Genomic DNA, 72,089 nt, shown 5'->3' on the forward strand with positions numbered 1-72,089 from the left:
AACTATGTAATTAAAGATTAAGTTAAAGATTAAAATCCTACAGAAATTGCAAAAAAAACCCCAAACAAACACCTTTTAAACAGCTATATCCACCGAGCAAACATCAAGGCTTAGAGCAGCCATCAAGAAGTGGTTCAAGGAGGGCTGGACCCACCTAACCTCAAGAGGTGATGCTCTCTGCTTGAAAAGCACATTGTTATTGATGCAGAATTCATCTCAAGGCCCCTGAGTATGGAATGTGATCCTTTTGAGAGAAACAAGACGCAAATCCTCTTTGACCCATCAAACCAACCCATGTGCTCAAGCAAACCTGAGGGTAGGGGAATGGCTCCCTGCTCCTGCTCCCTGCTGTTCGTGTTTCTGCACCACTCTTTTATTTTTATTTTTTTAAAGGACACATTGGATTTTGTAGTCTGGGAGCAGAAAGGCTTTTTTGTTTGTTTGTTTGTTTGTTTAGAGACTTGCATATAGGGATTAAACCTATGATGGGGGTTCAGATAAACTGGGGGCTGTTCTTCTTAATTAGCTACAACTTCATCAAGTAATAAACTTCACTTCAAATATGACAGGGAAGGGCCAGGCTGTCAGACCTCCCTGGTCCTAAGCATCACATATGCCTAAACAAACCAAAAACACAATCCTCTCAACGGTTTATAATCCTTTATACAAAGAAATGGTGGGTAATTTGGAAGCACTGGGAAACTAATATTGGTTGTAAAATTAACCAGGAAGCATGGAAAGAGGTATGGATCAATTTGGGCTAAGATAAGGGAAAATAAAGATGCTTCATAGATGGTCTCTCGCACCCCACATATGCCATAAAATTAATCTGCAAATAAGGTCCTAATGCTGGAGTAGGTTTGACCCAGGTGGTGCATTTCATCATATGTGGTGCGGTTCAGTGGTGTCCAAACTTTTTTCAAAGAGGTCCAGATTTGATGAAGTGAAGGGCCGTGAGGGCCGACCAAAGTTGACCTTTTTTTAGGATTTTACCCCAAAGTTGTTGAGCTTTCTTTAAAATTGAGGTTGTGGTTGTTGAACTTTGTTTAGGATTAAACTTCCACAGGGGGGCTGGATTAAACCAACCAGAGGACCCCAAAAGAGACTTGTGACATGCCTGGGTTAGAAGGTTTTGCATTTTTAGCATTCAATTGGGGGGGGGGATGGGATAATCACAGAACAAACTGTTCCGTATAACCCTCAGCTGGCATTACAATATTTTCTAATTACTGAGTCCTTCCCCTTCAGTTAATGTTTTATTCAATAAATAAGGAACATAAATGGAATCCTCCAAAAACTCATAAAAATCTGGGGGGGCGGGGAGATCCCTTGGGATAAGACGAGGACAGGGCAATCACTTTGAGTAGTGGGGATTTTATTCCTCTTTCTGTTTTGCTGGTACATTGAAGTTTACTTTGTACCCTCTGTTCCTTGTTTTCAAAGCTTAAATAAAACTGTTGTTGTTGTTGTTGTTGTTGTTGTTGTTGTTGTTGTTGTTGTTGTTGTTGTTGTTGTTGTTGTCAGCCTTTCCAGAAGTAAATCAATGGCAAATTGTTTACATTAATGCAATTTGGGTAGATTTACATTTCAGTAACCTGCAAACCAATTCAGAATTGCTTAAGCAAACAGCACTCTGCTGTTTCACTGTGTTTGAGCTTTTTCCATTTAATAAATATCACTTAGGAGAAAAATGCCATTCATGGATTATCATGTGAGTGACAAAGACATTAAACTGACAAGATCTGCTTGGGAGGCCCACAGTGAAATTGCATAACTCTTTTTCTTGTTGTTAGCTTTCTCACTCATAATTTTATGAAGCTTAGAGTAATTAACACAGTTCATGGGGTTTAGTTTGTTGTTTCTCTGTACGAATGCAAATCTGAGACTGATATGTATCTCTACAGAAGACAGCACCAACTGTTCACTGAGTCTTAACTTGCACATTGCCTCCCTATTCTACAAAGAGGTGACAGACAAAGGGAATCTCTGATTTTATTAGGAGCTAAGCATATGCTTTGTAGCCATTTCATACAGTAAAACCTGATTTATAATTAAATTAACAAAAAGTAAAAAATAAATTATAGAGCATACCAAACCCTAATCTGTACTGCTAAGAGTGTGTGTGTGTGTGTGTGTGTGTGTGTGTGTGCATTTGGATGTGGTGGAGAACATATTGATGGTAGAAAAAAGTAAGTTGGTGAAGCCCCACTTCTCTCATTGAAGCTTTGGATATGAACAGTTCACAGAATCATAGAATTGTAGAGTTGAAAGGGTCTCAGAGGGTCATCTAGTCCAACCCCCTGCAATGCAGGAATCTCAACCAGATCTTCCATGACAGGCGGCCATCCAAGCTCTGCTTAAAAACCTCCAAGGAAGGAGAGTCCACCACCTTCCAAGGAAGTCTGTTCCACTGTTGAACAGCTCTTCCTGACAAAAAGTTCTTCCTGATGTTTAGTTAGAATCTCATCTCTTGTAACTTGAAGCCATTGGTTCAGGCCCTACCCTCCAGAGCAGGAGAAAACAAGTTTGCTCCAACTTCCATGTGACAGTCCTTTAGATATTTGAAACTGGCTATCATAACTCCTCTAAGTCTCCCATTATCCAGGCTAAACATGCCCAACTCCCTCAACTGTTCCTCATAAGGCTTGTTTCCCAGACCCTTGACATCTTGGTCACCCTCATCTGCACACTTTCCAGCTTGTCAAAATCCTTCATAACTTGTGCATACAGTGATACACTGAATATAAACTGATTTTCAGGGAGTGAACCTGAACCTGCTGTCGATTGACTAACCTGTTGTGATGTCACTGAAACTCAGAGGAGATGTGCAGGACTGGAACAAAGCTGTTGGGCAGATGACCTTTGTGATGCCTTCCAACTCTACAATTCTATTATTCTGTGATTCTGTGAAAGGAAACTGTGGGGCTGAATGTCATTTTATGCTAGGGACCTGAGGGAAAATGGATAGAGAAGTTAGGGTTCAAAGATGGTTGGAGCATTCAGGGTCTTTAGCGTAAAGGGGCCTGGGGGCTAACAGGGTAAAAATCGTCATCGTCCCCCCTCAACACTGGGGCCCTGTTTCATACTATAGTTGTGTATAAAATTAATGTGGAGGAAAGGAATAGGATTGTGTCAGCAAATGTCTCCTTTAAACTCCATATGTTCATTTGAAGGTATGCAAGGATTGAGCCTATGGTTGTGCATGCGAAGGAGAATCTCTGTGCCACAGTCCATGGGAGTTCGAGCTCTGCTTTTTTAACCCAGTGTTATCTGAACAACCATTATGGTGTCATACAACGTGTCTGTGGGAAATTAAGAGCAGGGCCCGGACCCAGGAGAAGATGTGAGCTCTTGGGGAGTCAGTTGTGAAATACTAAGGAGGGCTGGATTTTATATGAATATTCTACATTCATTCATTCATTGGGCAGGCGAATGAAGCAGAATTAATTTGGGAAAGGTTGACATGAAGATTCCCAGAAGGAACATCTGTCTTCCTCCCTTTTCCCACTTTCCCACAAATTTTAAGAAAATTCTCTCCCATCACACTTTATATAACAATTGATTTTTCCTCTTTCCCTGACCTTTGTTTGCTGTTTACTTTTGCTAAACTCTTAATCATTAATATTTAACTTTCAACTTTGATGGTAGATATTACTTCTGTCTTTTGTTTTATTTTGTTTTAGTTTTATTTTACTGTTTTTCTTATGTATTTTCATTCTCTTGTAAAACACTCTGAGGGTCTTGGGCTGGAGAGCAGCATAAACAGCAACAGTAACATAAGAGGAAGAACGTAACAGCCCAATGCTAGGGGTGATTAACTTATAAAGTGCCTGCAGGTTTTCTTTTTTTACAGATGTGCAGATGTGAAATTATAATTTGCATCCTAGTCGAAAACACACCACAAAGCAGCATACAGATTACAAAATGAAATAACCACCAAAAGAAATTCAAAACACAATAAAAATCTTTTAAAATACCCAAACCTAAAAAAGAAAAACAAAAGGCCAGCATAAGGACATCTTGCAGTTTACATTCTAGATGAGCTTCTATTGTTGTGGTTTTGAATAATTCCCAAGCATTCTGGAGAGATCTGACCCTCTTGACTTTGCCTTTCAACCTCCTTTTTACCAGTCCCCTCATTATTGTGAAGCTGCCTCTTTCGAAGTCAAATGTGACTATGTTGGCAATTCTTGGCAATTGCCCACTTACATATTTATGTTGAATTTGATACCACTATAATCAATGTAAGTGTTGTTCAACTGTTTGGGAACATCTCACAGCAGGCCCAGATGGCATCCATAGGAGAACTCAAATGGGAAATTGCTGATCTGCTCAGATTTCACACCTGAGAACTGGAAAGTGGCAACTGTAACACTAATAATATAATATAATATAATATAATATAATATAATATAATATAATATAATATAATATAATATAATATAATATAATATAATATAATATAATATAATATAATATAATATAATATAATTTAATTTAATTTCCATGGAACATCCAGGAAATTACACAGCAGTTACCTTAATGTCTGTTCCTGGGAAACTGGTGGAAACCAAAGATGGGATTATCAAACATATGGAAGAACAAGACCTGCTGAAATAGAGCCAGCATGGCTTTGGCTCATTATCCTTTTACAGTTTCAACAAGCTTATAGGTGATCTAGTTAAAGCTATGTACTTGGATTTTCAAAAAGCATTTGGTAAAGTCCCATACCAAAGATTCCTGAATCAGTGTAATCATGGATAAGAGTGGGTAAGTGTAGATCCATAACTGTTTGGGTTAGAGGATCTGCTTTGTTTATCTTTCTGCTGGCAGGCTAAGACTTTCCTACTGAGGCAGGATTTGAAACCAGGTACAGTTTATGTTGGCAACGGGGCTGCCCTCAGGGTATTTGGTATTTTAATGCTGACTCTACATTTATTGTATTTAAACTATTGTATTTAATTGGTTTTGTCAGGGAACTGCCATCAGCTCAGAAGTGTTATAGGGAACCTCCGGAAATCTTGCGAAGCAGTTCCTCCTCCGGTGAGGAGGAAAGCCACACCTCCAGTGGAGAGGAGGTGCAGGGACCAGGGGATGCTAGGGAGAGCCTTAACACTGCTCCTGAGCAAGCCGGAGAGGAGGGAACCAGTGCCCATTCTGCGCAGTAGGTTTCGGCGCAGGGAGGGGAGGAGAAGGTTGGGGGTCACACAACTGTTATGCTGGCGGAGGTACAAAGACCGACCACTCCCAGATTCTGCTAGCGATTGAACCAGACATGAACTTACGACGCTCTTCACTGTAAATAGTTTGCACTAAGAAGAAAGCCTGGAAAAGACATGTCGGAGTCTTGCCTGTTTGCTCTCAAGCAACCACACCAGCACCTGACAGGTTTGGTTTTATTACTTTGTGTTTTATAATGATGTTCTCAAGATGCTGCAAGCTGCCTAGAATCCAAACTTGGGAGAAAGACGGGGTATTTATGCATTTAATAATAATAATAATAATAATAATAATAATAATAATAATAATAATATTGGTGGTAGTAGCAGTGGTTGTACTATATCTCAGGTTTTGCACATTTGCTGAGTCACTGCTGAAGGTGTAAGCTTCTCCTGTCGAAGTTGCATTTAAGGGGATTCTTCCATGATGTTCCATTCACACATGCAAGCACTAGTTAACAGGTGATTGACATGCATCTTTGAAGGAAGCTCTAATTCTTAATGTGCAATGCAAACATTGTGTTGCTTCTTGTGTATTGACCCCATGTATACCAAACTGGATAAAGCCATCCACTGAACTATGAGGATGATAATTCCTTGGAACTGCACTTTCATTTAGAATTATTTGTTCTGTCAATATCTGCAATTAAAAGATATCTCAGGTCTTCCTGGCCTTCCAAAATCTGCTCCTGAAGTGGCAGGCTGATAAATTTTCGTTTGCTCCATGCTTTCTGCTGCCTGTTGCCCCACCGAAAGGATGCTGCAAGTAAGCAGCATCTTAGATTTCTGAACCCTTTTAACTTGATGTCCTACTTCATCAGAACAAAAGTGTGTCTTCCTTTCTGGTTATATAAAGGAAGAATGCCAAAGCAGGTGCCTGGGTGGCTTGGGGGGGGGGGCTGCACAAAAAAATATTTGAGTGGTAGCCTTTTCCCACCAGATCTTTCCCACACAGTCTGCATTTCCTTTGTTTCAAAGGTTGTTTGTTGAAATGTATTGCATTTGTTTTATTAAAGTGATGTTTGCACTGAGCAAATAATCTTTCTGATAAACATAGCTGTGGCTCAGTTATACTTATGGGTAGCAATAGCATATCTCCTAATAAGAGTTGAGAGATTACATTGTCTCAGAAAATGCTGCCATTGATTATGGTTATCATTTATTACTACAATTGTGACTACTATTGTCCACAACACACTTTATTATGGTTGTAGACCAGCATAAGGAGGGAGGGGTACAATCTTTTAAAATCATTTAAAATCTAAAAACAACAACACTAAAAGGAGTTAAAACAGAATATATATATATATATATATATGCTTTCGTAGATTTTCACGGGTACAGGAATGTAGGTTTTGGTGTCTTCGGGTGTCTTCCCGTGTAAGAGTTGTACGTCGCCTAGACACCCCAACTCTTACACGGGAAGACACCCGAAGACACCAAAACCTACATATATATATATATATATATATGCAGGTTTTGGTGTCTTCGGGTGTCTTCCCGTGTAAGAGTTGGGGTGTCTAGGCGACGTTTCGACGAGGTCTCACTCGTCATCTTCAGGCTGGTGCTTTCGGCTTCTTGTTACTGGAACAGAGCAGGATCTCAGTGTTTGAGTTCCTATAAATACTGTTGAGGGGGTGTGGTGTATAGCCTCCAACGTTCTGGGCAGAGGGGAAGTTCCCAGGTTAGTGTGTCTTTTCTTCTTTTGTTCATTAATTACTTGAGGGATATCTTGAGTGATTTCTTGAGTGATATTCTGAGTACCACTTAGGAGGGTCATTAGGTGTGGATTAGTTGCTAAAGCTTTCGTGTCTTGACCTCTTGACCTTGTGAAGAGTTTTTTCTGAGAAGATGGCTGTACTGCACTTAGTTGTGCTCTGGCTTGGCTTCGTGTATAGGGGCGAGCTGTGGTTTTGTGCCCTGTGCCAGCCAGATCTGTGTAGGGATTGCAGGGGGGTGCAGCATCCGGAGGTGCCACTATGGTTTGGCTACTGGATGGTGTCTGTAATTTATCTGTGGAGAGGGTCTGGGTTTGGGTCTGGTGTGGTTGATTGGAGATGGCGTTCTGTGTGCCTCTGGTTCTGGTGTCGGTTTTTGTGGGGAGGGCTATTTTCCAGATGTCTGGCAGGCGGGACGTATCGTCACGCTTGTTCATGTTGTGAGGGTGTTTCTCTATCTCGATGGCTTCCATGATTATTCTCTTGTGGTGGTGTTCCATGTTAAAGAGCAATTTGGAATCTGAAAAATTAATTTCGTGTCCTGTTTCTTTCATGTGTTGGTAAAGAGAGGAAGTTTTTTCTTCTTTTTTGACGGCATTCTTGTGTTCTGCGATACGTGCATTTATTCGTCTGTTTGTTTGTCCAATGTACGTGGCTGGGCAGACTTTGCAGGGTATTTCATAGACCCCTTGGTTTTCTAACTGGATTTTATCTTTGGGGTTTCTGAGGATATTGGCTATTTTTTGGTTGGTGCAAAAGGCTGTTTTGATATTGTGTTTATGGAGGATTTTGCTAATTTTATCTGTAGTGCCCTTGATATAAGGAAGGAGGGCCATGCCATTGTTTTCTTCTGTGTCTTGCTTTTTGGGGGGTGTTTCTTTTTGGATTAGCTTCGTAACCCTGTTTTGCTGGTATCCGTTGGCGATTAACACATTTGAAAGATTCTGTAACTCAGTTGTCAAGTGGTCTTTGTCAGCCAGGCGTTTGGTTCTGGAGATGAGAGTCTTGGCTACGGAGTTTATTTGTGCAGGGTGGTGGTGTGATTGTGCATGTAAGTAGCGGTTGGTGTGTGTTTTTTTCCGGTAGATAGTGTGTCCTAGGGAGCCATCAGGTTTTTTGTAGATTAGGACGTCAAGGAAGGGAAGTTGGTTGTTGGCTTCTATTTCCATAGTGAATTGTATTTTGGGGTGTAGGCTGTTGAGATGTGTGAGGAAGCTATCTAGTTTTTTCTTCCCGTGTGGCCAAATTACAAAGGTGTCGTCAACATACCTGAGCCAAAGTTTGGGTTTGTGTTCTGACTTGTCTAAAGCATTGGTTTCAAAGTGTTCCATGTACAGATTTGCGATGACCGGTGAGAGGGGTGATCCCATAGGTGCTCCTTCTATCTGTTTGTATCTTTGTCCATTGTGGATGAAGTACGTGTTGGTTAGGCAGTGGTTGGTCAGGTCCAGGATGTATTCGGGGGGATTGTATTTGTTTTGAATGGCTGTCAAGGCTTCATTAATGGGCACTTGTGTGAAGAGAGATACAACATCGAAGCTCACAAGTAGGTCGTCGGGATGTAGGTTTTGCTTCTTTATTGTTTCTATGAACTGGAAGGAGTTTGTAACGTGTGAAGCGATAGATTCTGCATAGGGCTGAAGTTGCTTAGCGAGAAATTTAGCGAGATTTTGTAGAGGTGAGCCTATGGAGCTGACTATTGGTCTGAGTGGTGTTCCTTCTTTGTGTATCTTGGGGAGACCGTAGAGTTTGGGGCATCTGGATGATTTTTCTCTGGGGATGATTCTTAGCTGGATTTCTTCACTGATAGGAGAGGCTTTTATTTTGGATTTGGTGGTTTTTTCCAGATAGGTGGTGGGATCTGTTTTTATAGGTTGGTAGGTAGGGTCTTGGAGTAGATTTGATAGTTTTGCTTGGTAGTCCGATGTGTTCATCACCACTTGACAACTGAGTTACAGAATCTTTCAAATGTGTTAATCGCCAACGGATACCAGCAAAACAGGGTTACGAAGCTAATCCAAAAAGAAACACCCCCCAAAAAGCAAGACACAGAAGAAAACAATGGCATGGCCCTCCTTCCTTATATCAAGGGCACTACAGATAAAATTAGCAAAATCCTCCATAAACACAATATCAAAACAGCCTTTTGCACCAACCAAAAAATAGCCAATATCCTCAGAAACCCCAAAGATAAAATCCAGTTAGAAAACCAAGGGGTCTATGAAATACCCTGCAAAGTCTGCCCAGCCACGTACATTGGACAAACAAACAGACGAATAAATGCACGTATCGCAGAACACAAGAATGCCGTCAAAAAAGAAGAAAAAACTTCCTCTCTTTACCAACACATGAAAGAAACAGGACACGAAATTAATTTTTCAGATTCCAAATTGCTCTTTAACATGGAACACCACCACAAGAGAATAATCATGGAAGCCATCGAGATAGAGAAACACCCTCACAACATGAACAAGCGTGACGATACGTCCCGCCTGCCAGACATCTGGAAAATAGCCCTCCCCACAAAAACCGACACCAGAACCAGAGGCACACAGAACGCCATCTCCAATCAACCACACCAGACCCAAACCCAGACCCTCTCCACAGATAAATTACAGACACCATCCAGTAGCCAAACCATAGTGGCACCTCCGGATGCTGCACCCCCCTGCAATCCCTACACAGATCTGGCTGGCACAGGGCACAAAACCACAGCTCGCCCCTATACACGAAGCCAAGCCAGAGCACAACTAAGTGCAGTACAGCCATCTTCTCAGAAAAAACTCTTCACAAGGTCAAGAGGTCAAGACACGAAAGCTTTAGCAACTAATCCACACCTAATGACCCTCCTAAGTGGTACTCAGAATATCACTCAAGAAATCACTCAAGATATCCCTCAAGTAATTAATGAACAAAAGAAGAAAAGACACACTAACCTGGGAACTTCCCCTCTGCCCAGAACGTTGGAGGCTATACACCACACCCCCTCAACAGTATTTATAGGAACTCAAACACTGAGATCCTGCTCTGTTCCAGTAACAAGAAGCCGAAAGCACCAGCCTGAAGATGACGAGTGAGACCTCGTCGAAACGTCGCCTAGACACCCCAACTCTTACACGGGAAGACACCCGAAGACACCAAAACCTGCATTCCTGTACCCGTGAAAATCTACGAAAGCATATATATATATATATATATATATATATATATATATATATATATATATATATATATATATTTGAGCCAACAGTGTGATGCGGCAGCTAAAAAAGCCAATGCAATTCTAGGCTGCATCAATAGGAGTATAGCATCTAGATCAAGGGAAGTAATAGTGCCGCTGTATTCTGCTCTGGTCAGACCACACCTGGAGTACTGTGTCCAGTTCTGGGCACCACAATTCAAGAAGGACACTGACCAACTGGAACGTGTCCAGAGGAGGGCAACCAAAATGGTCAAAGGCCTGGAAATGATGCCTTATGAGGAACAGCTAAGGGAGCTGGGCATGTTTAGCCTGGAGAAGAGGAGGTTAAGGGGTGATATGATAGCCATGTTCAAATATATAAAAGGATGTCACATAGAGGAGGGAGAAAGGTTGTTTTCTGCTGCTCCAGAGAAGCGGACACGGAGCAATGGATCCAAACTACAAGAAAGAAGATTCCACCTAAACATTAGGAAGAACTTGCTGACAGTAAGAGCTGTTTGACAGTGGAATTTGCTGCCAAGGAGTGTGGTGGAGTCTCCTTCTTTGGAGGTCTTTAAGCAGAGGCTTGACAACCATATGTCAGGAGTGCTCTGATGGTGTTTCCTGCTTGGCAGGGGGTTGGACTCGATGGCCCTTGTGGTCTCTTCCAACTCTATGATTCTATGATTCTATATATATATATATATAATCTCCATAAGAATCCAAAAGAAGCTAATAAAGCCTAAAAGAAGGGTTAGGAACATCAGACAAGAGTGAAAGCCTACTGTTATCCATTAACCTAAATAATTCTGGTTAGGTGAAATATAATATAGAGCTGTGTGTTAAAGACGGCTGATCCACTTTTGATAGTGGGGCAAAAACTGAGAAGTTCAGTGGATAGAAATTGTTCCCAAATAAAGGCTTAGACTGTGCGAAGCTGCTATTTCTGTCCCCGCTCCCTCCTAGCCCCTGCTCTTGCTTTTTCCTGGGTTAGTTAGTGGATGGGATGTTGCTGCAACACTTCCTAGCCAAATGAGGCTCTGTGGTCTTATTGCTGAAAGTAATTAGGGCAATGCAAATGAATGTGAACATTTCCATAAGGAATGCTAAGTCTGTCTGAAAATGGGAAGCATTTTTCTGCCTATTGAAAATATCCTGAAACAATCTAAATAGCTTCAGCTTAGCTATTCTCTAGGTTAATATGTAAAAATGACAGCATCACAAAAAAGTATATTGTGTACATGTAACTTTACTGATGTTTACTATGTGGGGAGGGCTAAGATACACTGTGCGCGCATCGTATTCTTGTAAGCAGCATGCGCCCTTAATAAAGTATATTATGGTCTGTTGCCCGTGAATGTAGCAGGAGGATTTCAAAGCGGGCTCTTGGGCTGGGAAGCAATGCAGCCTTGTCTTTTTGTATGATCTGGAGTATGATGCCAGCATGAGATGTCCACACACAAATAAGATTCTTATTCTTCTTTGACAGTCTTTGGTTATCGTGTGCCAAAACTGAGACAATCCTGCTCAAAATGCTTGCCAATCTGTCGGATAACAGGAGCAGGGGAGTCTTTCCTCTGATGGCTAATTAAAAATGGAAGTCAGGGAAGAGCCAGCTGGGCCAGGAGTTGATCAATGTCTCTTTACCAGACACAGCAGCCTTGGGGCGCCCAGAAGAGGATGTGGTGAGATCACTTCTGAAGAAATCCTCTTTGGACCCAAAACAACATTCATTCAGTCATTCATTTATCTTGCCATGAGGTATCCCAATGCAATCTGCAAAGTGAAATAAAGAAACACATAAAAAACAATTGCTTATATAAAAACAAAGTTAAAAAAAGTCAAAACAGTCTAAAACAAGAACATCCAAGTGCAGTGGTACCTCGGGTTAAGTACTTAATTCCTTCCAGAGGTCCGTACTTAACCTGAAACTGTTCTTAATCTGAAGCACCACTTTAGCTAATGGGGCCTCCTGCTGCTGCCGCGCCGCCGGAGCACGATTTCTGTTCTCATCCTGAAGCAAAGTTCTTAACCTGAAGCACTATTTCTGGGTTAGCGGAGTCTGTAACCTGAAGCGTCTGTAACCTGAGGTACCACTGTACATAAAATCAATTCAAATCCATGGCAGATACCAACTGGGATATTTTTTTAAGAAGGCTTTTAGAAAGAGAAACATTTTTCACCTACACCAGAAAGACAGTCAAGAAGGTGCCTGTCTGGTATGCAATGGCAGCCAGTGCCAAAAGGTGAGGTGCCACCACGCTAAAGGCCCAATTCTGACATTGTGTGCGACAGAGCTCCTGATAACACAGTATCTGCAGGGTGCCCTCTCCTACAGAGCACAGTGATCAGCTGGGGATGTAGAGGATGAGACAGCCTGTGAAATTCTTTCAGCAGCAGCTTAATATTATGGCAACATTGCACCCCAGTGAGCAGTTGAGCTGCCACATTTTGCACGAGTTGCAGCTTCTGACTCGGCTCAGAGGTGGTTCTATGGTAGTACGACTGGTGGGGTTGCACTAGATGCCGCCCTGCAGGGAACACGAAAGCAATGTTGTAGAATGGAGCACAGGAGGTGGGGGCGAGGGAACCAAACGTTAGTGTTGCACAGGGTGCTGCTGAAATTTGAGAGCCCAAAGTCAGTCTCAAGGGCAGCTCCATGTAGACCACATTGCATTAATCCAATCTGGAGCTTACAAGTAGGTGAATGACAGTGGTCAACCTTTTCTACTCTAGAAATAGCTGTAGCTATTTTACCATCCAATGCACGTAAAAGGCACTCCTAGCCACTGAGATCACCTAGACCTCCAGCAACAGAGTTTCTTTGTTTCTTTGTTTGTTTTCTACACTGCCATTCACAGGGATCACAGGGCAGTTTACAAGATAAAAGCACATATACAATATAACATAGTAACAAACGAAAACAATACCTCCAGTTAAAAATGTGATAGAGTGTTTAAGGCCAGAAGTCTTCAAACTATTGCTGTAAGTTCACAGCACAGCTCTTCAGCAATAATATCTTTGTTTCCGTTGCACATCAGTGGTTTCTCCAAATTCTTTCAGGCCTTAAGTACATTTTCAACAGATTTTATGTTAATATTGTATATATCACACAGGAAGCCAAATAGGAAATTATATTGTAGCTGCTGGAATGTCTCTCTTCAGCAGATTGTATGGTCCTGTCTAAGACAGTATAGTTTGAATACTTTAATTTCTGCTTTGGATCTTGTGGTGTTTTTTCTTGGGCCTCATACTCAAACTGCCATTTCTTTCTCCCTTTTCTAACTTGTTATGTCTCAAAGTTTGGTAGTATTTCTAGCTCCTTTACAACCCCAGTAGCATCTATCAAAACTTGTTGAAAACACTCATCACACCTTCAACCCACAAAGTAATTCTTGGCCACTTGCAATTGACTTGTAGCTAAATTTAAATCAGCTTCCTTGTTTTGTAATAGCTTGCTTGTAAGCTTGACTTCCAAAAGGATGTTGTGCCATGTAACAAAAGATACCACAAACTAACATCAGCAATTCGGGAAGTATTTCCATATAAACCTTTTAGACTTGTGTCATTAAAGAACTCTGTTAAAGCATCATATCTGCTACCAAGATGATATCTCAGTGGTTTCAAAAGTGCTCCTCTCTGAAGTCAGTATTGCACCTCTTTGAAGACTGCACCCTAAGTAGCTGCCTCGTTGGCCTAATGATAGCCCCAGCACTGCTGACAAGCCAAATAAATGTCTCCGCCATACCTTATCCTTTATTTCTCCTAAAGAGGCAATGGTATATGGCTTAGAATATTTGTAGCAAGAGCTATTGATCAGGGAGCTATTACACAGGATTTCATATGTGTGCTGTCAATATGGCACATGCCACCTCTACGTTATGTGCTTAACATAGTTGTTAATGCAGGGATGTTTTATTTTGAGTATTATGTGCTTTTCAAAGCATGGCTTTTATTATATCAAGAAAAGTCCTGGTTTAACTACAGTGGTGGTGACATCACGCTTACACAGTTTCCCAGATGTTTTAATTGCTGAAAGCATAAAGGCTCATTCAGTCATGCATGTTAATTGCTCATTATCTGTGACAACTTGCACATGTGTGAATCAGCCATCCAAGATTAATTATCATGCATAGAACATTTATGCCATCAAAACTCACTCTAACATGCTGTTTTTCAATTCTGATAGTTCACAATTTTGTCTGAAAGTTACCAAATACTGAGTAACCAAGTGATGAAAGATTAGTGAGTGATGAATGATGGGAAATTGGCATGTGTGGATCAGTCCTAAATTAGGTGTGCATCAAGGTTGTGCTGCTGCTGCTGCTGCTGAAAAGGGCAAAATAATATATTTGTATATTCTCATTTACTATATAATTGCATTTTGAATAATATTCTCTTTGTACCGTCAGGATTGAGTTCATTTGTTCTTCTCAATAACATAATTGTGGTCCTGTTTACTACATATTTTAATCTAGTGCAGAATATACCCCATTAACATGCCTTGCCACAGCACAGAGTTTTAATCTAATGTGAATGCATGATGAATTGTGTCAAATTGGCTATAGGTATTTCAGTCTTGCTGACAATTTTCTTTGTATTAAACTTACATTTACTTTCTAATTAAAACTGCACTTGCAACGCCTGCAGCGACGGCAGCTTTAACGTAGGTTTCATCAGGCAGGCAAACTAAGGTAAGTAATCGTTTCTCCAAGCATTTCTGTTTAACTCTAGTTGAAACTTGGCTAGCCTAGCTCATCATCCTGAAAAGGAGTGGTAATTGCCTGATTACCAATGCCAGGTTTGTCATCACTGACTCTCGGTCCGCTTCTGCAAGGATGTTTCACACAAACAGAGCAAGGTTGTTTCACACGTGGCTTCACATTGATTGCTGTGTCATCTGGTCACTGTTTCCCAGAAGAGCTCATCTCATGCTGTGATACAGGCAAGGACAGATGATTTAACAATTATTATTTGTGTAGCACACACATATCTATACACACATCCCTACAGGAATGTGGATGCTAGGATTGGAATCCATATACCAAGAGAATTTAAAACCTTAAAGGAGGTGAGATCTAGTATGGCCTATCTAGCCTGAGCCAGGCAATTGTTCCAGCGTGAACTTTCCACATGAAGCCAAACATGCATTATTATTGCAGGCTGTGCAGCTAAAGGGGCAGTGGAGGTACAGTTTTCTCACTGCCCCCAATATCATGCAGGCCCTTTGGCTCTGCCCATGGAATTTGTTGCCAAGGAGTGTGGTGGAGTCTCCTTCTTTGGAGGTCTTTAAGCAGAGGCTTGACAGCCATATGTCAGGAGTGCTCTGATGGTGTTTCCTGCTTGGCAGGGGGTTGGACTCGATGGCCCTTGTGGTCTCTTCCAACTCTAGGATTCTATGATTCTATGATTCTATGTCCTCATGTTAGATAGCGGAGCCAAGGAAGTTTACTTGCATGAAATGCTATATGCCTTGGCTTCTACAGATTGGAGCAGATTGGGGAGCGGGGAATAAATATCAATCCAGATTTATTTCATTGTTCATCACTTGCTTTTTTTGCAGTGGAGATCCTTGGATTGCAATCATACAACAGTACTTCAGGAAGTATCCTATCACTAGAAGCAAAGACCTTGAGGTCTATATACACATTGTATATAAACATTGGCAAAACACAAAGTATGTGGGGATGGCTGTTACAATGCAGGGAAGAAGATCATCCAGAGAAGATGGCTAACTGACCCCTTATCTCTACCCCGAATCCCCCATGACTCATAGCTAGTATACAGTATGTAGGCTAGCCTTAAACTGCTTGGCATGTCTGCTTGCTAGTGGCAAGAGGGGAGAGAATTTACATTTGGTTTGTTATTTTTAGCCAAGTCTTCTGTCTGGATGAGGGCAGGAGGAGCAGATGACCTGCAGTTCATTTGTTCTCAAATGATTCCACCTTGGGGGCAGAGGCAGGTGGTTGAGAATCCCCCCCCCCCCAAAAAAAAAGCAACTGTGTTCAGCAAATGCAACCTCCCAGGAGTGCTGATGAAAATTTATGGCTTATGGCTGGGTTAGGCTATCTCTGGTTCTGCCTTATTTCTAGCAAGGGAATAAAAATAACTGAAGCCTTGCCACAGGGTTCAATTCTTTTCTGATCTATCCAGAACTCCTTCCCTTCTTGCACCCATGAATAAAGCATGTTGGTTCCTACCATCATGAAACCACTTTGCTACTGCTGAAAGACCACCAAACTCCAAGAACAACCAATGTTGAGTTGAGTGTGCTCATGAGAAAGCTGGCCAGCCTACAATGTAGTCTGGCAGCAGTGAGAGAAAACAAGCATCAATTTTTGCAAGTTTCTACTCTATAGAAAAATGGGGGGGGGGTTAGCAGATTCTAACAAAACTATTGAGGATGTTTCATAACCCTGCACTTTCTTTGATCCATGTGGATATGTATGGTTTGAGATTTTTTGTTTTTTTTTTAAATAAATGTTTTATTACATGGCATCGGTCCCGTCCCCCCCTCATCTAAGGCTACAGCAGGCGAGCAGGAGTCAGGAGATTGCAAAAGGATGCACAGGCTACACATATATAATGAAAAATTCCTGCTTTGAGAATATGGGCATTGTGATGCAGTGCACTACAATCAAATATAGTTAGGAAAACCCACTGCTACTTCACCACAGCACACCTGATGCACACTGGCATGTCTCCTAATTAGCTCAAAATGTGTCTAAGAAGGACATCTTGCAAAAAGAAGAAGAACTATTTTCTAAGGTAGTTATAGCCACAAAAAGATGACAGTGCCACCTTTCTCTTGCTGAGTAAAATATCCATCATTTAAGTCACCTAAGATATTGAAATGTTTCTTTTGTGTGTGGTTGATTGGGGGGTATTTTAAAGTGAAGGGTCTCTTTCTATTAGTCTCTCTTTGTTTCATTTAGTTTTCCCCAAAAGATCAAGTGAAACACATATGGAACACAAATAAAAACAGAGGAATGTGCATACTCTAGCCATTTTTTTCTTCCATTGATTTCCGTAAAGGAAGACTTGTCCATATGGAAGTATGTGTACAACATATAGCTGCCAGGCGCTGTACAGGAAGAACAGCCCTAGTTCAGTGGCAGAATATAGGACTTGCACATGAGATTCTAGTCAGGTTTCTTCCATCCCTAGCTTCTTTCCAGCCAAAGACTTCCAAGCAGCAGATCAGAGAAGATTAAGTGATCTGATCCCACATAAAACAAGTTTCATATCTTTAGGAAAGATCCATCTGCCATTTAACTCTGCGTCATTATGCTTTCATTGGGAACTCATTGAATTTCTCCATTGATGCACATCCCATCTCATTCACTGCTCATAACTAGAACCATCAAATATTCCTCTTCCTCATAAATAGACAGTCTTGAAGGGAAGTAGAAGTTGAGTTAGGAATGATCAATGAATTCCCTCTCACCAATTATTTTTCAACTTGTGTGATGCAAAGTGTTTTGATTGTTTCCAGTAATGGGTAAAGTGGGTAATGCCAGCCTCTTTCAAGTGTTCTAATGAAAGTTCCTGGAAGGGAAGTGAGCGCACAATCGTGGTGGAAGATTTTGCCCCAGCCTCTATGCAGTCATGGGAACAGCCTTCACGAATCAGGTCCCCGGGTGGCCAGATCTAGCCAGGATGGCCAATGGTCAAGGATGATGGAAGCTGTGCAGTTCAAAACATCTGGAGGTCACTAGGGTGGGAAAGCCTGTAGAGAGGCAGCATGGATACTGTTGCTTCCACTGTTGCTTTGGAACTCCAGAACGATAGGGATTCCGATGAGAGGGAGCGAGAAAGCCTTTCCTACACGCAGGGGGATCTAGTGAAGCCCTTCTGTTAGCACAAGCATTTTCACCTGAACAATGGGGCTTCCTCTCCCTCTCCTCATGTGCCCCCAGTCTGTTTTGGGGTCTCCCTCAACCCCCTAGAGCAGATTTGTGGGTGCATTGGAGACATGTAGGAGAGTGAAAGGAGTACCATTGCCCAAGAAGATGTCCTTGAGCAAACAGGACAGCTCTGTTGGGTATAACCCAAAGAATGGGAAGAATTTTTGTATTATTGAAATTGTTCTCTCCCCACACCACAAGATACCTTGGTGAAAGTGTACGGATGGGATGGTCAGTAATAGAGACAAAACCACCATTCCCTAATATTTATATATCTGCCAGCATTCCACTTTTGCCATTGAAATTATGAATGCAAAATTCTGATTTTCTTAAGTGTCACTGCATATGAACAATCAGAAACTGTCAAAATACTGAATACCATTGTACCGTTATGTCCTCTATTATACACTTTCATTTGCTAAATACAATTGCATTTCAATTTTTGATTACTTTCAGATATCATGCCAGGTACCAATAGCAAATAGTCAAAAATCAAAATTCACAGAAGAGGATTGAGAAGAGCGAAGTCCGTATTTCACTCTGATTAGCTTATAAAAAAATGCAGAGTGTCTTTGCTGAATTTTGTTAGATGAATCTATTGCACACAGTGAGTGGTATTCAACTAATTTTTACTCAGAATGGACTCATTGAAATGAATGAGCGCTCCATTAATGAATAAGAATGTATGAGCCTGACTAAGAAAGGTCCATTAATTTCAGCAGACATGTTCAGAGCAAAACTTTGTTGACTACCACCCAATAGTCATAACAGTTTATTCTGTTCCAAAAGAAAGAAAGTGATAATTCTGGATGCAGTCACCTGGAAAACAAACATTGGGAGTGTGTACCTTGCTGCCCACCAAGCTGGAGGCAATCAATCCGCAATGTGGGCAAGGAAGTACACCAAAGGTTCAGTAAACTTCATGGTTTTGCTGTCGGCCTAACACTATAAAACAACTGTGTGGTTGTGCATGCGGGGTGGAGCTGCAAACACTTCCATGAGCTGCATTTGGTTTAGTGGTGCACAGACTATGGAGGCTTGCCTATTCCACTGCAACAACCAACGTCTTAATCAGAGGGGTGGGGATGAAATTCCACACTAGGGGGGAAATCATGTTCCCTTCCTTCTTCCAACTGAATGCTGAACCATTAAGAATTGATATTTTGTCCTTTTTGAGTTCAAATTTATTTCGCCTGCTGGGTATGCATCTTAGAGCTGTTGCGGCTAATCATCACTTCTTCGTTTTCCTCTGAGAATGTCATGCTGAACTGCATCAAATACTTTATTAAAATCAAGACATTGTATGTCCACTGCATATCCTTTATACGCTAAGCTTGTTATCTGATCAGAACAAGAAATTAAGTTCGTTCAGCTTGATTTGTTTTTGATGAACTCATGTCGCTTACTTATTTACTGCTAGGCACTAGCCAATGTCTGCTTTATTAATTACTGTAGCCATATATCAAGTACTGAAGTGAAACATAGTCTTTGTCAAACAATGGAAAGGCAAATATGATTATTATTTTAATGCTAACTAAAAAAAATTACAACCAGAACCAAATGAATTATCTTTTTATCTAAACTGCAGCTGCTGATAATGTTAAACTTCTGTAATAATAAATTCATTAAGAAAACACACAGAGAGAAACAGCAAAACAGCCTGTTTCCTGCAATACTACTATAAATTATTATGTGTAATTATGTCCTAGTGAAATTGATTTACAACATATAGTAGTGGATCATCCAAATATTGTGCCTACATATAAAATGTTGAGGTACTAAAAAGCCCTGCTGGAAACAATAGCCAATCTATGGGTTGTATCTTCTCTGGGGGGTCCTCCAATCCCCCAGAACTGATTTTGAGGACATGTGGGGGGCTGGAGAGAAGAGGGAGCTCCATGGCTCACACAGAAGTTTGTTGTGCCATCAAAGCTGCAACACTGGATAAGGCCCCATATCTTCAAGAGAGAGAGGAGGCATAGATGTTCTGCTACACTGAAACTCCAAAGGGTTGCTCTTTCTAAGCACTACAGCCTTAGTGGGTGGGGGGTCACACCTCCCTGCTAGAGCTCATGCTTGGCATGTAGAAATTCCTAGGTTCTAGTCATATGATCTCTGGGAAGAGGGCTGGGAAGATCCTCTGCTGCTTGAGATTCAGGAGAGCTGCTACCACCAAAGAACATGTGTACCTATCTATCTGTCAGAAGAGCATGCCAACTTTCTACAAATATGAAAAAAGGTCTGGAAACCAAGCTTTATGAGGTTGAGGGAGTTAGAATCATAGAACTGTAGAGTTGGAAGGGCCCTGAGGGTCATTTAGACCAACCCCCTGCAATGCAGGAATATCAGCTAAAGCAACCATGACAGGTAGCCACACAATTCCTGCTTAAAAACCTCTAAGGAAGAAAAGTCCACAACCTCTCATGGGAGTCTGTTTCACTGTTGAACAGAAAATTCTTGCTGATGTTTAGCCGGACGCCCCTTTTCTATAACTTGACTCCATTGGCTCACGTCATACCCTTTAGAGTAGGAGAAAATTTGGAGTAGGAGAAAACAAGCTTGCTCCATCTTCCAGGTGACAGCCCTTGAGATATTTGAAGATAGCTATCATTACTCCTCTCAGTCTCCTCTTATCCAGGCTAAACGTATCTAACTCCCTCAACCATTCAGCATAAGGCTTGGTTTCCAGACCCTTGATCATCTTGGTTTCCTCCTCTGCACACTTTCCAGCTTGTTAATCTCCTTCTTAAATTGTGGTGCCCAGAACTGGAGACAGGACTCCAGGTGTGGTCTGATCAAGGCAGAAGAGAGCAGGGCTAGCACTTCACTTGACTGGGACACGAGTGTTGCTGCGGCCTAGAGCAGCATTGCCATTAAAATATGCTAATATACTAGGAACTTTTAGAATTATTTCACAACTAGATGGGCTGGAGGGAGATGGGAATTACGTTATTCACTTTGATTGATTGCTTTGTCAATGCCTGATGCTTGTTAATCCATATGCAAATCATATTCAATTGCTAATCATTTAATCATTTTTTACCTATTTTGTATCAATTCCCATATATTCAATTTTCTGTTTTCCCTTTTTCTACATGCATTCTCATTTTATTTCATATCATCAACATTTTTCATTCCTATTAAGCTTTGTATATCAATGAACTGAGTAATTCATTTCAGTTACGTTCAGCAGTCTTTGGGGTTTTTTCTCGATGTGTGTGAGATTCACTCCCTGTTCCACTAGGTTGCTACTGGGCAAAACAGAACCTCAGCTGGGATCCGGTGAGTGTTATTGCATGCACCAGGATTTGGCATGGTATATGCTGATGTTGTCTAGATCACCAGATTAACAAGCATGACATGTTGCTGCAGACACCCACAACTTCTGAGTTCTTTCTAGCTCTGCTCGTCTTTTGATACAAGAAGAAGTGCATAGTGGAAGGTACTCAGATGGCTGCGGGGACAGAAAGTCCCACTTGTGCATTTTTTGTGGCTTGCCTAACAGCTGTCACAGATAGATCCATTGAGAAGAGGACCTGAACTCTGGCTAAAAGAGGGAGTGACCCCACATGCTCCTCTGAAGCAAGGAGTGAGCTACTAAGGGTTCCTCAGAGAAATGGAAGTGGAAGAGAAATAGAAGTGATTTCCACTAGCTGCGATACCCTCTTTTAAAAAATTAAAATTAGAGGCAGTCTTATATCCAGAGCAGTTTATTTTTAGTTTTCTTCCCAGGAAGGAGCCCTGTGTCACATTCTGGGCATGCCTCCTAATCAAAACAAGGCAGAGCAGTGACTCATTTAGAAACAACAAATGTCTCATCCCAGGGCAGGCCATTTAGCTGCATCTCTGCATGGGAGTGCTTAATTTGCCCCCAGTTGAGGCTGATTGGCAGGAGACAGAGCCAGAGCAGCAAATCATGCAGAGATGCATAGAGCAGTCTCGGTTGGATGTGTACTTTTGGCTCATGGGAGCCCTTACATTATTTAATTAATGTATTTCTTGTGGCACACTGGCCATTCTCTCATGTTAAACTGACATGCTCTGGCAGCGAATATGCTCTAGTTCGTCAAGGTATTTTGTGGTTCCCTATGACGTTTGGCAATGTTAATCTGGTATCTGTTCTTTCATCCTCATGTGATTCCAAGACATTATGGCTCCAGATGTGCAGTTACAAAGTATAATAATTGGTGTCTACTGAACTATTGTTGCTGCAAAGCCACAATTATTCGAGAACACTGAAAGCTCCCACCTACTACCAGAGCTGGCAGATGTTACATGGACCCCTGAGGGGGTCTTTCACGTGTTATGCTGTGGAGTTCAAAGTAGGGTTGGGGGGGGGGGTTGTACACCGGTAAACTTGGGAATTTGTTGTTGTTGTTCATCAAAAGGGCTGAACTGTGTCCCCACAGCTCAGATGATTCTGTTTTTCAGCCAAATTTCAGCACAGTGAAACTTGCACATTGTGAATGTAATTCAAAATCAGCATTCTCCAAAGGTTCTCTGAATGGATAAAAATCTATGAAAATTAATCGTAAACATGTCTGACTTGCATATTGTGGAGAAACAGAGGTGCATCTCAGCATACTGGTGTCACTTTGTCTTAAAATTCCTTTGATCCCAATGTTAGGATCCTAAGTTACTTAGAGTTTCTACATGTTGGGGATCTTAGAAATTCTGCTTCACAACTAGGTGGACTGGAGGAAGTTAGAAGGCTATATTGATTGCTTCAGTTATTATGACAATTTCAAGCTATGTTATGCTATATATTTTTTATATTTTTTTCTATATTTTCCTTATATTTTGGTTTGATTTCTTCAAAATTCATGTCCTCATTTTCTCCTGTATTATAATACATGTCTTAAATGAAACATTGCTCACCAACTGATTTGTTTCAGTCATAATCTTGAGTTTGTGGTCTTCTATCACTGGTCATACTTTATTCCCTGTCCCACTGGCTTGCTAATGAGCAAATCTGAATCCTGATTACAAGACCCAAATGATTCTTAATCACGGGGACCATATCTTAAGGCATCAACCTTAGTTTTCAATTTCCTGATTTTATAGTTCTTGAACCAACACAAGCCTTTACTCTGATCAGGCAGGGTTTTTTTTATCATTGAATTCCCCTGATTTTTTTAAAGGGGGGAATATCAGGTTCAATTAAACCTGAAGGTAGCTGTTTTGTGACTATTAATTTTTGAATATAATTGGTATTCTCAATTATATGTGCACTTCTGCTCACACTTCAAAATCTACACTGCATGCAATCTGTTGCAAAGGTTGTATGCCACAGACTGAAATGCCGTTAAACTAGTAACTTATGGGCATCTCCTTTTTGATAGATAGAAAGAAAGAAGACTTTAAATTCCATTACTTTCACTTGGCAAGCACAGATAAATCTGGTTGAGCTCTTGGAGCCACCTCAGAAAGCTAGGAACCCAGGTCAGTCAAAGTAGGGCTTACTTCTGAGTAACTTGAATATGATTATAGTTTAAAGCAGCTGCAGTTCCACATCATGTCTTCTTACAGTGACACTTTCACTGCTACCTCTACTCACATAGTAAAACCTCCCTGGCTAACTTTAGGTTGGGCAAGGATGGAGAGTGTGTGTGGATGGGTGCCTATCACAAAAAACACTGTCCATGTCCTTGAGCTGCATCAGCTGAAACTGATTCCATAAAACTTGCCTCGATGGGGTTTTGGATACCACATCAGGATTCTCTGTAATAGTATCAAGATAATAGAGCAGCTAAGTTGTTTTACCCTCAAAGCTCCTTGCAAACAAATCACGACTGGCAACTGATGGATCTAGTTGCTCCATTAACTGAGGCTCATAGACCTCACTGAGTGGAACTTTGTAAAGGTTGTCCAGTGTGTTTTGACATCTGCCTCAGTTGAGGATGGCAGTGAAAATATACATTCTTAGCTATCCATGCAGACATGCAGTAGGCACAAGTAGAGCATCAACAGGATCACCAGCTCTGTCTGGTAGAAAATGCCCCACAGCATTTAGAATTCCATTGGATTCCATTTATTTTCCTAGACAGACCATTTAGATTGGTCTCCCAGTTCTGCAGGGAGGTCTAGGAGCTGTAATTCTAAACTCAGATGGAAGTGGTTGGACCATGAAAACAGGCAAATATTTCCCCTGCCCCAATATCCAGACCTTCCTCCTCTGTACATGGGACAATGCCCTGCTTTAAACTGCCCCATGAAGACCATGAGGTCCTAAGCTGACCTATCACAGTAGACTCAGCATGAATGTTGAAAACACCCAGGACTACAGTCTTCTGCTCTTCTAACACTGCAGCTGAGAACACCTTAGTTGGGTGGTTAGTGGGCAGGACACCAAAGGCAACCTCAGTCTCTCTCTGTCCCAGCACCAGAAGCAGCCTCTGAGGAGTCATCCCAAATCAAGAGGCTTCCTCGTGAGACAGGTGCTCTGCCTCAGTTAATCCAGCACAAGACCTGTTTTTTTAAATTCCAAATCGGACATGGGGGATGGTCCAGCAATCACTAGTAATTAGCAACAGAAAGATTTGCCTGCGAATATGACCTTGTCATAGTACGCATTTATAGTAACAAAATAATAAAAATGTAGAACTTAACAATGCAGAAAAGCATGTTCGCCCCCAAAGAATGCATCATAAACACTTTTAATGAACACATGTCACGCTTACCATATTGATGCTGCATATGTTTCCTAAGCCTCCCTTGTCACCTTGAATAGGGAAAAATCGCTTGGGGTGGAGATTTCTTTTCTGCTTAATGCAGCCAGAGAAAAAAGATGCTGCTTTTGCTCTAAGATGTTGTGGCAGAGACAGATGCTATTTCAGAGAGAAAATAACTCCATGAGTCGTTATTCAAAATAAATCCCCGTTGGCTTCCGTGGAACCTTGTACAAATGATAGACTGTGGGTCTTGATCCACAGAGAGGGGAAGGCATCCATCGGTATGTAATCGGAAGCTATAAAGGTACCAAGAACAGCAAAGTGAATATGAGAGTGAAAACCTTAAGTGGCCTTTGAAGTTACTCCCAAGACATTTCTTTGTGTGATTACTTTATCAATAAAGAATAAAACTTGTATCTATGAGTGTTTATATTACATGATTACCTCTCTGGCTTCCATTGGACAGTTGCTTCTTTTTTTTTCCACCAAAGGGAAATGCTTTATTACAATTTGATGAAAATTCTGCTGCCAAAAATAGTCATTTCAAAAACTGCAACCCACAAGTAGGCATGTTGGATGCCCTGCTCAGAAAGAGGGAAGTCCCTGTAGTCATTTTGCAACATTATGGCAGTATTTTTCACTGCAAAATGCCCATTTGAGTATTTGTTAATGCTCTAATAAGCATTCCCCACTGGAAGTGGAGCTCTTAAAGCTTACTAAAACATTAATGGAAGGTTCTTATACAGAGGCCCAGAGTTCTGACTTCAGCTCAAGGGACTGTATGACTTATTTTTGATTTACACTAAATTCAATAAACAGGGAGCCTAAAATGAAATGTTTTTGCTCACATGGGGTTGCTACCAAAACAGCAGCCCAAGTATGTTTTACTCAAAAGTAAGTCCTATTAAGTTCAATGAGGCTCACTGCTCTGGCCTTCTGCATGAGCAAGGAAGTAAAAAGAATGCCTCTAACACATTCTCTAATATTTACAACAGTGCAGACCCTTTTCTGCCCCCCTCCCATTACCAGCTCAGCGATTTTATCTTTGCTGAATTAGAAATATTTTATATTAGTTTGAATGTTGAAAATCTTCTTCACTTACTAATTCAATATGCTTCACTTTTAGGAAGCAGTTTTTTAAAAAGGAGAAGTCAATGACAATTAAATGCTTATTTCCGTTTAGCATTTTTACAGATATTATGTGTTTTGTATTTCTAAATAATATGCAAAAGTAGGCAGATTATTCTGATTCTGCCATTATTTTCTTTTCCAATACAGCATGGTAAACTAAGAATTTTGTTAGGTCAAAATTAAATCTGGTTGAAAAGTCTGATATGCCATTTGCCTCTGTTTAGACTCCTGCTTGTCCTCCAAATATCGTATTTGCTTAGAATACCAACTTTACTTTATAAATGCTAATTTTATTTTATTGTTAAATGAAATACCTGAAGAACTCAGGGAAATACAGCTTTTAACAGATTAAGTTCCAGGGGAGGTGGGGGTAGGCTTTTTAGGTAATCCTATCAAAGAAGAAAAGGCTAAATTGAAGAAGAATGAATGTTCTTTGTTTAGATATCTATGCCCTGAAGGCAAAGGAAGGATCTTGTGGGGAGGTTCTTGGTTTGAGGTGAAACAGACTGTTGGGTGAGGGATGTAAATGATACTGTAGAATATCAAATTGTGGGGAGGGGGAATGGCAAAGCAATACTACTTATTTTGTGGAGGGGGCATCAACAGACATAAAGGGGCTACACAGATTCAGTCTACAATATAGAAAGAAGTTTTTTTTTTAAACCAATCATTGTTTCATTCTTTGTCTCTTAGAGGCAGATGATTTGCATCTGAGTTGACATCAGTCATGGCATTTGTGAGCCATCTGTGATAGCAGAGGCAAGTTCACTCTTGATTCATCCACAAGTCTGTACTGCTAAAGTGGACTAAGTATTGGTGTAAACCAAGCCAGTATGATTGGAACCACAAGCACAGGCAAGCAGTGAGTTCCTTCCCTCATGTTTACTCACAAGTAAGTCCCACTTGTTGTGTTTAGTGGAGCTCCCAGGTAGGTCTATATAGGGCTGCAGCACGAAAGAATTCCTCCTAATTCATGCAGATGGAAGGGTGAATCTGTCTGCCATTGTATATGCCTGAATCATATTGTTTCACTATGTAAGTCACATTGCTTTCTCCTGCTCTGGAGGGTAGGACTCGAACCTATGGCTTCAAGTTACAAGAAAGGAGATTCCAATGAAACACCAGGAAAAGCTTTCCAACAGTAAGAGCTGTTCAACAGTGGGACTCCCTCAGGAGGTGGTGAACTCTCCTTCCTTGGAGATCTTTAAGACAAAGATTGGATGGCCATCTGTCATGGATGCTTTGGTGATATTCCTGCATTGCAGGGGGTTGGACTAGATGACCCTTGGAGTCCCTTCCAAAAACATAGAGAAAGTCTATCTATGTTTAATTTTTTTGCCAGAATCAGAGACAAATTGTAGGCATGGTCTGCCTTTCTGAGGGGATGATGCCTGCTGAATTTCAGAATGATAGCTGAGATGGTTCTGCCAAGAAGGAAGACTTTACCATTTTGGGTGGGTGCAATAGGAACCAGAGGGCGTATGAGGGAGAGACAGTGCATTCCCAATGAAGACTGGAATGGGTAGCAAGAGCTACCGTACACACTCCAAGATAGGGGGCCAACAGCTAGTGAACCACCCTTATGAATTCAAATAACTCATTATATTAAGAAGTACTTTGGATTCATTCCTTGTCCTCTGAAATTCACTATTTTTGCATTTTTACTAAAAAGATAGCCTGGATAGAAGCCAGGGGGGTTGAGTTAACTGCCTTTCTTCTCTCTGGTAGTGCACATAACTTCATACCACTGGATACCAGAAAAGCATTTCTGGCAAGAGCAGATTTAGCACCCAACTTGCCCAGCTTGGTTTCATTACACGGGAGGTGAGGTTCAGCTACACCAATCCTCTCATTAGGTGAAGTGGCTCTTTTTTAACTCTTCCCATTATGTATGTAGTACTTGCAAATATATGAAATTCATTATGAAGAGTGTGCCAAGCCCTTAGAGACAAAGCGATAGGTTCCTGACCCCCACCATTTATCCCAAAGGAGTCCGAGGTGGCCACACAACATCTGAATTTAAAACAATATAAAACAAATTTCACAACAGTCCCCAAAAGAACATTTTCAAAGCTGATAAAAACCATTATATTTCGGTCACCAAATGCCTGGGTGAACAGAAACTTTTTTCTGATTTTTTCTGAATGATAGAAATGAGAGAGACGAATGTACAGCACTAGGAAGGAAGTCCTATAATCAGGAGACCACCACTGATAAAGCCTTGCCTTGGGTCACTGCCCCTTACAGAGTAGCACCAGTGGCAGCAGGACTTCATCCAGACTTCATGATTAATACCAACTTCCTAAATTGGGCCCATTAGCTCACTGGTAGCAGGTGCAGTGCATCTAGGACCAGCGATACATAGTCCCATTGCCATGCTCTGTGCATGAGGCAGCTCCTGAACCATCTTCAAGAGCATTGCAATAGTTCAGACAGCAGGCCACTAGAGCACGGACTACAGATGCCAGGCTATCTCAATCCAGGAACAGCTGCAGCTGGTGAGCTAGCTGGAGTTGAGCATAAGCACTGCTTGCTACAGAGGTTTGGCCTGCAGTAATAGTTGGAATCAAGGTGCACTCCCAGAAAGTGCAGCTGCTCCATCAGGGAAAGTGCAACATCTGCACTGAATTCCAGACCACCCATCCAAAGCTCCTCCATCTTATTAGCCTCAGTTTCTTGGGTCTCATAGTGAAATTATCCCCTGCAGCGATGGCAACCAGTTACAGTCACCCATCCTTGGAGACTGATAGAATCTGAGGGATTTTCTAGCGGATAGAGCAGGTGATCCTGTCAAAGTTCTAGTCTTGGTATGGAATGTGCTATTGACACAGTTGCTGCTGAGGGCCCCCTCCAGAGCTGTGGAGCCCATTTTGCTCCTTGGTACACCAAGGTTGATGACATGGGTTGAGCAAGGAGCATAAGCCACATAAGTGGCATAATTCTTTTGGAGACAACACAAAAACCTACTTTGCTGCCTCCATCAGTTAGTGGTAGCATGTTCAGGTATGTGTTGGCAGGAAGTTGGGCAAAGGTTTCCTGCATTGCAGAGGGTTGGAGTAGATGACCCTAGGGGTCCCTTCCAACTCTACAATTCTATTATATGATCACATCCTCAAACAGTCTCCCATTGCTTCTTCAAAGAGTAATTCTGTGTGGTCCAGGGGTTGGTCAATGACTATGTGGTAGACCTCTGGAGCACACACTGTCTAGCTGCAATCAGTTTGCAAGACACATTGAAGATACAGTTGTTCATTTTTGCAGTGTATTTTAGCAGTGCCAGCTGATCAGACCCAGTGTTATGGGATCCATTTTAGTTAATGTAGCATGATGATGTGGACAGGAAACTTGCAGTGATGTGTCCAGACAAGCGTTTGTTATATCATTGTCCATCCTGGCTTACTAATACTAGCCAGAGTGGGTAACTGGATGGGTCTACTAAATAAAATATCATGCAATGAAGTGTTACCAGCTGTCCTTAGTGTGGTACATCCACCTTGATCAGAGGCAGTTGAAGGGTGGCCCAACCGGGGCACCATACTGCAGGAGGCACTCCAACAATGCTGTAGTGCAAGAGGTAAGGGGGGCCAAATTTTAGGGGTGCTGCTGAAATTTGATATCCCAAATTTATTTTATAAATAAATCCCATCTTTATTGAGAGAGAGATGGGAGAAGCACAATCTCAGCCATGTTTGATACCCCACACCTGCCTGCCCCCTGTCCCCCAGAAACAGCACTTCTGTCTTGTCAGGACTCAACCTCAAGCTGTTGACCTCAACCCAGGATGTTTACTGTGGGGAATATATAGGATAGAATTGCTAGCCTCTTCCAGTAGTTGCATCTGCCCAAGCTTTTCAGCTTGCCAGACAGAGAGAACCCTGCTCCTCCTCCCCTGGGTGCTCTTCTGAGGGTTCTTCTGACCTCCTCAAGCCCATTTTGGGATGTGCACATGCGGAGGGAGAGGAAAGGGAGGAAGCCCTCTTATGAAAGTGGAAATCCTTACACGGGGCTGCCATGGACAGGGCTCCTTCAGTGAATTCTGCCCATAAGGTTTAATTCTGATTCACTTGCCACCTAGATCATTGTTTTGCAGATGGGACTTTTCTTTCAATGGTTTCTGAAGCCGTATTTATGGATCCCCCCCCCCCATATGTGCAGGAAAGAGCTGACAGCACCACACGTTTTTTACAGCATAAGACTACAGAAATGCATTTCCCTGAAGAGAAACACCTCTCTAAACATAATTAAGATCACAGTCATAAATAGAGCAGATTTATTAAGAAACAAAAAACAAACAATTTCTTCCCATCCGAGTATGACAGGAACTGGAACAGACGGAGTTGTGATGATGCAGGGGTTTTTGTCCAATCTCAAAGATATGTTACAGAAGAAAGCAAAGATATAAAATGTCTTAAGAGAGCCAGCTAAAGATTGTATTTCAGACCTCATTCAAAGCAAAATAGCTGCCAGACAAGCCCAGATAAACCTAGGAATTTGGGTTTAAACTGATGTAGACTTCTTGACTTCAGGCAGCAAAATGTCTTGGGCTAGCACTGGGAGAGAGAAAGTCCAATAACCTGGTCTTCACATGCAGCAGAATAAGATGGTTGGGTTTAAGTGGGTTGCATCGTTCTAGACGTCAGGTGATGGTGTCTTTCAAACGTTTTCCCATATTAAGACAACTGAAAGAAAATATATACACAAGTGATTCAGGCCCAGCAACTCCTCCACACCAGCAGTCTGAAATGATATCTACTCTACCAACTCAGGACCATTCTCCATAATTTCCTACTTCAGTTTGTTTTTAGATCCAGCCTGAGCTGACATTATTTGGTTGGAATGGAATGTCTCTTGCCCTGGCTCAGTATGTAGTCACATCGCATAGCTAAGCATCTAGCCATTAAAAAGAACAGCATTGCATAACGATGGATCAAAGAACTCACTCTTTAGTGGTATTAACTAAAGAGTCTAAGATTATGGAAGAAATAAAAATAGTTAAAAGGAAGAAGAAGAAGAAATAAAATACGTTTCATCAATAGCCTTTTCATTAGAAAAAAATCACGCAAGCTCTGGGATTTAAAGAGCATAGCTACAAACAGAAATTGCTTAGCACATTAAAGATAATTTGAAAAGCTATACACCACAAGATATTTTCTACATGCCACTGCTTATTACCAATTTTGTCTTTTTATATTACATTTACTGTTGCTTCCCCCCCTTCCCACAGCTATCGAGCTGACGTGTCACACACAAAATAATGATCTTTTCAGATTCTCCCCTCTTTCTCCCTCCTTTTCTTGCTAGTGATTTCCAATTTGATTCTTACCCCACCCCCGTTTTCTGCCTCTTCGTTAGTGTCCTTGGTGACACACCATCAATTAGGTTTAATTTTTTCCTCCTTAAACAAGCAATACATTGATTACTCAATCCTTTAGGAAAATTATACTCATAATATAGAACAAAGTATCTCTATTGAACAGATTTCTGTGGAGGAATCACTTAAGACAAATGAGTTTGGCTACACATCCTAATAATAGATAATCTTTTCCCTCACAGAACAATAGAGATATTGAAGTGCATGTAGAAATGGTCCTCTTTGAAACTGCAATGTCTATTTAAAGGAGGATAGCAACTCTACAACACCATAAGCCTATTGTGCACCCTGTCTTCCAGAGTGATTCTTATGCTCCCTTCCATCTATGGAAGAATATAACATAGAATCAATCATAGAATGATAGAGTTGGAAGAGACCACGAGGGCCATCGAGTCCAACCCCCTGCCAAGCAGGAAACACCATCAGAGCACTCCTGACATATGGTTGTCAAGCCTCTGCTTAAAGACCTCCAAAGAAGGAGACTCCACCACACTCCTTGGCAGCAAATTCCACTGTCGAACAGCTCTTACTGTCAGGAAGTTCTTCCTAATGTTTAGGTGGAATCTTCTTTCTTGTAGTTTGGAGCCATTGCTCCGTGTCCGCTTCTCCTTTCATTGGTAGCATTTTCTCTTCCTGATGTTTGTGGAAATTGAATCAGGCTCAGGGTGGGAGGGGGTGGGAGCAACTCATTTACATATATCTACTTTAAGGGGAGGGACTGCAACTGAATAAGAGTAAGTGGTGGTAGCAATGATTAACATTAGAATGCACGTAGTGAATTCCATGCATTTAAACTGCCTTGCACATATCATTTCAGTCATCCATACATGCCTCCACTGTATTGTTGACCTGGAACCTGGCTTGGTAGTGGAGGGGCAGCCAGTGCAGCTGTTTCAACAATGGGGTCACATGTTTTGACCAGATGAACTTGGGCCTCTCAATGACAAAGATGTGTCCAGGAGAACCCCCAAGCTACGCACTTGCTCCTTGCACGAGATGCGCCCTGCAACCCTGCACCTTCCATGCTCATAATCCCCTCCTCCTCTTGAGGCCAGAACAATTCTCCCCCTCCTCTGTGCTCCCTCTCACCGCTGAGCCCCAGAGACAGAGGTTAATGGGGAGAGGGAGGGCAGAAGTGCAGACTCCCCCCCCCCCGAGAGTCTAGGCAATAACTTCAACTCCTGCCAGGCTGAAGCTTGCAAGTTGCATAGAATCATAGAATCATAGAGTTGGAAGAGACCACAAGGGCCATCGAGTCCAACCCCCTGCCAAGCAGGAAACACCATCAGATGAACTGTCATCTTATTTTTTTAATAAAAAAATTAAGGTGTTCCAGCCCACCTTAAAAAATTAAGGTGTTCCAGGAGAATTAAAGTCCTCCACCTGTCATTCGGATGGGACAGGCAAACCTGGGGACTCCATGTCAGCCTTGGAGGTCTGGCAACCTTATACCTAAACAAACAAGGGTTGCTTATGCATAGTCAAGGTGAGTCAACTGCTGGTTCTTCCATGTGTTCACATCACTTGATTGCTCTATGTTTGTACATTTGGGACTGGTTTTCCATATTCATGTCCAGTGTTGGCATTACAGGTCAACATTATAGGGTACCCATTGAGGTCCACACTCCTCCCTGCTGACTCCCAGTATTCCATAAATATGTTGTTCTTGCCTACTCACTTTCTGTCTCCAAGCCTGCAAATAGTGACAAGATCAGGTAGCTTCTATTTGCCCTTTCCTTTGGTTAGCAGTATGGCATTAGGCTTAGACAATGAGATGAACTGCAAATCAGTGGTGGACTTTGTACTCTCAAATTTCAGTGGCACCCTGTGCAACACTAACATTTGGCAACACTAACATCTCTTGGACTTAGTTCTACAGCTTTTTGTGGTGCCTCCTGCAGTGTGGTGCCCACTGTGTCCAAACCTGTTGCACTACCCTAAAACTGCTTCTGTTGAGAAAAAATTCTAGAGACTAAACCAATCTTGACAAATGGAAAATTTTGGCTAAAAGCCATTAAATGGCAATGGAAAGAACAAGTGCAGCAAACATTTCATTTAAGTAAGGAAACAATCACCACCAGATATGAACAAGTATATTATAAGATTGACTAGCATGATGGGTTTAGGGGGTGTAGTAGATGAGTAACTTGATATATGTCAAGGTGACATCATTACACAAATGCATCTTTTGCCTGGATCCATAGAGGCTAATGGATCTAAACATCAGGGAATAATTAACACTGCAATCCAGCCCCTAGGAACTCATGCCCATCATATCACTTGCTGTTCTCATTACTTTCCATTTCCCTATCAGGAAAGAAAAGTTGCAGAGGAATCTTCCATATATATGTGAACATAACTACCCAAAGCACAGACATACTGTATATTTAAACATTCTAAATCAACAATACCATTGCAAATTTAATTATGCAAGAAACCCATACAACCCCTAGCCATCATGCTCTAAAAAAAATTCTCTACCATTCCCTAGTTCATATTTCAGGTTGGTCCAAAAAACTCTTTGAAATACAGACTTTTTGTGATTGTTGTGGCCTCATCTTTAAGTGGTATGCAGAATAAGGGAGCAATTCAACACCCAAGAAGCTATCATAAAGCTCTAAGTTAACATGGTGTAAAGGGACCCCAGATCCTAACAACATTTAGCAGCAGGGCTACTGCTGGTCCCATCCCCACTGCACCCCTTTTTCAGGGCTCACACCTGCTTAAGACCCACCAGGCTTAGCTCAGCCAGCTGGTTTTTGGCTGGGCTGGTGGAGATAAACCGGCATATTACCTGCTGAACTGGGAATGAGGGAGTTAAGCCAGGGCAGCCTGGTTGTACTGGGTACCTCCCAGCTCAGCTGGAGATCCCTAGACCCTAACCCACTCATCACAGCAGATCTTGCTTATAGGATTGCTCCCATAGTGTTACATATAGTGTAGAGATTTATTGTTATACACAGGAATTGGCTCTCAAGTAGAAAAATAATTCCGAAAAATATAATTCAAAAATAAATGCATGTTTCAAGAAAAATTTAATGAAAACAAAGCAGTTCTGAAAACAAATTGCAGCTCTAATGAACAGCAAGTTCAATGCTACAGTTTATATTGTGTTACTCAAACATGAAGTTTGAATGGACTTGTATTGATTGTCAGTTATCCAGTCATTCCTAGTAATGCACATACTTCAGTAGGAGAAAAAAAGTAAAGAACATCTGTGACATTTACTGCAAGTGGCATGGATGCATTCTTTTGGCAAAAGGGAATGTCAGTGATAGACTTCTGAGAGGTCAAAGAATGCTTTCCTTGTTTAGTGGAGAAAGCCTTTCAGCAGTCTCCCCCCCCCCCCACCAGCAAGTCAGCACCCATGCTACACTAACTGTGTCATTTCTAAAAGAACGCTTGGTGCTCACCACTTTTTTATTTTCTTTTTGGATAAAAATCTGCCTAAATGTATGCCTTCAAAACAGAGTTTGATATTTTTGGTTGTGTAGTTGTGAGCATGGGAAAATGTATGTGGGTGAAATAAATTGTTAATGCAGCCAAGTGGAGTTGGACCTCTGCTATAACAAAAGCAAGTGTCATCCATAAGTCTTCACATTTTGGAGATAAATGGGACAACAGATTGAAAGAAGAGTGAACACTCAGCACATTATATTGTGCACAAACCCCTCCGATGATGCCAATAGAATTAAAAAACAAATAAACCAAGAAACAACACCCCCCCACAGCTTTATGAGTCTTAAGAAAGATGTTTCAAGCTTTTAAATGGTTCCATATGGTAACAGAGATGGGGAATAATATGCAGCAACTCAGAGGTAAATCAGATTTTGTGCATGACATATACAGCTTTAATGCAAAGTGGGCAATTCACTCTTGTCACATAACTTAATTCAACCAATGGAGGCCACGATGCTGCTACTAAAGAGTGTCTCTCGGATCAATGCAAACAGAATACAGCTCTGACTTTAGCTGAGTGGGGACACAATGGCCTCACCTGCTCTGGTTCTTCCAGAGCCTCAGGCAAGGTCTTCTTTCCCTGCTCTGCTGCTTGAGAGCCTTTCACAGCCTAGAAATGGCAGAGACTGAACCTGGGACTTTTCAACACTTGAACAATGGACAGCCAAATGCCCCTTGGAGATCAGGCACACTCACAGGTACTGTGTGCAGGGCTGAGAATTGCCTAAAGAGCCCTATAGACGTCTATAGCCATGATTGCCACCAACAATTCATGAGCAAGGAAGTAATGATCTAATTGTTTCATTACACACACACACACACACACACACACACACACACATATCCCACCCTTTCCCCCAACGGCACTCTATGGGGTCACATTTTCATGCTTACAGAGGGGGTGGAGGTAGGGAATAGCAGGGTGAGGAGCAGACTCTTTCAGTAATATCACATTTTCCTTTGGCTGCTCATTGCCTGTGTCATTATTCATCTCTTTTTAAGGACACGGCTGATTCTGTATGAGTGAATAGTTTATATGGCCTACAAGAGAGTCACTGAGGCCAAATTGATTTTTCTTTACTGAATATATATCATGTGCCCTTGGGCAGTTACAGAGGTTAGAGATGTAATGCAAGTGATTATGAAAATAGCATGCTTAAAATGCAGGTCTGCATAATACATGCTAAAAATAAGAATTTAAAAGTATATTATGATGAGACCAGGCAAAATTCCCTTACCCATAATATTCAAATGAATGCACAACAGAGTTATGCACAATATATTGATAATTATACACCTGTTTACTGAACCACAGTTGTAGGCCCCTTGCAATTCATAGCAATATGAATTGTAAGATTTTCTATTACCTGGTTGTAATCCTAAGAGAAAGTAAATAGTCATTTCAGATAAATGAGTGGGGTAGGAAGTATCTTGTTTCTGATATTAAATTGGGATTTGATAAATGATGGAAGCAACTGAGGAAGCAGTCTTCTGCTGCGTGTGAGCTCCAAAAGCACAACCGCCAGATTGTGAGAAGGTAGCTAATCCAAGAATTCCACATATCCTTCCTTCTCCTCCACTTTAAATAACTACTGCTTGAAGGGATTAGCAAGCAAGAGATTGAACTATCAAGTGCTGGAACCAATTTCAATTGAAACAATCAAATATTATGCTTGAAAATAAATCCCAATTTGACCTTTTCTTGCCCCATCAGTGGCGGGGGGGGGGGGGAATCAAGTGTCAAATCCCCAAAGACAAAAGAATCATAGCAGGCTCAATTATTGCTGGGACATGTAGACTTCAGCTAATTTTCTGAATGTGTTTGGTGCAGTGTGAGTGACTTTCAGGGTTGCATGTGTACAGGGCCAATCCTACAGCAAGATCTGCTGCAACAAGCAGGTTTAGGTTCCAGCTACACCAGTTTAACTCCCTCATCCCTGGCTTAGCCAGAGATACAAAGGTGTGTCTTCCCATCCTGACCTACCTGGGATCCAGCTAGCTGAGCAGAGCCCAGCAGATCACAAGCTATCCTAAAGCCTGAAAAGGGGGTGTTTGGGGGGTATGGTGGGGACAGGACCAGTGGAAGTATTTGGGATGGATCCTGAGCCCATTCAGCTCAGTCATGTGAACTGGCAACCTGGAGTAAGTTAAATGGGCAAAAAGGGTGCTGTACCCCGAAAGCTCTTTTGAAGGCTTGCTTTTCCTCTGCCGGCTCAGCCAGCAGGAGCTCCACTGCTGAATGGAGTTTGAATCTGGTGAAACTTGACACCAACTCAGTTTACACCCGTGGGCTTTAGGCCAGCTTCCTGTCTATTGGACTGATCCCAATATGTGATTGTGCAATATTATTTATTTGATACTAAAATGCTAATGAAGTTTTGCATCCTGGTATCCTGTGTGTGTAGGGGGGGTGTCCAATTAGGGCTGGGAGAGAAATCAATTATGTTTTCAAAATTTGTGCTTTTCTAAATTTTCTGATTAACTTCTCCAACCAATAATATGCACAGAAATTCATATATTTGGGGAAAGTGTGCATAAAATGAATATATTTGTGAAACTAACATACAAAATGCATCATATTAGTGAAAATTGTTTTAAAGATGTGTACATTGGCCAAAACTGCAAAAAAACAGAGGGCTTATTAGAATAAATTTACACTGAAATGCTGATGAAATTTTATGAGTTTTCTTCACACTTAAATTGCTACAGATATGTGGAGAACTTGTTTTAAGGCTGGAAAATGAGAAACTAGGGGAAATGAAATTGACTGATTCATCCACTTCTACTTCCAGTGCTCCAAGACTATGTCCCCCCCCCCCTCTTCCTGTAAGAAGGTAACATGCCTTCAATTTTAATCAGAAAACAAATGTGCCTCAGGTATTAGAAGTTTGGGAAGTAATAATTTAATCAATGATTTAATAAGCAGCAATAAAGTAAGACAAACAATAAACATAATTAAGAGGCTGATGCTATGCATGCTTAATCCAAAATAAGTTTTCTGAGTTCAGTGGGACTCTGATACATACTCTTTCTTTGGAGCAGACTCACGTAAACATGCCTAAGCATGGCTTACAGCACTGTTATGCTATGTACACTGACTTGTAAGTCCCATTAATACCTGAGGTCTGCCAGTTATGTGCCCGCACTGCTACAGGATCAGTCCACTTCTAGAACACGTGTGTGTGTGTAATTTGATTCATTTTTATTCCACTTTTCACAATATGATAACAGTAAAAGGGATATTAAAATACCAGGAGCCCAGGAAGGTCTGGGCAAACAAATCTTTTGTAATTAGCAAAATGAAACACAATTGTTACCTTCCGGATCTCTGACAGCAGACCATTGCACAAAATGGCACCACCATTATTATATCCAAATATCCCTCCCCACCATTTAGTGAGCCTGTTGCTAGGTGAACAAACCTGAACCTGAAGAAGCTGCAGCCTCTCGGGCAATGAAGCAATTGAGCCTCAAGGATGTGAGTGATGCATTTTTATACTTTAAGCCAAAAATTACCTCAGAACATTTGGAATGTGCAAAAGCCAGTAGATGATTGAAGGGATGTTCATGGTAGTGGCTTTAAGCACAGCAAGGCCAGTCACACTTCTCTGAAGTCTCTCAGCCTCACTCACCTCACAGAGTGTTTGTTGTGGGGGAGGAAGGGAAAGGAGTATGTTAGCCGCTTTGAGATTCCTTAAGGGGAGTGAAAAGGGATGCGGGTGGCACTGTGGTCTAAACCACTGAGCCTAGGGCTTGCCGATCAAAAAAAGGTCAGCGGTTCGAATCCCCGCGACAGGGTGAGCTCCCGTTGTTCGGTCCCTGCTCCTGCCAACCTAACAGTTTGAAAGCACGCCAAAAGTGCAAGTAGACTAATAGGTACCACTCTGGTGGGAAGGTAAACGGCATTTCCGTGTGCTGCTCTGGTGTCGGTGTTCCATTGCACCAGAAGTGGCTTAGTCATGCTGGCCACATGACCCGGAAAAATTGTCTGTGGAGTGGACAAATGTGGGTTCCCTCAGCCTGTAAAGCAAGATGAGCACCCCAACCCCAGAGTCATTTGCGACTGGACTTAACTGTCAGGGATCCCTTTACCTTTACCTCTAAGGGGAGTGAAAGGCGGGATACCAAGTCCAAACTCTTCTTCTTCTTCTTCATCCACTGCTAAATTTAAGCTGCATGTTCACAGTGTTGTTCATATCAGATAGGGGTGTAGAGATGTCTTCACCTGACACACATGACATTGTGGGTTTCTTTCCTCTGCAATGCCTCAACACCCAAAGTCCTGTTTATTAAGCTGTGATTTGTGCAAGAGTGCTCATCTGTGCATCCACAATGGCTATTAAGGTATATTCGCATTGCCATTTACTCCACATCTAGTTTTTTAGTTGGATTGAAGCTGGTTTGGGGTGGGGGAGGGAAGCATCAGCAGTATGACCCTACATGACTGACATGGAATTGCAGCTAACCTTGTGTGAATGCAGATTCAAAAACTAGCAGTGGGCAACTTTGGATGCAGAGTAAGTGGCAATGTGAGCACACCCTAAGAGTGTGTTTTGCACATTTGCCTGGAAGACTTGGCTTGTTTCTGTCAGAGACATCAAATAATGCATTCTCAAGTATCCTTAAAGGTAAAGGGACCCCTGACCATTAGGTCCAGTCACGGACGACTCTGGGGTTGCGGCGCTCATCTCTCTTTACTGGCCGAGGGAGCCGGTGTACACCTTCCGGGTCATGTGGCCAGCATGACTAAGCCACTTCTGGTGAACCAGAGCAGCCCACGGAAATGCCGTTTACCTTCCCGCCGGAGTGGTACCTATTTACCTACTTGCACTTGAGGTGCTTTCAAACTGCTAGGTGGGCAGGAGCAGGGACCAAGCAACAGGAGCTCACCCAGATTCAAACCACCGACCTTCTGATCGGCAAGCCCTACGCTCTGTGGTTTAACCCACAGCACCACCCATGTCCTCAAGTGTCCTTAAATGAGCTCTATCATGGCATGAAATTTGGGTCTTCTGTTTGGGTCTTCTTTCCTGTTTTTAAAGAGCTTTCATTCACTGTCGATGGTAGCAGTTGTGTTTTTAGCTCCAAGCTTTAAAGCATTTTGATTGATTTTTATGTTTTTTAATTGCTCTGTAATTTTTATTATATGATCATTAGGTAATTTGGAATCTTTGCAATGAGACAACGGACAAATTCATATATGAGAAGGAGCAGAAAAAATGTAAAAGACAGTTACTAACAGATTCTGAAGTATTTTCCTTCAGCACTACTGACTTTTCTAGCTATGTTATTCCCTTTTAATATCCTGGGGGGGGGGGACAGAACATTCTGTTGTTGTTGTATTATGAGTGAACAGCAGCCATTTTGGTTGCCGTGATCTCAAGCAATTTCATAGCGCAGTTCCCTCCCCTCCCCAATTTTTTTCCCAGGGCTGTGATCTCATGTGGTGTCCCAAAGTGTGAATTTTTAGGTGCTGTGCCCAAAAAGACCACGGGGGTTGGGGGCATGGCTCAGCAACCAAAATGGCTCTTGTGAATAAAAATGGGAATTTGGCATTCAGGACGATGCAGTCCCAGATTTTGGCTTCAAAGTGTGGGAGGGTATGGGTGGCGGGAAGCACTCAGTTTAAAATAATAGGGTGGTACACTAGATCCCAGAGCAAATTGGGCTGATTTGGGTCAACCCAAATTTAGCAACCCCCAATCGTCCCAGGTCTGATCAGGTCCGTTTCAATGTAATTGGGATTTAAGCCATAATTAAATGCCGTGCAAGGTACTGAATTGATTTGGGCCCTGGACCTAGGTTAGAATGGCAGCCATGTTGTATTGAGGCACGGAGGGTGAACAGAGCCTGTTGGACCAGCCTAGCAACCAGATACTGTGTAAATTAGGCTTCAGTCTTACCAAAAGAATTTCTTAGCATAAAATCCCAGGGAAGGTGGTTTGCCATAGACTCTTAAGGACCTGTAGACACCAGCAACCCACAATTCTTAGATGCAGTTGCTCTGAAAAGATTTGGTTGTAGGGCTTCCACGCCTAATGAAAGTCCAATAAGAAGCCCTCAAATGTGTGTGGGGGGGGTGTATATATATATTATAAGGCCATTGGAAGGAAGGCTGGGAATAATGGAAGGAAAGCAGTGAAGCATTTGCGAATGAGTCTGGCAAGAACAGACAACCATTCTCCAAAAAAGCTTGGACTGAGGGGATTGGTGTTTGTCCACCCCTGATTTGAAACTGGGACAATAGCAATTGTACCAATATATTAGGAGATGTCTACTCCCTAACAATCTATTCCAGCACCTGATTTTCTCTTACAAGAGGACTGGAATAGGGTGGGGAACCCAGAATATGAATATATATGTATGTGTATGTGTATGTGTATGTGTATATGTATATGTATATGTATATGTATATGTATATGTATATGTATTGATAAAGTGAATGAAATTCATTCTTTTAGGTCAATCAGGCTTCTTTAACTGCAGCCCAAATTTAGACACTTTTCTTTTGGTCTCATATTCATTAATACAGTTTCCTGTCTAAGGAGAGTTAGTCCATCACAGGTTCATTGCTTCCACTCACCATCACAGAGAAGATGAGCTTACACTTTGCTGCATGAGTGAGAGATGCACTCAATTTTGCCTCCAGTGCACCTCCATCAATTTTAAAAATAGCAACATCGAAAACAACCTATTTTGCAAAACAGGCCAATGTTTCAAGGTATTTTTTTTTTAAAAAAAGAGATAGGTCTTTGAAATTCAGCATCTCTGTTCAACTTGATGAAGAAGTCTGTTTACTCATCTGGGAGGACGTCTTTAAAAGACAATTCTGTGCTAAGCCTGAGGTCCTAGAATGACTCATTTGGGACTAGCTGGTAGTGCAAGATAAAGATTTATGTGTGTTGAAAATTCAAGATTACTTAGGGTGATATGTGTGAAGTTACGAAAGGGTAGGAGCTTAAGTCAGTATTAAGTGTAGGTGAGGTAACATAAGGGAGAGAGAAAATAGCAAGGTGGACTGTGCTGGGAGAAAGGGAGTGAGTGTGCCACGGATTCAGGTCCCCGTCCTTCCCAAACAGGTGACGTCCAGCACCAATTGCCCAGCCAGGCAGATAATGTGCAGCAGCAGTAAGCAGGCAACTTGCTGGAGCTGAATGTTTTAATTTGGACCCATTTTAAACATGTGAATATATAATTATAAATATATACATTGTCCTGATGCTATAGCAGTGTTTCTCAGATGTATTGCAGGGAAACTTCTGTCTTGAAGCTAAAATATTTACATTTGATGTGTGAAATAATTAGAATGACACTCTCATGAAAGCCTTCCACTCTCCTTGGTTTTTATGTATAAATCATAGATCCAATCTTTCCTCCTGGTTGCATGAAGGAAAGTCCAGAGCAGTGGTTCACGTGGGGAAGAACAGATAGCTTCCTCTGAAATTGGGCAATTTTGCCATGTCTCCATATGAGGAGTGACTGAAGGATCCACTCACACCAAAATGCAGAGAGATGACGCAGAGTTATCAACCCCCATGATGACTGTTTGGAAAGGTCATGAAGCCTGTATCATCATGCAGAGATACAGTGGGATACCTCTTCTATGGGAGGAAATGTGGGATTAATTTCCTATTCAGTCACGAGTTTATTGAGTATGTTTGGGCTGGTCTTTATTTCTCAGTCTAATGTACCACCAAGATAGTTGTGAGGATAAAACGGAGCAGGGAGCAGAGAACGACATATACAGCCCTTAGAATAATGTGGAAGGGGGAATACACAAACAAAATATATATTCTGTTGCTACAAAGAAGGATCAGAAAAGTAAAATTAAAATAATATGTAGATAGGTTAAAAATCCTTTGCTAATCAATAATCCATTTTTAAAAATGTATCTGGAGGATGATACTATTATCTGTTTCTGTGTATTAATGTCTCATGAGCGTACAAATGAAGAAAATTCATGCAATCTTGGAAGCAGCAACACCTTCATACCAGAAGCCAAATAGAGATATCATGAAATATCAATCTATCCTGTGCTTAGCAACTTGATTGTGAAAATCTTTTTTTTTAACTGTACATCAGTGAAGCTTTAAAGGGCAATAGCTAAAATAATGTGGGGAAGTTTTACAACGGTGCATTGGCTGCTAGTCTTTCGAAGTAATTTTGTCACCTAATCCTCTGCGCCATATTGATATAGAATCATGAGCTTGCCTTTGGCTAGGATTTGCGGGTGAACACACAGACATCACTGCCACCACCAAAGGTGATAAGGTGTAAGAGTTACATATGCTAGACTAATGGCAAATGAGCTTTGCAAGATTTAAACTATTACTATCTGTTTACAGTGGTACCTCGGGATAAGTACTTAATTCGTTCCAGAGGTCCGTTCTTAACCTGAAACTGTTCTTAACCTGAAGGACCACTTTAGCTAATGGGGCCTCCTGCTGCCGCTGCACGATTTCTGTTCTCATCCTGAAGCAAAGTTCTTAACCCGAGGTAATATTTCTGGGTTAACGGAGTCTGTAACCTGAAGCGTCTGTAACCTGAAGCATATGTAATCCGAGGTACCACTGCATTTATTTCCTGGTATCATAGGTTAGGCTGACCTTTCTGGACTGTCATCTAAATGAGACTTTAGCATTGCTTGATACCTGTTAGAGAAGGCAAGGCAGAACTCAGCGGCCAGGTTGCTCACCGGAACAAGACGGTTTGAGCATCTTTCAACGATCCTGGTCCAACTGCACTGGCTACCAATTAGTTTCCAGGCCCAATTCAAAGTGCTGGTTTTGACCTATAAAGCCTTTAACAGCTCGGGACTGCAATAGCTTAAGGACCGCCATTCCCATATGAACCTCCCCGGACCCTGAGATCATCTTCTGAGGCCCTTCTTCGTGTGCCTCCTCCTTGAGAGGTCCAGAGGATGGCAACATGAGAACAGGGCCTTCTCTGCAGTGGCTCCCCATCTGTGGAATGCTCTCCCCAGGGACGTTCGCCTGGCGCCTTCATTATACACCTTTAGGCGCCAGGCAAAAACATTCCTCTTCAACCAGGCCTTTGCCTGACCTGACTTCCTATACCCTTTTTAAAATGCTGGCTCTTTTCGGGGCGGGGGGGGGGGTCTGGTTTTTGTTTTGCTTTTATGTAAGTGATTTTTAATGTGAACCAGCCTGAGACCTTAGGGTATAGGGTGGTATAGAAATACAACAGCAACAACAATTTACGTATTAGATAAGAAAGAAAAAACACATTTTATTACAAGTTAATCCTCCCTGCCAATGCAAGCAAGCATGAGTTCCAATTTATAATATGTCACAATTTATAATAAGTCCTGTGATGCACATACCACTCCTGTGTGCTTGAGATTCCAGTGCCCAGAGCTAGTGCCCACCTTGAAGAAAGAAGATTGGCATAGAACTCCCCCACCCGCTGTGCCTGTTCTGGCTGTGATTTGAAATCTCTCAGCTATGAACTTGCCATACTTTTGTCTTGGCATGGTGATGTGCCAGGTTAAACAGACCCCCATCACTCCTTGAGTGGAAGGAAACACCGTCTTCAGCTGAGCTGAAGGCATAGGAGAACACCAAGCCGAAAAATGTGCAGTTGGGGTGAGAACACAGCCCTGCTTCACACCGCTCTCTATAGGGATTGCGTCCAAGGATGAACCATGTGCATGTTCTTGTGGAAGGGCACAGTCATCTTGTGGCACTTAGGTGGGCACCCTATCTTGTTGAGCAGTGTGAAGAGTCCTTTTCGGCTGATGAGGTCAAAGGCCTTCATTAGGTCTATGAAGGCAACAGACAAGGGGTGTCTCTGCTCTCAGCATTTGTTCTGCAGCTGGTGCAATGAGAAAACCATGTCAACTGTTGAACTCTGAGCTCTAAAACTGCACTGTGACCCTGGATAGACCCTGTCAGTGTGTGACTGTAATCTGTTGAGAACTACATGGGCAAAGGCTTTCCCCGCAGGACTCAGCAGAGAGATTGCTTGATGGTTGTTGCAATCATGGCGGTCCTGATGCCTTCCTCTGCCCCACCTGCAGTAAGAGAGGCCTCTCCCTTATCTGTCTCTACAGCCACAGCAGGTGCTGTAACTCTCCAACAGTTTGACTTAACTCCCACAAGGGTAATGGAGTATGCTCCTGCAGGGGCAGAAAGAGCCAGCACTTGTGGGACTAGTAATAAGGAAGGTTATTGTTAGGCTTGCATTTGATGTGAGGTAGAGTAAAATGAAAGAGTCTGTGGTATATTATAACTGCATATTCTGTCTGTCTGAATGTATGTATCTGTCATTGTTGATCCATACTGGAAAAAAATTCAGATAAATTTATGTTTTACTGTCCTAAGCTGACCAACTCACAGTATGGGTTCTCTCTCTAGAAGAACAAACTCATACAGACTTCCAGAGCCACTGAGTTTTAGTTAGAGGGTTATATAGTGGAATAATACAACATACACTTTTCCTTGTTTCTAACACGTTTACAGTTCTATTTTGATTTGGATTACGTTTATCAGGTTTTAGCTTGTATATTTTAATTACAAACACAAGCTTGTAAGAAACAACAGTCATCTCGAAAAACAATGCTCAGCAAATACTCTGGTTTATACAGATACATTACCTTTAATTTTAAATTTTTAAATTAGGACTTCCGGGAGAGGCGACATGGCTGACTAACTGCTTTCTGCCAGCATGCTGTTGACAGAAATAATTATGTGGTGATTAATTATAGCTAGGCTATAAATCCTAGCTATTGAATTATCTCTGAGGGACAGAGAGAACAGGGATTAACTTTCAATATTCTGAAAGCACTGATCCCATGTTGCGGGATCAAGAAATCTGCGGAGGACCCGGATGGACAGGCTGAGTGGTGAGAAGGATTGTAACTGTGCTCAACACTGCATAATAACCCGAGACATAAGTCCTTAGGGCAAAGGTCAGATTAACCTCCCTTTCTTCAATTATCTTTGAAACCCTTATAAATCACGATCAAAACCATCTCTCTGACAGTTAAAATGTTTCCATGAAATATGTCCCAACTGCTGTCTTAAGAAAAGATGCTATTCAGGGGCTGAAATAAAAATAAACAAAAAGCGTGCAACAAAAAAGATTTAAAACAGAGATTTTCCATTGCTGATAAGTTTTTAATTTGCTTTGTTCTGCTTTTAATCCTCTGCTTCATTGATGAATCTGCGGATTGTAATGAGAAACTACATGGCTGTGTGCTGTGAGAGTAAATAAAGATTGTGTGGAACCAAGCAATAGGAATCAGCACAGTTGAAATTATGGGAAACATCTCACTGATTTTTGGGGGAATGTGGCGGCTCTTGGACTTAGAGCAGAACTGCATGGAATGCACAAGAATGGACTGGATAAAGCTGAGTCTGAAGAAGTTAAAGAGTATTTGGAAGGACTCTTGGGGGGGGGGGGATACTGATGGAGTATTCCCAGAACAGAACAATGAGAGAACTTTCACAAGAGTGCTGGGAGGAGTGGAACTAGAGGAAGTGAAACAGTCAGTGGAATTATGGTATGGGAAACCATGGTTAACAAGAAATGAGACTAGAAAATTTGAATAAGTGTGTGAACTAATGAATAAATACTGTATTTTTTGCACCATAACACTCACTTTTTTCCTCCTAAAATGTAAGGGGAAATGTCTGTGCGTGTTATGGAAGGAATGCCTACGGCTTGCATGTCTACGTATTTTCCTCCTCTAAAAACTACGTGTGTGTTATGCTCGAGTGCGTGTTATAGAGCGAAAAATACGGTAATAATCAATGATTGTGGATTATGGTCTCAATATAGGATCACAGTGAAGAGACTGTATAGGATCACAGTGAATATAGGATCACAGTGAAGAGATTTTTTTAAAATCAATTTTTAAATTAAACCACTGTTCAGAAGTTGAGAAGCCTTTTTCCTAATGGAGCAACTTCTTTGTTAGTTTTGCCCCTCCCCCCAAAACGTCTCAGTTTATCAGCATGTATTCTCTCCACTTATAGCACCTTTTTAAATAACAGCTAGAGTATTCTGTCTTTGGTAGAAATAAGGCCTTGCGTGTCAAGGTCCCCAGAGCCACCCCAATAACTCACACATCACGCAGAATTTTTTGTTTAAGGTTTTTGGCATAATTTCGGCCACAACTTTATTAAAATACAAAAATGCGAGTGGTTGCTTAGGCATTGGTTGCGACTATCTGCCCCCACCGTGGGGGACAGACTGACATTCCGCACGATTTGAAAGTCAGAATAGGGGAATACATTTTGGGGGTAGCGACGGAGCAGGGAACCTGCCTTCAGCCCTCCCCAAATGCAACCAGGAGCTCATTGCTATGGCCTGAGCCCCCTTGACAGAGTGGACAAGCAATAGTTAGCCCCTGATCCCTTTAACGGAATCCCTTGCAGCAGCAGCATTAGAGGGGCAGGCACAGCCAATCCATGCCCCTCAACCAACCAAACGATAAACCAATGCCTAACCGCAACCTTACAAGTTGTGACGATTTGCTACGCAGTAGGCAAAAACCAAATGGCCCCAGCCAATCAGCCAGATGAACAAAATTCCTACTGGGCTCCCGCCCCAAGAGCAGACAACCCCATGACAGGCATAGCAAGGTCAAAGCGAACAACCCTAATTCTAGGGAGGAGGGGACGGGCAATCCGATGCACGGGTGAAAAGAGGAAGCCCTAGCCTCGTGCAAGGAGTTTTAGCATTTCTGGCTGTCAATCAACAAATGGCAACATTAACTTCTTCCCAACAACAAGGGAAGCCCCAATCGCATCAGTGGCCAACGATCAATTAGCCCGCCCCCAACTTTGGAGTGTCCTGGCGGCCCCCACCGGAAACATGTGCTCCAACTTTGGAGTGTCCTGGCGGCCCCCACCGGAAACATGTGCTCTCCATGAAGGAGAACATGCTTTATCTACTTGATGCAACCTGCAGCTTGAAGCACCACTTTGTTTATAGCAATATGTACGCTTGCAAAAAAACCAAAACCTGTCACCTCCTTATAAGGCTATGGCCTTGTGGATTTTGGTCAGGATGAAGTTAGGAGGCAACAGGTTTAGTTGAGATTCCTGCATTGCATGTGGTCGGACTTGATGGCCCTCAGGGCCCCTTCCAACTTTACAATTCTATGATTCTATGAATTGTTCAATATCAAATAAAATATTGATATGTGTCAAAGAGGTATAAATTCAGATCTGCACTCTGCAGTAAACACATGCAATGAATCCTCAAATGCTGCAGGAACCAAGAGATGAATATGCATGTGCGACCCAGTCCTTAATAACAGAGGTTGTTAAAAATGAAATCACTGTTCCTGTAAATTTGCACAGGCGATTCTGGGATGTTAACTGGGTTATGGGTTCCAGCAAATATTCATCACACCTCTGTTGTTGCCATGAAAATGACAGAAGGACAGCAGAAAATGTGAGTGTCATCCATTTAATGGTACTGGCTTCCAACACATGATGGGGGGAAGATGTCTGGATAACTGACATTGATATGACCATGATGCTCCATTGCAATGTCTGTTAATCTGGTATTTGATGGCACTTTGAAGATTTAAAAATAATAATGAGGCAGTCTCCATGCTCACATTGACTGAAAATTAAATACACCCCGCCTATTCTATGGAAATGGTCTTAATTTCACAACATCACTTAATTTATTCATTATAAGAGAAGCAGGGAAGGTCATTTTATTGAAATAAATGTTGGGCCAGTTTACATTGGATATAACCATGAGCCGGGGGGTGGGCACACAACACAAAGATATTATGAAGCACATTTTCATCTACTACATGTTACAACAACAGCACCAAGATTATTGCCATAGAATCATAGAGTTGGAATAGACCACATGGGCCATCGAGTCCAACGCCCTGCCAAGCAGGAAACACCATCAGAGCACTCCTGACATATGGTTGTCAAGCCTCTGGTTAAAGACCTCCAAAGAAGGAGACTCCACCACACTCCTTGGCAGCAAATTCCACTGTCAAACAGCTCTTACTGCCAGGAAGTTCTTCCTAATGTTTAGGTGGAATCTTCTTTCTTGTAGTTTGGATCCATTGCTCTGTGTCCGCTTCTCTGGAGCAGCAGAAAACAACCTTTCTCCCTCCTCTATATGACATCCTTTTATATATTTGAACACGGCTATCATATCACCCCTTACCCTCCTCTTCTCCAGGCTAAACATGCCCAGCTCCCTTAGCCGTTCCTCATAAGGCATCGTTTCCAGGCCTTTGACCATTTTGGTTGCCCTCCTCTGGACACGTTCCAGTTTGTCAGTGTCCTTCTTGAATTGTGGTGCCCAGAACTGGACACAGTACTCCAGGTGAGGTCTGACCAGAGCAGAATACAGTGGCACTATTACTTCCCTTGATCTAGATGCTATACTCCTATTGATGCAGCCCAGAATTGCATTGGCTTTTTTAGCTGCCGCGCCACACTGTTGGCTCATGTCAAGTTTGTTGTCAACCAAGACTCCTAGATCCTTTTCACATGTGTCACCCATCTTGTATTTGTGCCTCTCATTTTTTTTTGCCCAAGTGCAATACTTTACATTTCTCCCTGTTAAAGTTCATCTTGTTTGTTTTGGCCCAGTTCTCTAATCTGTCAACGTTGTTTTGAAGTGTGATCCTGTCCTCTGGGGTGTTAGCCACCCCTCCCAGTTTGGTGTCAACTGCAAATTTGATCAGGATGCCCTTGAGTCCATCATCCAAGTCGTTGATAAAGATGTTGAATAAGACCGGGCCCAAGACAGAACCCTGTGGCACCCCACTAGTCACTCTTCTCCAGGATGAAGAGGAACCATTGATGAGCACCCTTTGGGTTTGGTCCGTCAGCCAGTTACAAATCCACTGAGTGGTAGCATAGTCAAGTCCGCATTTTACCAGCTTCTTTACAAGAATATCATGGGACACCTTGTCGAATGCCTTGCTGAAATCAAGGTAGGCTATATCCACTGCGTTCCCTTCATCTACCAGGCTTGTAATTCTGTCAAAAAACGAGATCAGGTTAGTCTGACATGACTTATTTTTCAGAAATCCATGCTGACTATTGGTGATCACAGCATTCCTTTCTAGGTGCGCACAGACTGTTTGCTTAATGATCTGCTCCAGAATCTTCCCTGGTATTGATGTCAGACTGACTGGGCGGTAATTATTTGGGTCCTCTCTTTTCCCCTTTTTGAAAATAGGGACAACATTTGCCCTCCTCCAGTCTGCCGGGACTTCGCCTGTTCTCCAGGAATTCTCAAAGATGACTGCCAGTGGTTCTGAGATCACATCTGCCAGTTCTTTTAATACTCTTGGATGCAGTTCATCTGGCCCTGGAGACTTGAATACATCTAAACTAGCCAAGTATTCTTGTACTATCTCCTTAGTTATTCTGGGCTGTGTTTCCTCTGCTGAATCATTTGCTCCAAATTCTTCAGGTCAGGCATTGTTTTCTTTATCGGAGAAGACTGAGGCAAAGAAGGCATTGAGGAGTTCAGCCCTTTCTGTGTCCCCTGTTTGCATTTCACCATCTTCTCCTCTGAGTGACCCCACTGTTTCTTTGTTCTTCCTTTTGCTACGAACGTACCCATAAAAGCCTTTTTTGTTGCTTTTAACCTCTCTAGCAAGCCTGAGTTCATTTTGTGCTTTAGCTTTTCTGACTTTGTGTCTACATGTGCTGGCTATTTGTTTGAATTCCTCTTTGGTGGTTTCCCCCCTTAAAAGTGTTCTGCTGCGGGCCAAATCTACTTTTGCCTTCAGCAGAACACTGCATCTAATTTTATGAGGTTGTTTTTACTGCAACAGTTGCCATTTCAGGAACATAAACATTTTCAGAGAAAACCTTGCCTTCCACTATTTCATTCCTGTTCAAAACCAATGACACCCCCCCATCTACTGCTGAGGCACCAGAGTCAACAGTCCCCATATTTTGTGGGGTATGTTGACTGCTAGGCATGAGAAAAGGTTTTGAGATAAGCACGAGGATTGCTGTAAAGCCTGATGACGACCCAAAGGCAATAGCCACATTCAGGTGTTCACAGAATGCAGAAGGGAAATGAGCAATGCACGAACCATGTGCACTAGGCGTGCCCCACCCCCCCTGACCTTGCTGCTTCCACCCCAGACTTACATCTGAGAGGGAATTATTCATGTGTTTAGAACATGCTTGGAATCTTCCCCAGCTAGGAAGCTTGCAAACCCACAAACAATTCCCTTTCAGACTTTCCTGCTCATGTATGGGAAGCTCAGGAGTGGCCTTTGGAGGTGGTGCGCAAGCATCCATGTCTACCCAGCTACTTAGAAATTTGAGGTATTTTTAATCTGTTATAGTATTTTAACTTTTGTATGTTTTAAGGTAGGGTTGTGTTTTCCCCCCTTGATGTTACTGTTTTATCTTTTGCAAACCGCTTTGAGAGGTTGTTTTTTTTACAATTAGGTTCTAGAAGGAAGAGCCATTTGGGGACTCCTCTGCAGGTTAACTGTTCAGGTTCTTAAAAGAACAGTGGCCCCTCTTTCACAGCTTTCAGGTGATAGCCTTTCTGCTGATACCATGCGCGTGGTTCAGGTGCAAAAGGCCAACAACCTGGTGCATGGCACATTAGAACTGGTGCAACAACTCTTTGAGAGTATTACATGTGAATGGGTCCCCAACATTTAAAGTTTTGGGCCAGCATGTGCCAGCCCATGGATCTGTAGATACAAATATGACCAGAAATTTGCATAATCTTAATCATCCTTGAAATTCCTTTTATCTAAATCTTTTTATCCTATGAATCAGAAATTCTACATGAATATAGTTTCTGCATTTTTAGTATACACATTATTATGCAAACTTTGTACTAAGTAGGATAAATATTTACATGTAAAGGGTTGCTCAGTGACTTGTGGTAGCTTTGACTATATTATATAAACTGCAGATCGCATGAGATTGTGAGAAAGAGGAAGAAAAGAAGGGGCGTGGTGCCACTGAACCTTAAGGCAAATCAGGCTGAGCAATCAAGTTCTCATAGTACAAAATTGTATTATTATTATTATTATTATTATTTTAAAAAATTCAGCCATTTAATATTTTTAGAAGTCTTTAAGGTAGCTTATGAAGACCAAACAATACAATATGAAATATATTAAAACAAAAAAGTATATGTAAACAGAAGTACACCAGAATTTGCAGCTTTGGCAAATGAAAGAGACTTGAGAAGCTGTAATAATATAGCCCGGATATTACCAGTCTCTGGAACAGTCACCGCTTTTCAGGAGGAGGCAAAGCTGGGGGTATCCACTAAATGCTATAGATGCCATTTCTGTGACCAACAGCAAAACTTAAGGAAGTACAAGCCCATCCAATACAGGCCAACTACTATTCTCATGGGTGTTGACTCATCTAACCACCAGACTCGTCTCCTGTCTGGACAGGGTTAAGCATTCGTTTATTATCCTTTATGTAGATCACTGCAGACTACAAATCCCTATTCTGGACATGCATAGCTACTTTTGGATAAGATTAAAAATAGATTTAGTGTTTGGTGTTGTCCGCGTATTGACGGTACTTCCCCTTAGTAGATGGCCTCTCCTAGTGGTTTCATGTAGCGTGGTTGAATAAAACCAGATGGAATCCCATAAGATAAATGCCACAGAGTCAATGGATAGTCATCCAGCTCTACCTGCTGGAATCTGCCTGTCAAGTCAGGTGAAGCCACTGCAACATAGTGTTTCCTATTTGCATTCCAAATAGGCAAAGCAGGAGGATACCATGACTGATGGAATGGCGTAAAAGCTGCTGAGAACAACAAGTTAATCAAGTATCTCATCCTAGTGCAGACTGCCCACAAAGGTTTCAGTTCCCAAAACTGCCAGAAATGGGTTCAGAAATGCTATCCAGAAATGTCTGGTGTTACCTGCCATCACACAAAGAGCTTCCCCAATAGGGGGAGTTTTGCTACCATTGATGTTTCTGCAAGAGCAGTCTCACTTACCACCTCTTGGATCCAACTGGACACATCTTTGCTGCTAGTGATCAACCATGATGAGGAAAGGTCAGGCATAGGGATGGTTGACTGTACTCCTCCAAGTGTCTTATGCACATCTATTGGCTGCTGTAGTGGAAACTCATACAAGAAACTGAGGCGAAGGAAACACCACACATCAGTTACTTGTCCCACTATTAGGGGAAGAAATATTTTCCTAAGAGAAAATCATGCAAGCAGAAAGTTAGTGTGATGACCCCACTGTCCATGAATGGGTTACCCAAAATAATTGATAGTTTTGGTACAGCCAACCCATATTTAAAATTCTTATATAAGAAAACAACAAAATAATAATCTGTTTGATAAAATCAACCTGAAATGCAATATTACTAACATTAGTTTCCATTTTAAGTTGAAAAAACAATGTCTATCACAATGGCAAACACATATAAAAAGAGATGAAGGCCCCAATCCAGGATGGGGCACCTGCATTAACAGCTTCTGGGTGCAAAGCTAATACCAGACATGTGTATCCAGCATTCAAATGGCTGGGTGCATCTTTTCATGCAGGGTGGGATGCCCTTGTTTTTGTCCACAGCAAATTATTTCCCATGACCAGACCTGGATTGGGGCCTGGATCTGCTGGTTTCGAGATTGATAGCCACTTGTTAATTTCACACAAACACTTGCAACTTTTTCAAATATCTGTTTGATCTTTGTTATCAAGGTGAAGGACAACCCAAAGACATCTAGCCAAAATCACAGCATGAGAGCAGCATTTCCTATAACTATTCCTGACAGCTGTTTATCCCATCTATTTTTAAAACTTCCAGTGAAAGAGATTCTGCAGCTTCCCTTGTGAATTCTTGTCATTGCTCACCTTTTCTGAAAGTTTTTTTCTAATTAGAATAAATTTAAGCCAGCAACTAAAATGGACTGGTCCCTATCCATAGAAAGTTACAACTTACTGAGCCCTATTAATTTCAGAGGACTTATTCATGATGAACTATGTCATGAGCAAGACTATAGAGCTGAAACGAAAATGTTCCATATGTATGGGCTTCTCATTCTTTTCTATAAGGTACCACTGATGATGTTTCAGGGAGTGCTCAAGTGTAATAGTGCAGTTAGTACTGCAGCATCAGGACCAGTGTGTTGTAATAAATCTACATGAAGCCTGTAATTGCTAAGTAATACTTAATTTTGTCTCTTACCTCTGAAGAGCCTAGACCTGCTTAGATATAGTTCCTAAAAGGAACTCAGTCAATGAGTCGCCAGGGGGAGCAAGGTCCCGCAAGGCTTGGCGGAATTTATCAGGGCCCATCAGCCTCCATGAATGAGCCCAAATTGGCTCGCAATCTAAGCAGGGTGGGGGTGGAAAGTCAATCCTGGCTTTCAGAGCGTAGTGATCAGACCATGGCACCTTCATCGAGGGGGACATGATCACATCTATGCCTGCACCAAAGATCAAATCCAGCATGTGGCCTGCTTGGTGTGTGGGGCCCGAAACAAACTGGGAGAGCCCTAGTGTCACCATGGAAGACACCAGGTCCAGAGCCTGTGAGGAGGGAGTGGCATCAGCATGGATGTTGAAGTCCCCCAATACCAATAGGTTAGGGAACTCCAAAGTCCAGCCGACCACTACCTCCAGTAGGCCTGACAGGGTGGCTGCTGGTGCACTAGGTGGCCGGTACACCAGCCAGACAGCCAAGCTCTCCTCGGAGCCCCACACTAGGCCGACACATTCAATGCCAAGGATTGATGGTGATGGCAGAGCCCTGAAAGAACAATCTTCCCGGATTAACAATGCCACCCCTCCCCTCCCGGCCCTTGCAACTGGTGGAGGACGGAGAAACCCAGGGGTGCCATCTCTCGTAAGGTAACTGTTTTCCCTTCGTGCACCCATGTCTCCGTCACACAAGCCAGGTCAACCCCCTGCGAGGTAAAGAAATCTCGCAGGGTGGCGGTTTTGTTGCCTATAGACATGGCGTTGGACAGTACCAGTGACAGAGGTGAATAATCCTTGCTCACCCTACCCTCGTCCCTCGGGATGGGGCGCAGATTGGAAGGGGTACGAGCATATCTGTATCTCGATCCCCTTCGCCTATAACATCTGCCCCCACCTCCATACCTCCCTCGCCCCTCCACGGTAGCAATCCCAAGCCTCATACTTGCCTCCATTGATGGCACTGATGTTATTCTTTCCCAGCCCAGTTATTCTGCTTATAATATCAACAACTTGATATACTCTAATTAGTCGAGTAGGACAAACCAGCTAACCATCAGCTACCTATCTGATTATATGAAAACTATGATATTATTTGTCAACCTACTATTATAATATTAAACTAACTAATTAATTAAATTAGAAAATAAACCACAAAACATTCCACAGCTAAACAAAGCTACCATATAACATACATTCAGGGAAGGAAAACCACCTAACTAGCAGGAAAACAACAATCAAGTATCTAACAATAGACAAGCAAAACTTAAATATAATCATGAAATAATGGACTATAAAGAACTAAAACAGCTGGCAAAGGAAGGGGGGAAGGGAAAAAAGTTCCTCCCACCCTTAATATTGGACCCAGAATTCCGCATAAGATGCTATTAATGGACAACAAGGGAGCTGATATATCATGTTTTCCTCTAAAATGAAGAGCTAAACAAGGAATGGCTAATGCCAAACCTGATCGATTCTTCCCCCTGTGCTAATTCTGGGGCCCAGAGGTTTTTGTAGCATTATGTGCCAGCTTGAGTCTACTCAAATGATCTCCGAATCTGCCAACCTGGACAAGCAAGCAACATCGGGGGACAGGCAAAGGAAGTAGGGGCAGCTCGGTAAATTCCCTGTTTGGTGTTGATGCTGTGCCCAATGGTCTCAGGGCCCCCCCCTTGCTGTTGCCCTGGCACTTGTAGCAGCAGAGAAAGTGTTCCTCTTAGCATCAGGGGTCCTCTGGTTTCCCCCGCAGCTGGTGTTCTCAGGGGCCACGGGGTGATACCTTGGGGGGGGAGCCTCTGTTACCTCACCGTTCTCCATGACAGGGTGGGAGCCGCCAGTGTTGCTGCCTCCAGGACCGACCGTCCCCCCAGCTGCCACCTGGGTAGGTTCAATCTCAGGTGGCTTGAGACCTGGGAGGTTCAGGATTGGCCTCGTCCTAAACTCCAGCTGCATCTGAAGAAAGGATTTCAACTCACCCCCATGTGGAAGGCCCTCATCACAAAGGCCCCTGAGAGCCTTGACCTCTCATAAGTTGTGTTGGTTACCCCCTCTGCTATGGCCAGCTGCCAGCCCTGTGGCTTAAGAATCTCTGGCGTCTTGAGAGCGGAACCGTCTGACAATCACTGACAATCATTCTCAAAGAAGCAAGAAGCAGGAACCAAGAAGCTGCAGAAGGGGCTTCCAGTTCCACTCTGCCTTAATGGAGGCAGTGCCCATGACAGCGGGAGATCATTGGCGAAGGAAAAACAAGGATGAATCATCCTTGCAAATTCTCCCCAGGGATGGGGGGAACGGGCTTCACTCGCAGTTCATCTCAATACCTGGCTCTTGCTCTGGCATAGAATGTGGGGGGCAGGGAGGCGCTGAGTGGAAAAGCCCTTCACCTGGTGTAAACTCTCCAACACTGCCATTAAGAAGCAGAGGTTCTGTTAATTAGAGCTTAATTGGACTAAAGTACAGGCCCGTGCTAGAAGAGATGAGATCACAAACTGCAGAACAAACCAACTGCAAGGACTTCAAGGTTTGAATTTGAGATAAGACTTCGTTCAGTGCAAAAGACTGGGGAGCTTACGGTTTCTTTATTTAAAGTTTTCTTCTCTACATTTATGATTCAGCAACTCTCCTCTGAATGTTAGTTCAAATTATATTTCTACAAGAGAGGATGGAAGAAATTGGATTATAATATCAAACGAACTGTGTGTGTAAAAAAAAAAGGAAAAAGGGAGTAAAGCTCTATATTGCAAAAGGTTTATGATGGAAACTTAGAACTTGCTGTTCCCCATCCTTTATTATCTATGAAGTGAACTGAATAACACTAAGAGGGCTTGGAATTTAATTTAATTGGAAGGATAATTTGCCATATATCTTCAGCTGGAAGGAAGGATGAAAGGAGTCTGTGAGCTGCCAAGGAACTGATAAGGTTCCTTATTGAGTCATCTGCAGTTCAACAGATCACTCTTCTTCCCAGGTTGAGAAGAAAAATGGTGATAACAGTTTATTTACTGGGACAGAGCAACTTTTGCAGCTGTTGTTAAAGTTCTCGGTGCAAAACAATGAAGCATGGGACGAAGCAATGGAGAAATTTCTGGAACAACTATGGGATATCAGCTCCGCCCAAGGCATGATGGATAACAGCAACAATCGGGGGGAAAGAAAGACATAACCTCTTACAAGGACGGGAAGAAACACCACAGACAGAATAACTGCCACACACAGAAAGGATATAGTTTGAGTTCCACACTTGTAGTTTTATAAATCATTTAATGTGTCAACACGAATAGAAGTTAGTTGTAAAAGGGATTATTATTATGACTGAAATGTAATTGAAACTAACTGTCACAGCTTAAAATTAGCCCCTGTTTCTTTAATAAAAAGGGAACTGAGACACCATGAGTCAGCGGCCTACAATGAATTGGCAAAGCCTGCATGACTCATGCAACTTTTCACCTGCATATGCCTGCATACATAGAGCGGTCATTGATTTCGTGTGGTGTTGGTTGGTTGGATGGTAGAAAGCTGGTTGTGTTTGATATGTATGAAGCTCTCGGTTTTCGTTGAATAAGAAGACTTTTAAGAATAAAAGCAGCATTCTGCAAAGTATTCTTTCTCAAGGACTCTTTGTGCTGACTAGGGTCTGAGGACCAGGCAAAGTAGGCCAGAACCTTTTCCTTTTCAAATACTGACAGGTTATGGGCCCAGTGTTTCTGAGCGTGTGCAGAGTGCAAAACAACTGACAACATCTCAGCGGGAAGCTGGTGAGTCCTGGTGGTGTATGGAGCCAGTGGCTGTGTGTTGAAGCAGTTGGTGGCAAGCTGTAACAGTCTGCAGCGACACTGGAGCAGTTAGAATCTAGAAGATTTTAGAACACAGAAATAAAGAAAATCATCAAATCTAGCATGTGGGGGGCCACTTTAACAAATTATATAATTCGCTATTTGAATGATTGGTATTAATAATTGTGTTATAAATTGGTATTGTTATGAATCAGAAAGGTTTCAGAAAGAGACAGATCTAAAAGTGGTAAAGAAGGTGAAATACCTAGGGGTAAATTTGACTGCTAAAAACCTGAACTTATTTAAGGACAACTATGAAAAATGTTGGTTAGAAATTAAAAAGGATCTAGAAACTTGGTCAAGATTGAAACTTTCCTTGTTGGGTCGAATTGCAGCTATAAAGATGAATGTATTGCCAAAGATGTTGTTTTTGTTTCAAACCCTACAGATTGTGGACAGAGTGGAATGTTTTGGAAAGTGGCAGAAAGATATTTCTAAGTTTGTCTGGCAGGGCAAAAAGCCCAGAATAAAGTTTAAGATTTTAAAGGATGCAAAGGAAAGAGGGGGATTTGCCCTGCCGGACTTAAGGTTATATTATGAAGCTGCAGCCTTCTGCTGGATGAAGGACTGGCTATTGTTAGAGAACACTGATGTCCTAGATCTGGAAGGGTTTAATAATGCTTTTGGATGGCATGCATATTTGTGGTACGACAAGGTTAAGGTTCATAAAGGGTTCAAAAACCATATTGTCAGAAAAGCAATATTCATTGTCTGGACAAAATACAAAGACTTATTAGAAAACAAGACCCCGAGGTGGTTATCACCAATGGAGGCTAAGGCCAGAAAAAGACTCAATATGGAGGCCGGCTGGCCGAAGTATTGGGAAATAATAGAAAAAATTGGAGACAATTGGAGGTTGCAGAGCTTAGAAAAATTAAAGAATAAGGTGCGAGACTGGTTACATTACGCTCAAATTCAAGAGGTTTTTAAATTGGATAAAAAGATAGGATTCCAGGTGGAAAAATCGAAATTAGAGACAGAATTGTTAGAACCAAAGACTAAGGTACTTTCGAGAATGTATAACTTGCTGCTCAAATGGAACACTCAGGATGAGACAGTTAAATCAGCCATGATAAAATGGGCTCAGGATATTGGGTACAACATTATGTTTGAGGACTGGGAAAGGTTATGGACCACCGGATTGAAATTCACAGCATGTAATGCCTTGAAGGAAAATATTATGAAAATGATATATAGGTGGTACATGACCCCAGTCAAGCTTACAAAAATATATCACCTGTCTGATAATAAATGCTGGAAATGTAAGGAGGCTGAAGGGACATTTTTTCACCTCTGGTGGACCTGTCCAAAAGTGAAGGCCTTCTGGGAAATGATCTATAATGAGTTAAAAAAGGTATTTAAATATACCTTTGTTAAGAAACCAGAAGCCTTCCTCTTGGGCATTGTCGGCCAGAAAGTGTTAAAAAAGGACAGAAATTTTTTTATGTACGCGACCACAGCAGCAAGAATACTTATTGCAAAACATTGGAAGACACAAGATTTGCCCACACTGGAAGAGTGGCAGACGCAATTGATGGACTATATGGAACTGGCTGAAATGACTGGCAGAATCCGAGATTTGGGAGAAGAAACAATGGAAGAGGACTGGAAAAAATTTAAGGACTATTTACAAAAACAATATAAGTTGTATGAATGTTAAGAAGTTGCACGATTCAGAAAAATACGGCTCCAGCAATTTAATTTTGAGATACAGAAAATTAAGTTATAAGTAAGAAAAGGTTGAAATTTAAAGTAATTTTATGTTTAATTTAAGGTACAAATAATTGACAAAAACTATTTTAAATTTAGAAATATTACATTTGAAAAGTACAAAATAAGGTATGAAACAAGGTAATAATTTGCTGGTATTTTCTTTATTGCAAAGAACGCAGGGTAAGGGAGATGTGAGGAAGTCCAGTTGGTTATATAAAAAATGTTTTTGAAAAGTTGGGGTTTTTTTTCTACTTTTTCTTTTCTATATTGTTTGTTGGTGTATTTGTATTTGTGTTTCTGTTTGTTATCTTTTTGGTGAAGGGATTTTGTGTGTTTACTTTTCATTTTGTATTTGAAAACTTAATAAAATATTTTATTAAAAAAAATTAAAAAATTGGTATTGTTATAATGAGGCTATTACTGAACTGTAATTGAAAACTAATAAACATTTATTACCAAGAAAAGAGAAGAAGCTGCAGAAGGGAAGATTTGCAGGAGGGTGCTGCTGCTGTGTGGCGGGTTGGGGATCAGGAGTGGGCATGGCTAATGAAAGGTGAACCTCTGGGAATTCAAGAAAGGCATTGATTGAAGCAGTGCCTTCTTACTCAGCCCCCAGAAGCACACGAAGCAGCAAAATGGAGGGGAATAATTGGGAGCATGATTGACAGATGGGTCCTGGTGGGCTGGACATTGCCAACCAGTGGGAAACCACATTTGTGCATCCAAATCATGTGTCAAATGATAATTTGATCTATAGTGTCAATCTGAATATCAGTTTTGGGTAGAAAGGAAACTGGTAGTTTTTGGTGGGGGTAGGAACAATGCATTTTGGCCTCTGAGGCCAAACAAAATGCACCCACACACACACTAATGGGGAAGTGAAGATCTTCATTAGGAACAAGAGGGTGTGGGATATGCTTTCCCTGTAGATCTTGCCGCCAGAGGCAGTTGCCTCAGCTTCCCTGAAGGGTGGGCCGGCCTTTTGTAGAAATCTGGCTGCAGCTGCTTCAGTGCCTCCCCATCCGGCTGCTGACTCTTCTGTTTGGATTAGCCACATGGACAATCTCACTCAGTCAGGGATCGCACATGAAATGAAATTTCATTCCTCTTAGGTAAAGGTAAAGGTACCCCTGACTGTTAAGTCCAGTCACAGACGACTCTGGGGTTGCGCCGCTCATCTCGCTTTACTGGCTGAGGGAGCCAGAGTACAGCTTCCAGGTCATGTGGCCAGCATGACTAAGCCGCTTCTGGTGAACCAGAGCAGCGCACGGAAACACTGTTTGCCTTCCTGCTGGAGCGGTACCTATTTATCTACTTGCACTTTGATGTGCTTTTGAACTGCTAGGTTGGCAGGAGCAGGGACAGAGCAACGGGAGCTCACCCCATTGCAGGGATTTGAACTGCTGACCTTTTGATTGGCAAGCCCAAGGCTCAGTGGTTTAGACCACAGCACCACCACATCCCTCTCATCCCTCTTAATTAGGCTTTAGTTGGGGGTGGGCAGTGTACAGGAAGTGTTATGTGTAGTATGCATACACCTTTGTGTGACAGATTGTGTGTGTTTGTGTGTGTATTCTCAGTGTGGCGCACAGTTCTCAGCCAATAAACTATTTTGTCAAAAACTTAGCAAAAAATGGTGTTATATTCACTTAGGCATAGGGGGAAAAACACTTGAATAGTGTTTGCAAATACCATCTATAAACAGACTATTGAATTGATGTGTGAATTGCTCCTTAGATCTGTCTTTCAACAAATTCCTCTTAATATTTAATGCACTCTCTGTAACAATGCTGTCTTTTTTGTTTACATAACATTATGATATCGCCATTAGAATGACAACTGGGAAACAGAAAGGAAATCAAGCATTATGGCAGCGAAGTTCATACTGAGTTCATTGTGAGATACAGTGTATATTTGAGGACTGGAACCAGAAAGTGCTTGTAGTTTGTATCCTGCTCTTCCTCCATAAAGCCCAGGATTCAAATTTATCACAGCAACCCTCTGAGGAAGGTCAGGTTAAGACTCAGCAAATGGCCCCAAGTCCCCAAGGAGGTTTCATGGCCAAAGGGGCTTTTGAACTTGCATCTTCCAGTGCACTAGCGCCTCACTTAGATCCGTAGCAGTTCTGGACTCCTGTGAAAAATGCTAAGAATTTTACATTTTCCTGCTTTACTACAAGCTGCCCCTAGTCCTGCTTCTTGTGGATCTTATCCACCAGATTACCAAAAGATTACACTTTAACCTATATTTCTTCTAAACTAAACAGGTCTCTGTTGTGAAAAACAGCGTTGCGAAATTCAATTCCTTTGCTTTCAAGAGAAGGGCGGAGGTGAAATGGGGAGGGGGACTATTATGTGTTGCCCAAGCAATGCCAGCTTGTTTCCATTGGGGTTAACATTGGCAGAGTGAATTTGTAACTTATCCCTTCGCAGAAAGGAGACTATGCTTTATACAATTTTTCTCCACAGACATCCATAATAGTACGTGTGTGAGGTGAGACAAAAGGTACAGAGGGATAAATCACAGTAGGAGGACATGTTCCTTTTATGAAGCATTTCAGACTTGGAAAATTTAAAATCTGCCTGTATGCTTCATGTGTGTGTGTGTGTGTGTAAAATGCAATTTGTCATTCTATCTTTTTCAATTAATGTTCTTTTTATTGGCCTTCTTTTAGGCCAGTAACTTTACAATCCCTTTTAAACTCATCTTTAATAAGCATTCACAGTTGACTAGACTTGGCTGATATCCTGTTTATTACTTTCAGACTTCATCAGGGTTTAGGCAGTTTTAGCCTCGTTTCCTTATGTGCTATATTATGATGAAGTGGCAAATAAAAGACTTTACCATGACAGGGTTTTTTCTCCCAATTATGTGCATGAGTCACTTCACTTGTGTACATGACAAATGCCATCTTTAATTTGACTAGAATATCATTTAGGAATTACTTGAAGTAACATGTTGTTTATTAAAAGCTGTGGGGGGTTGCCTAGCTATAGGTATTATGCAGGGGAGACCACTGCCAATGTTAACACAAAGCATTAAAATTTCAGTATCTTCCTATTTTAATATCTACGCATTTTAAATACCTTGGAGTATTTTTAATACCTCAATTGCTGGATGTTTTTTTAATAGACAGCCATGCAATGTTACAACTTTAGCTAAGCATATTTTCAGCCATTCCTAGTTAAAAAACAATAAGAAATAGTCACTTTAAGACATTTGCTAAAGTAAAAATATAAGCATTAATTTCTAATATAAATTCTCAGGTTTCTAAATAAATTCCAGGAACTTTAGCCAAATAATGGGTTGTTTATTGCAAGTAGTTAACCTGGAATAGCAAAACTGAAAGGGAAAAAATGAGTTTCTAGATAACTGAAGATGTACATATATAATAAGTGAAGTGATACCTTTTAAAAAGTACCATAAGCACTTTTTAAAAGGTATCACTTCACTTATTATATATGTACATCTTCAGTTATCTAGAAACTCATTTTTTCTGTCACCAATGGAAGCGAAGGCTCAGAAAAAGCTCAATATGGAGGTCAAAGGGCCGAAATATTGGGAAATTCTGGAACAAGAGGGAGATAGACTGAAATTGCAGAGTTTTGAGAAATTAAAAAACAAAGTGCGAGACTGGCTTCATTATTATCAGATAATGGAGGCATACAATTTGGACAAGAAAATTGGCTTTCAGGTGGAAAAATCAAAATTAGAAACAGAACTGTTAGAACCCAAAACTAAGATTTTGTCAAAAATGTATAACTTGCTGTTGAAATGGAATACTCAGGATGAAACGGTGAAATCTGCTATGATTAAATGGGCACAAGATGTTGGACATAACATAATGATGGCTGACTGGGAACAGTTATGGACTACAGGTATGAAGTTTACGGCATGCAATGCCTTAAGAGAGAATATTATGAAAATGATATACAGGTGGTACATGACACCAGTCAAGCTTGCAAAAATCTATCATTTGCCCGATAATAAATGTTGGAAATGTAAGGAAACTGAAGGTACATTCTTTTACCTTTGGTGGACGTGCCCAAGGATTAAGGCTTTCTGGGAGATGATTTATAATGAACTGAAAAGGGTATTTAAATATACCTTTCTGAAGAAACCAGAGGCCTTTCTCCTGGGCATAGTTGGCCAATTGGTGTCAAAGAAGGATAGAACTTTCTTCATGTATGCCACAACAGCAGCAAGAATACTTATTGCAAAGTATTGGAAGACGCAAGACCTACCCACCCTGGAAGAATGGCAGATGAAGGTGATGGTCTACATGGAACTGGCGGAAATGACTGGCAGAATCTGAGACCAGGGAGAAGAGTCGGTGGAAGAAGATTGGAAGAAATTTAAAGACTATTTACAGAAATATTGTAAAATTAATGAATGTTAGAATGATGTCAGAATGAAGTTAAGTGGTTTAAGCAGTAATGTTTTAAAGGTGTATGAAAAATGGATTATTAACAGGTGAGAACTTAAAGTTATATTATATTAAGTTAAAGGATTAAGATAAAAACAAAGAGGGAAAGAAATTGCTGAATTAACTAAATAAATTGGAATACAAAAAAGGGAGGTGTGAGGAGGTCAGGGAAGCAAGGATATGAATATATGACATGGAAAGATTGATGTGTTTTCTTTTTAAATGTTTTTTATCTTTTTTCTGTATTTTTATTTTTTTATTTTTTTAGTCTTTTTTCTATTCTTTTTACTTATGTAATTTCTTTTTCTTTGAAAACTTAATAAATATCATATAAAAAATAATAATAAAAAGTACCATAAGCAACCTTTCAAAAACTGTGCATAGCTATATATGAAGAAGAAAAAAAGTGAAATGGGGACCCCAGTGTTCCTCAGTCATCTTTTTTCCTTCTCTTGTGTTTACTGCAAATAAAGTGAATATAATACCTTATGTTCCACCTCGATTGCTGGGGGTCTTCTGAGTGCTCTGATGGTGTTTCCTGCTTGGCAGGGGGTTGGACTCGATGACCCTTGTGGTCTCTTCCAACTCTATGATTCTATGATTCTATGAGGAAGTTTGGGTGATCCCACAAGGCCACACACCTCTGGAAAGAGCATTCCCCAGCTGGAGTGCCACCACCAAAATGGCCTGCTCCCTAACTGTCACCCACCTAACTTCACTAGATGGGCTACCTAGAGAAAGACCCCTGAAGATGTTGTCAAAAACTGTGCAAGCATTTATGACAGAAAACCATATTTCAGGTTACAAGTTGCAAAGAGCTTTAAAGGTCAAAACCAGCACTTGGAACTGGGGCCAGAAACAGATTGAAAGCTGCTGCAGATGATGAAGAACTGACAAAATATGTTCAAACTGTCCAGTTCCAGTTGGCAGTCAGTCAGGTGTTTATTGTTTTAGCCAATTACCATTACAATGCAATTAACCATCATGCAGCCCTGTTTTGGACTAACTGAAGTTTTCAGCATAATTTTTTTAAGGCAGTCCCATGTACAGCTCATTTAAATAATCCAAACATGAAATATGGGTAACTGAAGCCAGGTTATCTCTCTTCAGGTATGGCTGCAGCTGATATTTCAGCCAAAGCTAAAAAGTGGCTGCTTGTGGCACTAGTGACAATTAATGAGCACTACCAAACTACTGCACATGACGTCCTTTAGGGGATTGCAACCCCTTCCAGAACAGGGTGAACAACACTCACCTGGGCAGGCAATGGAGCACCAGCAGTACCCCCATCTTGTCTGGATGACGCCCATGTTTATTGACCCTCATTCAGTGCAGCACCATTGCGGCACTAATTTAACATCCACACTGTCTCATTTGGATTAAGATGAAAAATAGAGAGAGAGCGCTGGCTGTCATCTGCATACTGGTGGCACTTCAGTCCAGCTGTCCAGGTGTGCTCACTCAGATGTTTCATGTAGACGTTGAACATCATAGGTGATAGAATGGAGTCCAGGGCTGGAGGGTGGGGCAAGAAAGGTGGAAGAAGGCCTTGCCTGATGAAGTCTCCATATTGTTTGGTGAACTGTGAGTTAGAACGTTTCATATGATAATGAAAACTGAACAGAATTTCTCTCCTCTCCCTATGCATTCAACACACAATTTGGAGAATCCTTCAGGAAGGATATCATGGTTTGATATCAGATGGCCCTGAGAGATCCAAGGAAATAAAGAGGATCACAGTCTATCTTTCTTTTTTTCTTGGCCAACAATGCTTGCTGCCTTGGACTGAAGCCACCTTCATCAGCTCAGGCAGAGACTTCAGCATCCTTCAGCAATAAATAAAAACTACACTAAAAGTATGTAATAAAAAATACAACAGCAAATAAATGCATCATGGAACCAATTCTGGAAAGAATAAAATTAATTAAGAACCTCGGGAACACTTACCAGAAAGAGCATTTCATAGCTATGGTATCAATGTTAGGAAGACTCTCTTTCACATGGCCACTTCCATTAGTTCAGGTGTCAGTTGAACATGGATGGAGATCTTTGACAAAGATATCACTATATAGTTTGGCTGATATGGAGGCAGGCAGTCTTTTAGCTACCTATAGCCCATGACATGCAGGACTTTGAAGATAAGCAGCAACACACTGAACAATGCCAGAAAAAGACAGTGAAGCAATGCATCTGTTCCAGCTGTGGCAAAATGTGATCCCAAAACCCAGTTCCAGTAGCTGTATTCTAAACTTACAACATTTTCTGTACAGTCTCCAAAGATAGCTCCATGAACACTGCCTTGCTGTAATCTATCCTGGAGATTAGCAACACGTGAGTTACTATGGACAGGCTGTCTGCGGTTTAAGATGGTGTGCTAGTCTCTGTATGCCATGTAAGACACTTGTGCATTCAGTGAAAGAGCTGTAGCAGCCTGCAGTCCTGTCCATTCAGGTGGAAGATCCCAGGTGGAATTAGCTTGTGCACCTAATGTCTCTATCTGGCCTTGACTGAGCTTCAGCTTGTTGGCCGTTATGTAGCCTATGACCAAGTCCAGGCAGGGGTTCAGTTCTTCAACCGTAAAAGAGAGATAGAACTGGGTGTTGCCACCATACTGATGGCACCAAGCTCTAAGGCCGCTGTTTTGATGTAGGCTTTGAAAAAACAATTGGGGGTGGTTGGGAAGAGACATCCTTGTAGGGCTCCATAGCTTAAATGCCAAGAAACCTGAGAGTAGTCCTTCTGCAACAAGTCATCCAAATAGAAACATAAATGTCATCATTCAGTTTCACTGAAATTTATTTTAGACCACCTAACCAGGAAGACACTTGTAGTTAAGGTTCTGAGAGGTGCTAAGATGTTGAAGAGAATCAACAGGAAATTCCAAGTTACTCAGAAATGAAACAGCTGATCCAATGGGAAAACACCTCTCTGCATCTGGCTCATCCGCCTTCCCTTCCTGCCTACTAGTTTGCCTGCTCCACCTCTGCCATTCCAGCACATTCAGCAGAGGCAGACCATCCAAAATTACTAATGTGCATGGCATCCATGATCAGTTACTGACTGATCTGACTGCATTATATTGGGTGACAAAGGCTGTAAAAGCTTCACCTGCTAATCCTTAGCTGCTTTTAAGGAGCAGCTACAGAGGCTAACTGACAAGATGGTAAAACCTAGCTGCAGAAAAGAGGTAATTTTTTATTTTATTTTGTATTTTACATAGAAACCAAAAGTCAATAAAACACATGGGCTGGTCGTAAATTTGTTGATGTTATGAGTACCACAAAAATGAATTCAAGATCCTGTCAGGGTAGGCCTGATCTGCTTTCCAAAAGGGGCCACTGCTGATAAATTAATGGAGCAGTAAAGGTAGTATTAACATGTAAAGTGGGACAACTCCTTACTGTAGTGACAAAGCAACTCCCAATGCTTGTTAAGTGAGTTCCACAGGATCAAGTTTGTTAATGAATTCCAACTAGGTATTTTTATTCTGGTGTCTCCATTTTCATGGAAGAATGGTAATTTTAAGGTGAGGGACAATGTCCTTGGAGATTTGCAATGCTCTCAATCTGGTTTCTGAAGGTTGCTATTTAAAAATCTGCTATGTGGAGTTAGCACACTTTCAGCACCACTTTAGGGATGCAGGAGGATCCCATGTAGTGACACCCAGGGTTCATTCTGTGAAGTGCATTGCACTAATGACCACTCTGTTGTGTGGCTTAATATGGCAGATTGAGAAGCAATTTCATCCATTGACAAGTAGGTTATGTATAAGTGATGGACATCCTGCTTGTAGCAAACAATGTGCTTGATGTGCCTAATTTCTGATTGCTAAAGAGGGAAGGTGTTTTTTTCTTTTGTAAAATTACACACATAATGTACTTCTGTTTGCCTGTTGTAATCTAAATTTACAGTTTCTTTCCTCTGCTTTCCTTTGTACTGGTTCTTTTACTTGACTGGAGGCAGCTGATTTGGGGCTGTATTTCTTGAGAGTATATAAAACTAACATTGTTATGTGGTTCTCCTGACAGAAAGAGCACTCATGCAAAGCAAGATGAATGGGGTGTCAGTTTTCCCTATCATGGGATCTCCATTTAGTGACCCAGATGAGACTTGAGAGAACTTGTCACACAGGTGAGGAGACAAGACCAGAGATGTCTTTAAATGGGACTCCAAATCTCACCGAGTTTCGAAGTTACTGCCAGAAAAACAAAATTTGTCATAACAGACTTGTCAGTGCAGAGTTCATTACGGTAAAGGATGATAGTGTTTTATCTGGACACTGGTGTGCGCTCCAAAGGTAGGCCTCAGCTCTAGCTGCTTGCTGTGGAAAAACAACAACAACCGAATGTGCTTTTGCAATGTATTCTTGCAGCTCTGCTTTGTTTTTAAATCTCTGCGGAGCAGCTCATTCTAGCACATAGAAACATTTTTTCTCTTTATTTGTCCTCTTTTTGCCTTCTTTGTTAAACTTGGAGGTGTGTTTGTGAAGTCGACTCAAAGCCATTGGAGACTTGAGGTGAGGTGTTAAACCTCACAAGGCTGAATTGGAACACTTAAGGTGAGAGACAGGGCTTTAATCACCTGCTCTGTGGCTGCCATGCTACAAACTTTCTGACCTTGCTTGAGTTTTCTTTTACTCAAAGGCCAGAATCAATAAAGGTATTCATGACGGGAGGACTGACTCCTGCTTAACTCTAACCCAAATGCCAGGCAAGAGCCAAAGGGGTTTATTTCTCAGGTACACAGAGGTTGCCAGCTCAGACTTTGCCCTTCAGAAGCATACCGCTTCCACATTTGTAAATAATTCACAACTGTTGTGTCATTCTAGGTAGCACATTTAATCCCCAAACATCAAATACACATTTCCTGCTCCATCCAAGATTTTTATCACATTTTACACTATGCATTTTTCAACAGAAAAGAAGTAGGGATGGAAGCAAGATCTACTGCCCTGGCCAAGTCGGAGGTTAGGCTCTGGGTGCAGAGGGAGGCTGGATGAGGTACCTGCTGCATTCTGCTGGGCAAAGCGAGCCTACATAGCTAACTTTTTCTCACATGATACCACTGACCTTTCACTGCAATCCAGATTCTGCTGTCTGGAGTTTTGGTGAGGCAGAATCAGACCATTCCAGGTTCTCTTTAGAATGGATTCCTGATTCCTGAGATGCTGCCCATTGTGATGATGGTATTTCAGCACCCCACAGCTCAAATGGATTATTTACAGTCTCTGGAATAAATAATGCTCCTGCTTTTTTGATGGCACTAATATAGAAGACTGATTTATAATGCATGCTTAAGTATTGAAAATTCCATTACTGCCATTACGTTCTGGGATGCCATCGTCTTAAAAACTGAACCCTGGCCCTTGCCATGTTCATACGGCCCTAAACATTATAATTCTATAACAGATGCCAGCATTCCATCAAATCTATTTTTAAAATAGCAATGTTGGCTAAAAATAAATGCAGCATTAATGAAAGCTTTTTAATGGAGATGGCCTCTGTCCATATATTGGGAATATGTATGTTGAGTATTAAAACAGCATCCCATTAGAGTTGAGTAAATGTCTGATTAAAGCCTTGTGAAACACATTAAGTCTGTGTTTATATAGCAGATTTATGAGGCATTGGCACCTTTCCTATTTTCCACTCTTTGCCCTGATCTTCCACCCACTATAGTTTTATGCAGATTATATGTGGCCTATGGCTGATATATTTAAGCCAGAATTGTAATAGACTCCCATTTGATCAGATAGACTTAATCCCACCCTTACAATTTAAATTCATTTATCACTTGCAGTGTTCCCAGATGAATTCCTTGTGACATCTTCCTGTCATTTTATTTGCTAGCTGATCCCCCCCCCCCTTGCACATGTATAGCACTCATCACAGGAACAGGAAGCAGGAAAAGTAGGTACAGAGGGAATGAATTGCAAACGTCCTTGTGACTCACCAAGCAGAACACAATCCTTCATAGTGCTCAGTAGTCTGTCTTGAGTTTTTGTCTGCACATGCAGTTGCTGCTTGCTTATGACTGAATAAGTGGTAGGTGTGAATGCATGTGAAGAATTGGGCAGGCAGCCAAGCTGTATTTGTCTTGCTGGGTCACAAGCTATTTAGCCTAATACCACTATATTCAACAGATGAACATCCCTAGTATTCAGAACTGGCTGCACACACCCCCCCCCCCCCAATAGGCAGCAAATTATAGCATTGGGTTAGCCTGTTTTCAGGTGTAATTCCAGGTGTTGTTGCACATGGCATGCCAGACTGGCATCACACTTCAGACATCCTCAGCACACTCCAGCCAGTGCTGCCTCCACCTGTGGATGGACCCCCTGCTCTTCCTCTTAGCTGCAGCAGCACCATTGCCTTCTTCTTCCTTCTCCGCTGCTCACCTTCCCTTCCCTTCCCTTCCCTTCCCTTCCCTTCCCTTCCCTTCCCAGGCCCCTCTCTTACATTTTGCTTAAAGACATTTTTTGCTTCAGCAATAGTTGCAGCAGCACTGGCAGCATCTCTACCACCTCTGAGAAAAGAACAAATGAGTCATTTTTCAGAACCAGGTATTATGGCTGAGGAGGTCAGGACAGTATGTCTGCTGTGGATGCAGCCTGCTGAAGCTGCTTGGAAGACTTTTAAACTAGGATTTCAGATGTTGGAGGACAGAGTTGTGTGTGCTATGTGTCCCCAAACTAGCTACTTGGTGGGTCTTCAAGTTCTCAGGCAGATTCATTTACTGATGGTCAGTGTGCCTGCAGTGTGAACTGGTGGAGATCTACTGTTATCGTTGGTATTATTAGCAGAAGTTAGCTCCCTGTAGAGCACATCTTTGGGGATCCCGACATCTTCCATTCTGTTGACATGACCAAGCCAGAGCAGACGTCACTGAGACAGGAGCACAAACATGCTGGGAATGTGGGTTTGGGGCAGTACACCTTTGTTTGCCCTGTCATGTGATGCCCCCAATCTTCCTGATGCAACACATGTGGAAGGTGTTGAGATGTGGGGAGCTGGCTTCAGGCACCAGGTGCATTGCCAGACCATCTCTGTGTTACAAAGATGTCTGCAAACAAGACATGAAGGCTGGCAACATCAACCCTGCTGTGTAGAAATCCCTTGCAGACGTCTGCAGTGCCTGGAGAGAGACAGTCAGGTCATGCACCCACAGCAGTGACCAGAGGCGGAATGACTGCTGGGAGGAGCCCAAACACCTGCATACAACCAGATGCCTTCCTCTGCCCCAGCTGCAACAAAACGTGTATCTTATATTAGTCTCTCCCCAGCCACAGCAGGCGCTGTAACTCTCCAAGGGCTTGACTGCACCCCTGAAGACACACTCCTCCATTGTTTCCCGAGATGCCAACCAGGGTGGCATATCAGTATTTTTGTTTTAATTTATTTTTCTCTTTTTCAACTTTTCCCCTTTAACCCTTTCCTTGTTTAATTTGCAAATTTAACAAAAACAAATTTGAAAAAAACAAATTAAAGCTGGGATATAGTGCAACCAGGTACCCAACTACTGAGATCTTGCCCTACATCCGTATATTGCCCTAAATCAGGGAGGACAACTCAGATATTGCTGAGGGCCAAATCCCCTCATCCTTAACTATTGGTCATGTTGCCTGGGATTGATGGGATGTGAAGGCCAACAACAGATTCACCATCCCTTTCCTTAATGGTATGAAAATGTGAATGCCCGGTGTTTATATTCGCTGTCAGCTTGTTTCCAGCGTTTCCAACAGCAGCTCTCCCCAGCTCTGCTGCCATAAGATCCTTTAGCAGGCTACGCATCTCACTCTATGTTCACCTGACACCAAATCTGATGGTTTTTAGGCACCAGGTGCAAACAGTTTTCTGGGCTTTTGTTGCTGTTTTTAACAGTTCCCATGAATAACCTATTCCTTTGAATTGAGATGTTGGTGAGATTATTCTACAATTCCCTGGACAGAGGTCAAAGCTGATGTAAATATTTTTAAAAAGAAAATAGAAATGCGAAGAAGTGAGTCAGGACCTTCACCCTTGTAGGCTTCCATTTTGCATCATAATTAGTAATTGCATTGTTGCAGTAGACAGCACATTTAGAAACATGAGGATCTCCATAGACACTGCTGTCTATTAAAATTTCACACGTTAAACAAGCTCAAGTTTTGAAGAAACCAACATATGACTAGATATATCAAGTGGTATCATTTTTGAGGGCCAGGTTAAGCAGATTTGACAGGCTACACATCCATTATGAGAAGACAACTTCATATAAACAAAGCAATTACAGATGAAA

The 72,089-nt window shown here is 41.8% G+C and overlaps 1 long non-coding RNA gene across 4 annotated transcripts; it reads right to left on the minus strand.

The window, feature by feature from the left end:
• Positions 1-11,387: 11,387 nt before the first annotated feature.
• Positions 11,388-56,426, minus strand: LOC308589467. 4 transcript variants are annotated; one of them, XR_014009287.1, is made up of 4 exons: positions 55,644-56,426; positions 52,625-52,769; positions 14,911-15,052; positions 11,388-11,894 (listed from the first exon to the last, which is right to left on the minus strand). It is a non-coding gene; the product is annotated as an uncharacterized lncRNA (long non-coding RNA). The 4 variants fall into 4 exon arrangements; XR_014009288.1 differs by lacking the exons at positions 11,388-11,894; positions 14,911-15,052 and adding an exon at positions 30,084-30,506; XR_014009289.1 differs by lacking the exons at positions 11,388-11,894; positions 14,911-15,052 and adding an exon at positions 30,084-30,506 and having other exon boundaries at positions 52,625-52,832.
• Positions 56,427-72,089: the final 15,663 nt, after the last annotated feature.

This window comes from Podarcis bocagei (assembly GCF_964188305.1).
Source record: "Podarcis bocagei genome assembly, chromosome: 6".
Lineage (NCBI taxonomy): Eukaryota > Metazoa > Chordata > Lepidosauria > Squamata > Lacertidae > Podarcis > Podarcis bocagei.